Here is a 67470-nt window from a genome sequence, read left to right on the forward strand (position 1 = left end):
ATGTGACATTATAAGATGAACTTGCAAGTAATTCTGAGACAGAAATCAAATTGCAGTTTAATTCGGGAACATATAGCACATCATTCAAGATTAATGTGTCGCTCAATACCACACTTCCTTCCTTCGTCGCCATTACTTGTTTACCATTTGGTAAACCCACTGGTGAAGGAGAAGTATCAGTCAAGAGTTTGAATAAACTCTTATCGCCGCTCATGTGATTCGAGCAACTCGAGTCGATGTGCCATCTAGTGGCAAGGGTCTTACCGTCAAGCTTAGCGGTCGAAGAATTGACGTTGTTGGAATCAAAAGCCGAAATAAATTTGTTCCATTGCTCATCCAAAGCTGAAGGTATACGGTCTCCCTCGCTAATAGACTGGTGTATCGCACTGCCTGAGCCGCGACCAACAGCATTAGTTACTGCATTACCACGCCCACGACTGGTGTTACCCCGACCACCACGACTGTTGCGTCCCCTTCCCCGTGATGCTACCCTATTTTCAGAATACCACCAATCTGGGTATCCTAGAAATTCAAAGCAATTCTCCTGATCATGGCCAGGTTTCCCACAATGTGAGCAAGTGGTATTGACACGAGGTTTGTCAGACCCCTTTGCAGCCATTGAAGAGCGACCCCGAGCCGCTTCTTGGGATGCAAATCCAACAGCCTCTGGTTTCCGATCCGAGGCACGAGTAACCATGTGGTTTCTCTCTTGTATTTGTGCTTTTGAGAAAACCACACTCAATGATGGGAGGGGATTCTGCATTAACATATTTGTTTGAACGTTACAATAAATGTCCGAATCGAGCCCAATTAAAAATTGATGCACCTGCGCATTTTCTCTTTCTTTAGCCAAAGCAACCTTCGAGCCGCAAGAACAGATACAAGAGCATGGAGGGGTTAAATATGATGCAACATCTTGCCATAATAGACGTAGTTTGCCATAGTAGGTGACCATCGAGTCTCCTCCTTGTTCACAAGTGGGAATCTGATTCATTAATTCATTAATTCGAGGTACGTTTCCAGCCGAGAAACTTTGTCGAATATCATCCCACATGTCCTTTACATTATCAGTAAGAGGAATAGAGGAACGAATGGATGCGTCAAGTGTGTTATGTATCCAAGCACCGAGCATGGAATTCACCTACACCCATAGAGCCATCTTATCGGGTTCTTCCGTCGTTGGTGGTTCAATCGTGCCATCAAATAACCCGATTTTGTTGTTTGTATAAAAACATTGCGCATCGATCGAGTCCATTATTCATAGATTTCCCCACGCAAGACTACTGGCGAGATGACGATGCTTGTGTTTGATGCGGGGTGGAGAGAGTAAGGGGAGGATGCATCAATCACCTTGGTTTCAGTCGTTGTGGGAAAAAAATGATTTGATATGTTGATTTATCAAGCTGCTGTGATACCATGATAAAACAATAGAGAGTATTTGAGAAGTTGTAGTCTTTTTGTATTTTCTTGGTTTCTCAACAATCACAATCAGATATTTATACAAGGTATTAGGAGACTAGTAACCTATGGAAACTAATGGAAATAATGCTAGTAACATAAAACTAAATGGCAATAATACTAGCTAGTAACATAAGGAACTAAATGACACTAATTACAATGTTAATACTATAGTTAGTAATAGTAACCTTATTTTAATAATATTCACAATTATACCGTAGTGCTTAATTTGTTTGTTTAGTGTATACAAGGATGATGATGCCGGGCGAGCCTGACAACAATGATAGCCGCTGCATCTGCATATACTTGCAGGCGTGACAGGTGGATTTGGACTACAAACTAAAGTGCATCCTGCTATAACACCTCCCCTATCATTGTAGAATACAACGTACCCGTCACATCCCACTGATGCAAATACATTTCCAGAATCTGAAAATCTCAAGGAGGAGCCGGCAAGGTTGTGGCTCGTCCACATAGCTCCTGTCCCATTATGAATGTAAGCTGTGAATGATGGAACTTTAACAGTAACTGTACTCTAAAATTTGGGATCATGACTGACTTCAAGAATCTCAAACTTGAGTTTTTGTAAATATGGTACCAATTGTGATGAGTTGGAAGAATTACAAGAGACAGCAAAGTAGGGATCTGCGGAGCAGTGATCCGACCCGATGCCAAACGGGTAAGTGATTGGATGCAATCTGTATTTTGATATTGCTTAGATGTTCTCCATAAACATGACCATATGATTATAAACATAAGTGTGACTGGCTTGTACTCCACTTGGCGGGATATTTTTTACACTTTGTATTAGTTAGTTAAAGGGAGCTCAGCTGCTCAAGCCTTTGAATTAATGTGATGAGTAGTAGCAAAATGAAAATCCCAATAATTTTTATGTCAATTATTATATCATCTTGTTTATGGAAGCCGTGTGAGCTACGTAAACATAAAAATTGCACACACCGGTGTGGAAACTGTAGGAAATCATCCGTGTATATTTCATTGATTGTCAACATATTTATACATTTACAATCACAATGCTAAATTAGGGTTAGCAAGGCTAAACTAGTAATTAACACATTAATTACAAATTAACTAAATACACATATATAGTCTATCACACCCCCGCAGTCAAAGCGGGAGGTTGTCGTACGCTTAGACTGTCCCGAAAATCATCAAAAAGTACACGCGGAAGCCCTTTTGTAAAGATGTCTGCAATCTGGTGACGGGACGGAACGTGGAGGACACGGACCTCTCCACGAGCAACTTTTTCACGTACAAAATGAATGTCCATCTCAATGTGTTTAGTGCGTTGATGTTGAAGTGGGTTGCCTGACAAGTATATCTCACTAACATTGTCACAGTAGACCAAAGTGGCTTTCTGGATAGGACAACGTAGCTCCAAAAGTAAGTTCCGAAGCCAGCAAGATTCGGAGACTACATTCGCCACCCCTCTGTACTTGGCCTCAGCACTGGATTTTGACAAAGTAGGCTGGCGTTTGGATGACCAAGATAGCAAATTATCACCAAGACAAACACAATAACCAGAGGTGGAACGGCGTGTTTCCGGGCACCCACCCAAATCAGCATCTGTATAAGAGACAAGTGAAGCAATGGGAGAGCAATGGGAGACTTATACAGATGTAGGCCAAAGTGAATAGTACCTTGAATATAGCGCAGAATGTGCTTGAGAGCATTCATGTGCTCGACTCTCGGATCATGCATATGCAAACAAACTTGCTAGACGGCATAAGATATGTCAGGCCTAGTGAATGTGAGATACTGTAGAGCACCAACTAGTTGTCTATAATGAGTAGGGTCTGCATGAAGTGGTCCAACCGTGGCCCCAAGCTTGGCCTTGGTGTCGACGGGAGTGTGACAAGGCTTGCAAGAGGTCATGCCTGCCCGCTCAAGAATATCTGCTGCATAGTTCTGTTGAGAAAGAAACATTCCACCTGTGGTGCGGGTAACAGCAATACCCAAGAAATAGCTTAAGGGACCTAAGTCCTTCATAGAAAATTCGACACTGAGGATAGACATGATGGTCTTGCGAAGAGCATCTGAAGAAGCTATGAGAATCATATCATCAACATATAGCAGAATATAAGCAATGTCAGAGCCACGACAATATATATAGAGAGAGTGGTCACAACGGCTGTGAGAGAAGCCGAAAGAAGAAACATGGTCCGCGAACCGCTGGTACCATGCTCGAGGTGCCTGTTTGAGGCCATACAAAGATTTCTTCAAAAGACAGACATGATTCGGATAAGTCGGATCCCTGAAACCCGTGGGTTGATGCATGTAGACTGTCTCATGGAGATTACCATGAAGAAAAGCGTTCTTGACATCTAACTGATGAATAGGCCAAGAACGGGATAGAGCAATACGTACTCAATACGGCCCTGATAGAAGCCGGTTTCACAACTGGACTGAAATTCTCATCACAATCCACACCAACCTGTTGAGACCTGCCATCACCTACAAGACGGGCTTTATGCCATTCAAAAGAACCATCAGATTTCTTTTTATGCCGAAAAATCCACATAAAATGAATAAGATTCACATTAGCAGGACGGGGCACCAATTCCCACGTCTTATTTTTAATTAGAGCATCATATTCATCAACCATGGCAGATTTCCAATTAGGGTCATGTAGGGCACTCACGGGATTACGGGGTATGGGTGAAATGGATGGAGCTGTGGAGGTGCTCAAATTAAATAGCCTTTTGGGTTTGGAAATCCCATGTTGGCTTCTAGTGACCATTTTGTTGGGATGTTGGACAATAGGGGGGGTTGGTGGAAATGGGCCAGTGGAAGGTGAGGGGGATGGGTTGGAAAGATTGGGCCTGTTTGGTGTGGGGATCAAGGGAGCTATGGGTACAGTAGCTGGAGCAGAGGCAGGTGCGGTTTGGGTCGTGGACTGCAATTCCGGATTAGGGGGTGGGAGGTTCACGGGTTGGGCTTGTGTTTGGGCGTGGGGAGTGGGCTGGGGGGGGTGGACTTAGAAATGGAAGAATGTGTGGTGAGATGCCATGATCCATGAAGTCATAAGTGTTTGAAGATGGAGAATGAAATTTCGAAAATGGGAATTGTTGTTCATCAAAAATCACATTTCTCAAAATTATTATTTTCTTGTTCGATAAATCACAACACTTGTACCCCCGATGATTGGACGGATACCCCAAAAAAAACACAAGGTGTGGAACGTGCTTGCAACTTATTGATAGTTGCAGATGAAAAGAGAGGATAGCACAAACACCCAAAAACCCGGAGGTGAGAGTAGGAAGGAGTGCGTTGATAAAGCACTTGAGTGGGAGATTCGTATCCTAAGACCTTGGATGGAAGGACATTTAAAAGGTAAGTTGCCATTTGTAGTGCATGATGCCAAAAAGATGGGTGCATGGATGCGTGAGCAAGGAGAGTGCGCACAATGTTGTTTATGGATTTTATTTTTCTTTCCGCCTTACCGTTTTGGGAAGAGGTATGGGGACAAGAAAAACGAAAATTCAACCCATTAGTAGAGCAAAAAGTTCGAAAAGGGCCATTGTCAAATTCCCGCCTGTTATCACATTGAATATTTTTAATTTCCCTTTCGAATTGAGTTCTCATTAATGCCTTAAAATTGACCAAAATAGAATAGACTTAGGACTTGTGTGAGATGGGAAAAGTCCAAAGGAAATTTCTAAAATCATCAAGAAGGAAGACATAATAGTGATGGCCATGAGAACTCAACACAGGAGATGTCTATAAATCACTGTGAATTATGTCAAAAGGCATAGTAGTAAATGACATAGAATCCTGAAAAGGCAACTTAATGTGTTTCCCCAAGGGGCAAGAATTACAAAAACTACTTCGGGCCTTATTACATTGAATTAAATCATTGCGGCGAAGTAAACTAAGAATAGCATGGCCCGGATGTCCCAAACGAGAATGCCATAGATTGGGTGAGGCAGCAAGAAAATTGGATGGTGGTGATGGCCTATTTGCGGTGCTGATAGGATATAACTCCCCGAAACTCTCACATCTCAAGAGGCGCCTCCCCGTCTGTAAATCCTTCACAGCAAACTTAAGAGGATCAAACTCAACAGAAACATTATTGTCATTAGTGAATTTTCGAACGAAAATCAGGTTTTTGATGAGTTTTGGGGCATGCAAGACATTTTGAGTTTTAAAGGGGGGCAGGAGGGGAATGATGTATTGCCACAACCACGAATTGGAATAGTGTTAACATTACCAACAATATTACCAGTAATTTTCACAAATTAAAATAAGACGTGCGATTACCTTGATTGGCAGTCATGTGAGAAGTAGCTCTAGTGTCCATATACCAATTTTCATCCGGTTGATGGAGAGAAAGAGTGTGCATAGCAGCCTCGACATTAGTTAGTGCATACCCGGATGGAGGAGTGTGCATGGAATAGGCCTGATGTGCATGGGGGGGACGTGGTGTAACACCCTAATAATTCCTTGCTTTTATAAAACCATTTTCCAACTTCAAATAAAGGAATTACAAAAGTATTACTGCCACCGTGATAACGGTTAAGGCTATTACCAGAATTACACAGCGGAAATTAATGTTAACTAACTTTCAAACCAACATAAATAATAATCATTAAGGCCTCCTATAAGTTGGAACCATAACAACCCAAAACCAAAGTATTAAAATCCATAAACTCCAAAACATAATTAAAGTATAATTTAAAATAATTTCAAAGCACAAAAGAATGCAACTCTCTCAACCATCCCAAGCTACATGATTTTGATCGTACTTTGATCTACCAACCTGCTAAATTAATCTACTCCCCAACAATGCAAGTGCAAATGATGGATTATCATAAGGTCATTAAGGCGAAGGCCATGACCAAAAGACACAAAGCACGTAATCGGCAAAAACTGAGTACTTACAAGGCTAGAGTGAAATAAAACTATAAACATGCATCACTCGCTAAATACTAATCAACATGCAAAAGCCATTAAATAAATAACAAACAAATTATGAATACAAGACTCGACTCTTGACTTGACTCTTGACTCATAATTTAATTAGAATAAGCTTCGAACGGGCCAAAAGAATATTCCATAAAGGAAGGGTGTTGGGAGCCCACCAAACACCATAATAAATAATAAATATCGGACCATACCGGGTGTCGGGCCATACCGACGGAATTCCAACGCATAAATTAAATTAAACAACGTCTTGTATCATTAGTAGGAGATCAAGCTTTCCGGCAAGTCTCCCCCCATTGTTCATACTCAAGGTATATACGTTCCAAGAGTTTTAAAGCTTGTTCGGATTGCTTTTTACGTTTATTAATATTTTATTAAGACAAACATACATTTAATAAACAACAACCAAAACAATCTCATTTTAATCCTTTAGGACTTGTGATCAATAAATCAAGACGTAGTGAAATTACTACCAAGTTCCTTCTCACAAAAGGTGAGATTCCACATCATGCCCATTAACATGAGGGTTGTGCCCTTGCACGACAAATCCTAATTTATTTCATATATAATATTCCCAACTAAACCCTACATGTGCGGTGGCTTACGTGAGGGGACCCTTCACATGTGGTAAAATAAATAGTGTAACGAGGAATGAATAATTGGCTCAAAAGTATGATATACATCCCGTACAATAGCATAACAATAAAAATTCATCCCTTGCATGTGAAACCAACCATACATGCATAAATATTGAACAACATGATTGACAATGAAATCCATACTCACAATAGTCCCAACATGCTTGTTCAAATGACAAATCAATAATTCCAATAATAATAATTCACATGATCGTTCACCAAAACAAATATGAATCCATCAAGTTCACATAATATAATTCACATCAATAACAATCATGTAATGTCCCTTGACAAATAATGTGGTCTCCCTAGACTTGTACCTACCTTGAATATCTAAGCGTAGGGGCCACTTTTGCAAATACGATCACTCACTTAGAAATCACCTCCTATCATCAAAATAATGAAACCTTAATTATTTCCATGTTCATTAAATTTCCAGCAACTTTATAAAATATAAAACCTTGATAACAATTAGAAATTAATTGTTCTTTAATAAATTAATCGTCTCAATTTGCAAAACTAATCCCTAGTATGAAAACATACTTTTTCCATCCTTAAAATGGATAAAAATCAACACTTTAGACCTTTTTAGAAATCTGAAAATATAATTGATTATCATAATTAAATTGATCACCTAATTATTCTAATCAATTGACCCATTAGGTCTAGGTTAAAACCCTAACTTGAATTTCCCAATAAAATCACTTTATCACCATAAAAATCAAGCCTTTATTAAATAAACAAATCTGAAAATTCATGCTTTAATAATTAAAATACGCCTCAAGAATTAAAACATATAAAACATCACAATACGGTGTTCATAACCGTTTCCCAGCATTTTAATTATTCAAAACAATAATAATAATATAATTTAAAATATGGAATTGAAATAGAATAGGTAAGGAAGAAGAGAATTATACCAATCCGGCCTATAGCACGGAACAACCACGAATTCATTGTGATTGGGTGAAAGAATTGAACGAACGAATCAAAACAAGAACACACGCACACACACAATCGAGTGTGTGCGTGCGCGGCAAGGGGCGACGAGCAGGCAGCAGAGCTGCGCAAGAGACGAATGGGGAGGGCGAGGGGCTGGCGCGAGGGCGCGCAAGAGAGACGAGGGCGAGGGCTGGCTGGGAGCGCAAGAGAGACGCAGCAACAGCAGAGGCACAACAGCAGCGCAGGGCACGACGAGTGCACACTGCGAGCTGCGAGCAAGAGGAAGTGGGCGAGGGATATGCGGGTGTGAGGGGGTCGAAAAAGCACGAGGCTAATGCGTGACCTCGTCCCTCGTGGGCGTGACGTTTCTTTTTGTCAAATCAAGTGTAATTGGATTTCTTGTGAGTTCCGTTGCTACCACTTCAGGTGCAAACTTAGACAACTCTATAAACTTGGAATAGTACTCTGTTACAGACAAACCCTCCATTTTAAGTTCGGTGAACTCCTGCGCCTTTTGCTTCTTCAGGTAAGGTGGGTAAAACTTGTTCCTCAATGCGGTTTTAAACGCTTCCCACCCAAAGTTAGGTGTGGCTCTAAGGGTATTTTTACATCGTTGCCACCATAAATCAGCTTCACCTCTAAGGTAATACACAGCACTGTTTACCCTAAGGTCTTCGGGGCAGTTCACAGCTAGAAAAAGCTTATCAAATTCTCTCAACCAGTTTTCAAGTACACTTGGTTCAATCTCCCCGTGATACGGTGGAGGCTTGCTTTGAGCTATTTTCTTAAACATTTCCCCAGCCGGATCATGCACTGGGTTGGCTCTAGTTTGAGCTAGGTCTCGAACTACCTCAGCTAGTCACTACTACAAAAATAGGCGAAGAGACCTGTCAAAATATGCCAAAGAAACCTCCTTTGGACAGGTCTCTATCTCACAGGTCTCTTTGATAAAGAGACCCCCTCTAATAAAGAGGTCTCTTATTAAGAAAGAAAAGACCCTTTATTAGAGAGAGGGGGTCTGTTATACTAGTGATGCGAAAAATAATTTAATAGAGGAAAAGACCCATCTTTAGAGAAATGGGGTCTCTTTGCTAAATAAAATAGACCCATCATTAAAGAAAGGGGGTCTCTTTGTTAAATATATTCAGACCCCATATAAAAGAAAGGGGGTCTCTTTGATATTTAAACATTTTTTTTATTATGAAAAGTGGGAGACCAATTTTTATAGACAACGGGTCTCTTTTGACCTATATTTAATAAAAAAAAAAATAGCATTTATACACAAAAAGGGAAGCGTCAAAATAAATTATCATAATAATTAATATCACGTACAATAATTTACAACAACAATAAATCCTACATATATACAATTAAGCCTGGTTAAAACTTCAAATGGCATTAACCCTTTTCATACCATCTACATTTTCCTAAGTTGTCTCTGCTCCTGCATAGTATCTAATCCACAAGCACACCCTTGATCTCATCTACATTAGTTTGCAGAAGTAGGCACTAGGAGCTCAAAGAAACAACTACAAAGAAACTAAAGCAGGTGAGAGAGATTCGGAGGATCAAAAATTTACAAGCCATAATCATAAAGCCGGATATCACTGATTCACAAGCCAAAATCGTGCAACTCAGATTAAAAAAGCAGAACAAGAAGATAAACTGATCAGCACAAAATTGCAGAACTGAATCAGCAGTATAGAAACTCAATTTATGTTAGTAGATAAATCGATGTACACAATAAAATTCACCACCTGGTTTGAAAATAAGTTAGCTCATGCTCATTAAACGAAAGCGTAACACCAATTAAAAAAAACTCGGTGCAGTCAATTCACTACTTTACAAGCCATAATCATAATCCAAAGCTTTTCTGAAGCTGAATACAACATAGAAAAAAGTGCTTTCTCACACACGAGGTATAAATTCATGCATTCCAAACCAATACATAAAATGTGGACAAAGAAAACCTCTACAGAATAAGTTTCTGGTAACATGACTGAGACAAAAAGGAAAGGAAAAAATGTCTTTACTTAAGTTAAAAAAAATTTAGCAGTATGTTTAGCAAGCGGGAAGGTCATTCGACTAAGATAAGCAGCATGCTGACTTTACCTTGGCTGAATTAGTAGGTCCCTTTTCAACCAATCCCAAACACACAGTTGCTGACAGAAACCCAAGACATCGGTGTACCAAACAAAGAAGAAAAGCAGGAAAACATCACACTAAACAGACCGCATCATAAATTAAGCCTCTAAACAACTAAAACCAGCATAGATTTTACTTCAATTACTGGCCTAGAAAGTTTTAAAGTTCTTAAGAATTATGCCTTGTACGAAAAAGCCAGATACTTTGCTTGCATATGTTGTTAAAACCATAATTTTCCCAAGCAAATTGAAAAGCTAACCTAAAATTAACTACATCCCAAATCTCAATCTTGTTGGTTCGACAAACATTCAACCAGGTATTCAGACAATTACAGACACCCATAACTTATAACTAACATTATGAAAGATAAAGGTTTCTGGACCAGATTCCAAAGTCAAACTAACATTTCATCTGCTTTTAGTAATAGATTATCCAAAAACAAGAGTGACAAAAGTTATGATGTTACGACAAAACTTGGAATCCTATAGGAGGAACATACATTCAACCAGGTATTCAAACACAAACTTGAACAATATTACTATCCATAATAAGTCGAGTTTTCTACGAGATTTCCTAAATACACATCCATTTATAACAAACAGAAAGACGCTAGTCACGCTACAAATATATCAGGCTGCAGAAATTATATCAACCCAACAAATAAAACCAGTCTTGAGCTCACAGCAGAATTCAGCACCAATGTAAGCAAATTGAAAAATCTGTTATCTTGGTTTTGGGGGGTACACCAAATGGCTTTCAGATTTATGTTAAAAATACAGATACTGGATACTGCTTACCATCAGACGTCTTCTAGTATACTGATGGCTTCCCTAAGTTTCTTTAGTCGTGTACCTGCACCTCTACTTGCACAGGAGTGCAATGTCTGATTGAACCTGTCACCAAAATCAAGAAAGCATTGTTAACGATGAAGAGATAATCTGACTGAAGAAAAGGCCAGGGGCTAAAATATGTTAAAGATTTAGCTCTCCGACGCCTGAGAATGACTATAAAACACATCTACAAGCTGAAGACCAAGTGAAACTCTTCCAAACATTTTGAGTTCCATCTTGATTATCACAACAACCAATTCCCTAATAGGAACTACACCCACGCCGGTTATGACGTTCACAACAGTTGATACACCATCATATTAACTAGCGTAGGCATAAGAAGGAAGGGATGTATTCTTCATAATGGATAAAGTTATACTATAACTTCAAGAGAAGCAATGACAAAAACAAGGCAAGTTGGGTTTACCTTGACACTGAACTTCTTCTCTAGCTCCATGACCAACCCGATGTGAATTTTGCGCTTTTCTCAATCTGTATGGAACATGGACAACAGTAGGCTTCTTGTTTTTGAAATGTCAACCTGACTGCATAAAGGTAAAAGACAACCTTATTAAACCTCAAGGAAAGCCTAATTTTCATGGAATCAAACAAAAAACTATGTAGCAATTACGAAGCAAAGTTGATAAACAGATCCTTCAACTCATTTCCCATATCCTTGTTGTTGGTCTCAAGGTCAAATATTGCTTGCAAAATATAAATCCACATTTCTAGCTTTGCCACAAATTAATTCTCAGTTGATCACATCACAATTTCCAGAATTTACCTGAGCAAGATTCTCCTCAAGGTCAGTTGGGTCAACACCCCTTTATTTTTTAATCTTCCTCGAAGCAGTAAACATCTGGACAGTGTTGATTTACACACACAAAAACATTAATCAAATACTGCAATTTTAAATTTTAACGACAATGCTATCGTATTATCCAGTATTTAGTTGTTTATAACACTTGAATCCAAATGACACAATTCAGTACTGAACTAAACCTAAAAATCCGTAAAATGTCTTTAATTCCCAAACATTGAAAATGCATATGCAATATGGTATGCAACGAATTGGGGATCATCATACTTTTCAACTTTCACTACCATTAATCCCCAACTAAAATAGACATCCTTAATTTTCACACAAAAAACCTCAAATTCCAATCACTACACTAAAATTGGCAGCTATAGTATACCGTTGTGCCAGCCACAAAGACAATTAAACTAGTAACACTCCTGCCAACAATCAAGAAAAACTATCAAACTCCAGATTAAAAATTCAATCTTGTATTAAGTAATATCAGCAAAATTAAGCTAACGTTCTAACAAGGTTCATGCTTCAAAGTGACTTGATTTACCTCTCAGATTCATACTTTTGAACTTATTTTTCTACTTATTCCTTTTCTACTAGATTGAGTGATTTTTGGTAGTTGGATTTGTTTTCATGAAAAACATATTAATATGGAATTTATGAGTTGATTAATGGGTCGTGTGAAATTGGGGAAATCAAATAGAAAAGGGTTTCATTCAACAAACGACACTTGCTGCACAAACAAACCGAAATTCAATCATTTTCCCATTAGTTCCTCAATTACCTTCAAACCACGAAACTTTTAAACCAATATGAATTCCTAATTCAACTCAAACCCGCTTGAAGATCAATTCCTTAAAACCCTAACCTCACACAACATACCCGTACAGTAAAACAAACCCTAAATTCCGCAAAACACAGAACATATAAGAAAAAAGCAACACAAATGCGGCAAAATCAACAAAAAGTTCACACGAAATCAACAAAAAGAATAACAAAAATCAATGATTGAATCTAGAGCTGTCAAAAATCGACCCGACCCGAAAACCGACCCGAACCCGACCCGAAAATACTGGGTCCTGAACAAGATTTTGTGACCCGTAACCCGATTTTATCCGAACCCGAACAACTCGAAAAGGAATGGGTCAAAACCCGACCGAACCCGTTTTAGACCCGACCGATTAAAAATCATTGTATTTATAGTAATAAATGAGATTATGAGAAAATTTAAGCATAAAAGACACGTTGTTTTTACTATTGTTCTGTGTAATATGATTTTAATTTGAATTATACGCCATTTTATGATTGAATTTGACAAAATATAAACTTTCGTAGGAAAATTTGTTAACTTGTGCTAATATTTTGTATATTTTTCACCTAAATTAATGAAAATATAATGCGCGTTTTAAAATCTCTCAACCCGTTGGGTCGACCCGAACCCGAAAGTTCTGTGTCTTGAACAAGCATTTGTAAACCCGAACCCGAAAGTGACCGACCCGATTCAACCCGAACCCGAAAGTAAATTTTTACAACCCGACCCGACCGACCCGTTTGACAGGTCTAATTGAATCTAAAAAATTACCAACCTGGAAATTATGAGAGCAGTGAACTTTTGTAGCTCGAGAAGGTTGATGCCATAACTTCTTCAGGTACAGATCTGTGAGATTATCCAGTACTGAAGAGCCTACATCGACGAGTTCACTCTCTTGCTTCTCTGATCGAGAGGGGCGGTGGGGAAATTGGGAGAGGAAGAGAGATGGAGAGGAGAGAGAGTTTTTTTTTTTAATGAAAAATAGTTGGGAAAGAGACCCGGTAACACAAATAAGGGTCTTTCCCTTTTCTGCATTTGTTTGTACATGGGCCCATTTAATATAAGAGACCCGTTATTTAAATTAACGGGTCTTTAGTTTATTTCTCTTTATTTTTCGGAAATGAATGGTGGGCCCTTTGACATAAAAGAGACCCGTTAAATCAAATAACTGATCTCTGGTTTCTCTCATTTTATTTTCAGCGGAAAAATGGTGGAACCTTAGTTTTATTAGAGACCTGTTAACTTTAAAATTAGATCACTTATATTAAAGAGACCCGTCATCTCGACTATAGGGTCTTTTATTGAAGATCTCTTTGCCCATTTTTGTAGTAGTGAGTTGTCTAACCACTTCTGAAATTTCCTGGTTAGCCATATCCCTTCTCCTGAATAGAATAAAAGACTAACTTTAATATTGGTTGGACACGACATCACTAAGTCACTAGTTCGACAATGAACCCACTCACAACAAGAACACAAGTAAAGCGCGTCCTAGGGAAGTTGGCGCCACTTTGGGGCCTTCTCTCCCGCTTATTCGATGCATGTAATTTAGATGGTTGCTAATTTGACCACCTTGCACATAAAATTCCATTGAAGAAATAACAATTAATCCCTTTGCGATACCCACGAAACTTAAAATCGAGAATTGAACTTAAGAGATAACAAAAGGAAATTCGATGATTTTATTAATACTTCAATGATAAAGTCTTAGATCCATCAATAACATTACTTTTATTTCTCCAAACCATAATTGAACTAATAACCATAAATAGTAGCTTTGCCACTTTACTACTCAACGAAATAAATAACTAAGGATTACATTTCTCTAAAGACTAATGTCATCACGACGATCATCTATTTCTTTGTATTGCTCTGGAGTAAAGTCTTGATCATTAGGATCATCCAACTCTTCTTCCGGATCAAAATATTCATCCATAGCCTCATCATCCTGTTCTGGCTCACTATCAACCACATTGTCCTCTTCAAGCTCATCCTCAGATCCACTAGATATTTCAATTGTTGGTTCAGGAACAACAGGATTAGGTTTTTCAATCTCAACTACATCATCATCATCCTCCTCAACATCATTAGCTTGCTCATCATGTATCATACCATCTTCACCATCACTTTATTCTCCTCCATAGCCCATACCTAGACCCGCAGAGTATTTTCCATCCTCATAACTATTCTCCGCAACCTCTAAGATAGTAGTGAGAACTTCAATATCATACTTCCACCTACCATCTCCAGTCCCATACTTGTACCAATTAGGGGTACCATCATTATAGTGCATGTCACTGAACTTGTTCTTAAGGTCTATCTAAGGGTTCTTATGGGGCAAACAATGAATAACCATACTAGCCATCATATCCTTATGCCTAAGATGTGGCATATCCTTGGTTGAAGCAAAGTAGTTGCAAGAAAACACGATCTTCTGAACGTACATATGAGGAGTCTCGTTATCCAGCTCCTCTAGGTATCCTACACTTGAGAACTTAGAAGGTAGCATCCTAAATCCTGAAAATCCACAACTAAAAAGTCTTACTAACGCGTTCCCAAGAAATTTCAACCCAAAAGGATACAATAAATAGTTCGTGAAGCCATACAATTTCAATGCACAAGTATATGCTCAACATGAAGTATGATGCAAATAATCACACCAAACAAGATAAAACATGGTCAAAACACATACGTGACACTTAATAAATCACATACTCACATAGAATGCATACTTAAACTAATATGCCCTCCTTAATCTACCCATTCCTCACTTGGAAGTAATATTAATTTTCGAAATTAATTAAGAAATAACTCCTAACTTAGTTGAAATTATTAAAATTAAAATCGAAAATTAATAAAAAATTATTAATTAATTAAATAACTTAATTTCGGATATTTAATAATAAAAAAAGAAAAATCCAAAAATTTTAAAAATAAATAACTTCCAAAATAAAATATTCGAATAAATAAATAAATAAATAAATTCGGATATTTAAATAAAAGAAAATCCGAAAATGATTAAAATATTTCGAATTTAATTCGAAAATTTCGAATAAATAAAAATTTCGGAAAAATTAATTAAATTAGATAATAATCCGACTTTTCAACTCATTTCAAACGACTCAAAATAATTGGTATTTGACCCTTAAAATATTGAGTACTCAAAATAATACGTTTTGACTTTAGGAAAATAATATTTAAAAATCCTAAAGTTCCGCAAATACCACTTTGTAGTATGAATTATTACAAAGAAGCATTAGTCTCCGATTACCACTTTGTAGTATTGCTTACTACAAAGAAGGAATGAAACTAAGCTCTAGTATACCACTTTGTAACACCCTAATAATTCCTTGCTTTTATAAAACCATTTTCCAACTTAAAATAAAGGAATTACTAAAGTATTACCGCTTTGTAACACCCTAATAAAGGAATTACACCCTAATAATTCCTTGCTTTTATAAAACCATTTTCCATCATTTGCACTTGCATTGTTGGAGGCTATTACCAGAATTACGCAGCGGAAATTAATGTTAACTAACTTTCAAACCAATATAAATAATAATCATTGAGGCCTCCTACAAGTTGGAACCATAACGGCCCAAAACCAAAGTATTAAAATCCATAAACTCCAAAACATAATTAAAGTATAATTTAAAATAGTTTCAAAGCACAAAAGAATGCAACTCTCTCAACCATCCCATGCTACATGATTTCGATCGTACTTTGATCTACCAACCTGCTAAATTAATCTAATCCCCAACAATGCAAGTGCAAATGATGGATCATCATAGGGTCATTAAGGCGAAGGCCATGACCAAAAGACACAAAGCACGTAGTCAGCAAAAGCTAGTACTTACAAGGCTAGAGTGAAATAAAACTATAAACATGCATCACTCGCTAAAATACTAATCAACATGCAAAAGCCATTAAATAAATAACAAACAAATCATGAATAAAAGACTCGACTCTTGACTCGACTCTTGACTCACAATTTAATTAGAATAAGCTTCGAACGGGCCAAACGAATATTCCATAAAGGAAGGGTGTTGGGAGCCCACCAAACACCATAATAAATAAAAAATATCGGACCATACCGAGTGTCGGGCCATACCGACGGAATTCCAGCGCATAAATTAAATGAAACAACGTCTTGTATCATTAATTAGTAGGATATCAAGCTTTCCGGCAAGTCTCCCCCCATTGTTCATACTCAAGGTATATACGTTCCAAGAGTTTTGAAGCTTGTTCTGATTGCACTTTACGTTTATTAATATTTTATTAAGGCGAACTCTAGACTCAGACAAACATACATTTAATAAACAACAACCAAAATAATTTCATTTTAATCCTTTAGGACTTGTGATCAATAAATCAAGACGTAGTGAAATTACTACCAAGTTCCTTCTCACAAAAGGTGAGATTCCACATCATACCCATTAACATGAGGGTTGTGCCCTTGCACCAAATCCTAATTCATTTCATATACAATATTCCCAACTGAACCCTACATGTGTGGTGGCTTACGTGAGCGGACCCTTCACATGTAGTAAAATAAATAGTGCAACGAGGCATGAATAATTGGCTCAAAAGTATGCTAGACATCCCGTACAATAGCATAACAATAAATAATTCATCCCTTGCATGTGAAACCAACCATACATGCATAAATATTGAACAACATGATTGACAATGAAATCCATACTCACAATAGTCCCAACATGCTTGTTAAAACGACAAATCAATAATTCCAATAATAATAATTCACATGATCGTTCACCAAAACAAATATGAATCCACCAAGTTCACATAATATAATTCACATCAATAACAATCATGTAATGTCCCTTGACAAATAATGTGGTCGCCCTAGACTTGTACGTACCTTGAATATCTAAGCGTAGGGGCCACTTTGCAAATACGATTACTCAATTAGAAATCACCTCCCATTATCAAAATAATGAAACCTTAATTATTTCCATGTTCATTAAATTTCCAGCAACTTTATAAAATATAAAACCTTGATAACAATTAGAAATTAATCGTTCTTTAATAAATTAATCGTCTCAATTTGCAAAACTAATTCCTAGTATGAAAACATACTTTTTCATCCTTAAAATCAATAAAAATCAACACTTTAGACCTTTTTATAAATCTGAAAATATAATTGATTATCATAATTAAATTGATCACCTAATTATGCTAATCAATTGACCCATTAGGTCTAGGTTAAAACCCTAACTTGAATTTCCCAATAAAATCAATTTAACACCATATAAATCAAGCTTTAATAAATAAACAAATCTGAAAATTCATGCTTTAATAATTAAAATACGCCTCAAGAATTAAAACATATAAAACATCACAATACGGTGTTCATAACCGTTTCCCGGCATTTTAATTATTCAAAACAATAATAATAATAATATAATTTAAAATACGGAATTAAAATAGAATAGGTAAGGAAGAAGAGAATTATACCAATCCGGCCTATAGCACGGAACAACCACGAATTAATTGTGATTGGGCGAAAGAATTGAACGAACGAATCAAAACAAGAACACACACACACACAATAGAGTGTGTGCGCGCGCGGCAAGGGGTAACGAGCAGGCAGCAGCGCTGCGCAAGAGATGAATGGCGAGGGCGCGCAAGAGAGACCAGGGCGAGGGCTGGTTGGGCGCGCAAGAGAGACGCAGCAACATCAGAGGCACGACAACAGGGCAAGACACGACGATTGCACGCTGTGAGCTGCGAGCAAGAGGGAGTGGGCGAGGGATGTGCGGGCAACGAGGGCACAAGGCTCGGCACACAGGGCACGCGAGTGCTCGTGTGTGGGTGTGCGGGTGAGGGTGAGCCGGCACAAGAGAGGAGAGAGAGAAAGAGTGTGAGGCAAGAAAAAGAAAGAGACTTTAATGAAAAACAAGGGGGATCATTTAATGAGAGTCCTATATATAGGCTCTCAAATCCCTAGTGGGATAGGCTTGGGAATTTGACATTGGGCTTAGCAATTAAATGATTGGGCTAGCCTTAGAGTTAGAATTAAATTCTTTTGATTGTTCTCGATTAATAAAACGAGTTGGACATTTTTTTAAAAACCCAAACCTTTAAAATTACTTGCGACCCATTAAATTTCCCGACTCGAAAATTAAATTCGTTTCATAATTAATTAAAATAATAAATATTGTAATTAATTCAAATAAATTTAAATATCATTTAAATGCGAAATAAATTCTAAAAATCATAAAATGCTTTATAAATATAATAAAATATATATTTATAATTATTATAAAAATACGAGGTATTACACCTAGGGCTGGGCCCAGAATCCCATTGTTGTTGGGCCTGTTTGGGCGAGTGGGCTGCCAGGATGTGGTGGGATAGGGGCATGGTGGCATTGCCCAAGGAGCATATGGCCATGGTGCATACGGCCGGGGGGCAGGGCTGGGCTGAGGTGTCACCGCCGGCTGGTGGTTGTGGGCCTGACCACCACCAGAACCACCGCCATGTCCGTTTTTCCCACGGTTGTGGTTGTGGTTGGAGTTATTACCACGACCGCGATTCTTCAAATTCTTGCGACGATTATCACGATTATTATTAAAATTTCGACCATTATTACGTGAGTTACCTCCATGATGGTGATGAGCAGGCTGGTGTGACGAAGAATCGACATCGACAAGGAGAGAAGGGGAGCCGGTTTCACGTGCACGCTCCTTGGCAGTGGTGTCTTGGAGTTTCAACCGTGAACAGGCTTCGGCAAATTTTGGGAGCACATCCCGCTGCTGAATATTTGTGACAAAGTAAGAGTACTCCTCAGGCAGGCCTGCTAGTAGACGCATCCCAAGCCGATGATCGGAGACCGGCGACCCCACATTGGCCAATTGTGTGGCGAGAGATTGGAGACGAGTGTAGTAGGCAACGACAGAGGGAAAATTTATCAGCTTGGTGGTGGTGAATTCAGTTTCGAGATAGGCCGCCCTTGCATTCTTATTATCTTGGAAAAGTTGAGCAACTTTGTTTCAGGCTTGTTCGGTTGTATCGTCGAGGACAAGAACAAAAGATAGGATGTCAGGGGATACAGTGGCATAAATTCACTGTAAAACGGTTGCGTCGAACCGGTTCCTGAGGGTCAGGTCAGCAGCTTTGGAGGCTTTGAAGGTGGCGAGTTCCGTAGCATCTGTGGGAGGGATGATGTGCTCAAGATCGTTGTGTACCCTTGCCTGCACCTTGAAGAGTGTTTCCCACTCATGGTATTGCCCGGTTTCGAGGTCCAGAGAGATAGAGATTAATGACTTCACATTGGTGACGGCCAAGGCCGAGTGAAAGGGAGATTTGTCAGCCATTGGTGATAGTGTGAAGCTGCGATGAGAGAAGAGGGAGGTTGGAAAACGACGGCTAGGGCTAGGATTATGAGCGAGGAAGAAAAACCTAGTCCGATACCATGTAGGAAATCATCCGTGTGTATTTCATTGATTGTCATCATATTTATACATTTACAATCACAATGCTAAATTAGGGTTAGCAAGGCTAAACTAGTAATTAACACATTAATTAAAAAGTAACTAAATATACATATATAGTCTATTAGATACATTAAAATCCCGTACCCCTTTGGTACCGGGCCTTCCAAATGCTCCTTCAACCCCATCTTTGTCGTCTCTTGTAACTCTTCTTCATCTTCACAAATACCATTTCTAAAGAAATACAACCTTGAGATTCTCGAGATCTTAACACTGGTTGTTAAGATACCACTGGTTACTGCATGTAGTGGTATTGTAATACAGTGGATAAGTCCTAGCTTTAACCAGTTCTCCTTACACTTTCTAGATTTTTGAAATGGTCAAAATGTTTTTGCATCGGTGGGGTGCGACGGATAATTCAGCAGTGATATTAGCAGTAGTGAGATGGAGGGATGCACCTCAGTTTGTGATCCTAACCATCAGAATTTTTCTTCAGTAGAATTAACGACGACGGACCAATGTTACGGCTTTAACAATTGTTGCCAAATAGACATCTCTGTGTATACCAATTATAAAGTTACTGTTAGCTCCAACAATGGATCAGGGTAATGCAGGTCAGCCTTTTTGATAAGTAGGGAATACTTGTCAGATCTTGCATCAAATCGCCTTCTTGTTACAGAATCCATTTTACGGAAGACCATAACGTAATTCATTTAGAGAATGCCGATGATAAAGTAGATCAGCTACCACCGCTGTCTGTTGTCCCAGTCATGCTTGATTTGTTTATCGTTCGTAATGGTATAGTAACCGTACACTCCCTCTCTCATTTTAGTGATTTGTCTAAATATTTACGCAAATAATAAATATTAAAAATATATATTATGCATGTGTTCTAATTATAATTTTACTAGCAAGTAACAAAATTTCGTATTTGATTGACACTTAACAGGGTTACAGCCTTACAGGTTGACAAAATAATCAATTACATCGTCTTGCCAAGTAAGTTTTAGATACTACAGAGTATAAAAGGTTTGAATTGTAAAGGTTATGTGTCCCTTTGTTATTAAGCTACCCCGGCTTAGTGGAAAATGGAAATGATTCCCCATAAGACTTACGAAAATGATAAAGATCGCAAATTGCGACTTTTAAGTTATGTCAAATAATGTCATTACGTATTTGGAAACTAAAATATTTAACATATATAACCTTGATAATATTATGATTTAAGGAAAAACAAATTTTGTAATTGTATTAATTATGAAGCATTACACAACTTATATATTGAAGGTAGAAATCTAGAACCTTCTGTGTTTGTTACAGTTGGTTATTACAAGTCTCTGATTCTTAGGGAATCATTTAGTCCTAATGCTGACTCATCATCTAAAATAACTAACGTAGCATAGCAGCGTAGCATGGCAGCTTGATCACCATAATGCATAAGCTTGATCACAGTACACCAGTCTAACAGTCCCCCTCAAGATGGAGTGGTAGATACTCCCATCTTGGACAGAAGTTTCTGAAATTGTGCAGAGGGTAGTGGCTTTGTAAAGACATCATCCAACTGATGTTGAGTAGGCAAAAAAGTAAGTTGCAATAGCCCTTCAAGAACTTTATCTCGAGTAAAGTGGCAGTCAATTTCAATGTGTTTTGTTCTCTCATGGAACACATGATTCTTGGCTATGTGTAGAGCTTATTGGTTATCACAGTGTAGTGTAATAGGCTTCAGACCAGTTATTCCCAAGTCTGACAAAAGGTTGACAATCCAAGTCACCTCTGCAACAGCTGCAGCCATTGCTCTATATTCATCTTCTGCTGATGGCTTAGAAACTGTATTCTGCATTTTAGATTTCCAAGAGATGGGTGAACCACCAAGTAATAAAACATATCCAGTTATAGATCTTCTGAAATCTGGACATGAAGCCCAATCTGAATCTGAGAAAGCCTGTAAGCTAATGTTGTTTGCAGCCTTTAGTAGAATACCTTGCCCTTCTGTGTGAGCCATATATTTCAATGTGTGATGTAGTGCTTCAACATGAGGTAGTCAAGGTGAATGAAGAAACTGACTGAGTGTTTGCACTGTGTATGACAGGTCAAGTCTGGTATGAGCTAAAAAGATTAAGCTTTCCCACTAGGGACCTGTATCTCTCTATGTCATGGTAGAGTGCACCATCAGAACTGGTCAACTTTATATTCAGAGGTAGAGGAGTAATAACCTTCTTGGAAACATCAAAGTCACAGTTATTGATGAGTTCTCAGGTGAACTAATTCTTCTGACTGAGTATAATCCCTTCTTCTGTGTATCCTACTTCAATACCAAGTAATTAAGGTGTCCCAAGTCTTTCATACTGAATTCTTTGTGCAAAAACACCTTTAAAGCCTCAAGTCTGTTAGGATCTGTACCAGTGAGAATCACATCATCAACATACACTGCTGCAATGTTGATGTCTGTATCTTGTTTATGAATAAATAGACGTACTGTAATAATACTTAGATTGAATGAACCCTTGACTCTTGAGTGCAGTCATTAACTTTTCATGCCACTGCCTAGATGCTTGTTTTAGTCCATAGATAGACTTAACCAATTTGCAGACTTTGTTGGTGGGATTGGAGACACCTTCTGGTACTGTCATATACATTTCTTCCTTCAGATCTCCATGTAGAAATGCATTGTTCACATCCAGTTGAAACAAGGGCCAGTTTCTGCTTGCCGCAACTGCAATTAAGCATCTTATTGTACTCATTTTGACAACTAGACTAAAGGTCTCTTCATAGTCAATACCATATTTCTGATTGAAACCTTTTGCTACCAACCTTGCTTTACATCTTTCTAGTTCACCAGTGGACTTTAATTTAACCTTGAATACCCATTTGCATCATATTGGCTTCTTCCGTTTAAGCAACTCCACTAGTTCCCATGTGAAGTTATCATCTAAAGCTTGCAATTTCTTGTTCATAGCTTCAACCCATAGATGTTGTGTAGCAGCTTCAGAATAGCTTAGAGGTTCAACTATGTCACAGGATAGAGAAAGAAAAGCTTGAAACTCAGTGGGAAAAACTTCATATGAAACCAAGTTACACCCGTGACTTGAGTTCTGTGTATGCTCAATTCCATTGGCTGTGTACGTAACACTTGTAATCTTTCAAGTAGGATGGTGTTTTATGAGGTCTAGTAGGTTGTCTAAGTGGAATTGGGTTAGGTGTGTGATCAGGTGTATCATGACCTGAATCACAATTATGAATGGGTTCAGAATGGGAATGAGAATAGAGGGAAGAAGAAGTAGAATCAATTGAAGACATGGGTGAAGAAGAAATGAGAGTATTGTGAATGGGAGAAGAAGATGGAGATGTGTCATTAGATGGAAAAGTGGTTTCTGGTATAGTGAAATCTGGTATGTCAAAAATTTGGGGGAAAGAAACTGCAGGGAGATAGATAGCATTAATATAGTTTGAGGTTGGTGTCTTGTGTTTGTGTTAAAGATGGAATGGAAAATGTTTTTCATGGAATTTAACATCTCTAGTGACAAACAGTCTATTGGTATCAACCTCAAGCACTTTGTAACCTTTCTGTGACGTAGAGTATCCAAGAAAAACACGGGGTGTAGCCCTGTAATCCATCTTTGTTCTTCCAACTTTAGAAGTGGAAGCATGGCATAGGCAACCAAAGGTTCTCAAGTGAGAAAGGTTAGGTAACTTTCCATGCATCCTGTAATAAGGAGTATCAAGGTCTATGGCTTTCAAGGGCATCCTGTTGATCAAATAGGCAGCACATAGAACACAATCTCCCCAAAACCTATCAGGTACCTTTGATTGAATGTATAAAGCTCTTGCAGTTTCTAACAAGTGTTTGTGCTTTCTCTCAACTACTCCATTCTATTGAGGAGTACGACTGCAACTTGTTTGATTCAGAATTCCAAGCTGCTAATATAATTTCTTAAGGTCACCTTCACATAGTTCTTTGGCATTGTCAGATCTTATACACTTAACCATCACACCAACCTGTGTTTTCACCATGTTCAAGAAGTCAGTCATAACAGAAAGAACATCTTTTTTATTTTTCAACAAATGAATCCAAGTGAACCTACTATAGTCATCCACTATAGTGAGAAACTGATTACAGCTTGTAGGAGTCTTTACAGAATGAGGACCCCATACATCGGTGCAAAAGTGTTGAGTCTACTATGTGGAAAGCTAAGCCTGGTTTGTTTTGATACAGGACAGACCTGACAAATAGTGTCTTGTATACAACTATTGACTTCACAATCTGGAATTATTAACCTCAACTGACTGAAAGGTAAATGACCTATTCTTAGATGCCATAGTTTGGCATTGTCTACAGCTGATGAACAACTTGTATTACAAGCATGAGACTGCACAGAGGTTGTTTCGGATGACACTTGTTCAACCACATTGTATAATCCAGAATTGACATCACCAAGAGGAATCAAATTCCCTTTCTGGAAGCAAACAAAGCATTTGTTGTGAGTAAAATGAATCTCACATTTCAAATCCTTACACAGCTTGTGCACAGATATCAAATTATACTTAAAACTTGGAACGTGGAGCACATTTTTCAAAACAATATCATCATTCAAGTAGATTGAACCAATATGTTTCACTGCAACTTTAGTTTCATCTGGTATTGTTATTCATTTTCCTTGATGTTCAATTGATTTGAACTCAGAAAATTGTGATAAATCATGACAAAAGTGATCTGAAGCACCACTGTCTAGCAACCATCTAGAATTACTCTGAGATAATAAGCAGAGATTACCTGCCATCATAGCTAGGTTGTTGTTTTGTGTAGAAGGACCAGTTCTTGTATTCTGTTGCTGTTTGGTTAGCAGATTCATCAACTGTTGATATTGATCTACTGTGATTGTTGTGGTGGCTTCATGCTTTGGTAATGTTGGTGGCTCAACATCAGAGTGATTGTCATGATTGCCATGAGATAATGTAGCAGTTTTGTGTTCTCTAGGTTGAAAACCTGGTGGATAACCAATAATCTTGAAGCATCTTTCAATACTATGTCCTGGAGTCTGGCAGTGTGTACAAAAGTAGTTTGCACCTGTCCTCCCTTGCCTATTGACACCACCTGTTCTCTGGTAACCAGTTGCCTGTGACTTGTTTCTGTTATTCCAGTTGTCACCACCAAATCTTCTTTTCTCAGCAGCAAATGCAACTGATTCTGAGCCAATACTAGTATGGGAGACTTCTTGATGCCTTTCTTATTGTGCAAAGAGTCTGTAAGCTTCTGAAACTTTAGGTAATCCTGGCACCATCAGAACATTACCTCTTATAGTTGCATATTGATCAGTCAACTTCATCATGAACTGCATTACCATCTTTTCTTGCTGTCTCTGAAAGAATTTCTTAGTCACATTACAAGTACACTTGTTGCAAGTACAATATGGCATAAGATGTGCTTCCTCAATTGCATCCCAAATTGACTTTATTTCAGTGAAGAATTCAGAAACAGACTTGTTTCCTTGTTTAATCTCAGACAATTTCTGTTCTAATGAGTAGATTTGAGCCATTGAAGCAAAGCCAAAACTCTCTTCCAAATCAATCCAAACAGCTCTAGCAGATTTGAGAAACATCACACTTTTGGAAATTATTTCATCAAGATTGCAAAGAATTAGGGAACACACCAAATCATTACACCTCTCCCAAGCCTTGCACTCAGGAGTTCCTGGATCAGGTTTCTCAATGCTGCCATCAACAAATCCTATTTTGTTCTTAGAGACAAGGCCAATAACATGGACCTCTTCCAGCTTGTGTAGCCTTCACCATTGAATTTGAACGAAATTAGCTGCACTGAGTTTGCATCAGAAGGATGAATGTAGTAAATGCTTGCAGGATCTTGATTAGGAGGCAAAATTGATCTTCTCTGGCTATGATTCTCATTTTCCATTTTCAATAGTCAAACTCAGTAATCTCAGGGATAAATGTTGAACTTCCAAGAAACTTGATCAACAAACAAACAAAAACAATTTGATTTTTAGATCAAAAACAGAAGCATCAGCTTAAAAACAGGAAATATCTGATCAATTTTCAAATAGTGATAGAAACAGACCGATTTTCAGAAATGAAGAATCGAAAAACAATTGGAAAATACTGCGGAATTTATCAAGAAAGAGCATACTGCTCTGATACCATGATAGAATTATGATTTCAGGAAAAACAAATTTTGTAATTGTATTAATTATGAAGCATTACAAAGCTTATATATTGAAGGTAGAAATCTAGAACCTTCTGTGTTTGTTACAGTTGGTTATTACAAGTCCCGGATTCTTAGGGAATTAGTTAGTCCTAATGCTGACTCATCAGCTAGAATAACTAACGTAGCATAGCAGTGTAGTATGGAAACTTGATCACCATAATGCATAAGCTTTATCACAGTACACCAGTCTAACAAACCTATTATACATGTTACAGAAAATGAAGGAAAATCTTAAAATTCTAATTTATTATAAATATAATTAATATTTATTTCCTTCTTTGTATCGACTACCTTATTTACATATTTTCATATCAAAAATATTGCATTGGTAGTTAAAATATTTTGATGACGCATGTGGCGTTTATATGCACCATTTAGAATCTGAGACGTTGTATTACGGCAACAAATTTGTTGTCATAACTTGTGACCTTTATCATTGTCACAAGGTAGGTGAAAACTTGTTAGGGTTGCTGATTGTATTTGGTAAATAGGGTAAAAAAAAACTTGTAATAACAAATGACCTTGAATATTCGAATACCAGTAATTACACGTACAATAACTCATGCGACTTTGGAAAATGCAGTTGTATGTTCAATTACTTTAGCGTGCTACGTTGTTGGGCAATGCTGGTGGTGTAAAACAAGAAATACAAGAAAGGAGACAAAGCTTAGAAAGAAATACTTCAAGGGAAGATTAAAAGAACAAAGATTGAATCAAGAAGAAGCCCAGAAGACTAAACTCTTCACAGAAAAGGAGTTAAAGAAAGCTACAGATGATTTCAATGAAAATTGCATAATTGGTAAAGGTGGTCAGGGTACCGTCTACAAAGGAATGCTAAATGATGGAAAACTTATTGCTATTAAAAGATGAATCTCATTGAATGTAGGACAATGGAAAGACTTCATTAACAAGGTAATTATCCTTTCTTATGTCAACCATAGAAATGTGGTGAAGTTTCTTGGATGTTGCATGGAAACAAAAACTTTACTTCTAGTCTACGAGTTTATCCCGAATGGGACTCTTTCTGAACTCATTCATAGTCCTAATGAAGAATTCGAGTAACGTGGGATATTAGCCTTAGAATTGCATCTGAAGTTTCTGGGGCCATTGCTTATCTACATTCATCATCTTCAACTCCTATCTACCACCGAGACATAAAATCTAGTAACATACTTTTGGATCACAAATATACGGCCAAAGTATGTGATTTTGGAATTTCTAGATCAACTAGTATGGACAAGACTCACTTAACGACTTGTGTACGAGGGACATTTGGTTATCTTGATCCTCAATACTTCCGTTCAAGGCAATTCACAGAAAAGAGTGATGTTTATAGTTTTGGAGTAGTTCTATTCGAAATATTAATAGGACAGAAGCCAATCCTCGAAACTTCAGAGGGTGCAACGAGTTTGGTGATGCAATTTGTTGAATTAACAGATGATTCTGCTGCCCTATAAGAAATGTTGGATCCTATAAACTTAGAATGTAAGAATATGATCGAAGATATAATGGTAGTAGTAAATCTTGCTAAGCGATGTTTGCACCAGGAAGGAGCTGGAAGGCCAACCATGATGCAATTTGCCATGGAACTCGCGTGCTTAAGCCAAAAGGCAAAAGGTTTATGCTAAATTAGCTGCTTCATCAAAAGAAGACGCATCAGATCCAAGTCAAGACTCAAGAGGCTACAAAAACCACCTAGTTGGATCCGGAACTTATGTTTATAATTTAGTTCTACATGGAGTTTATCACCTAGTTGGGTATGAAGAATTCTTGCTTCGGCGCGTTGTCTCCTCTCTATACATCCCCGCGAGAAGCCATTTTTCTTTGTCTATTTGTTTCCTAATTACTAATACTAGTATTGTATATAGACCATATCATATTATGGCATGAAGCATAATCAAGATTGTCTCATACTTCCTCTGTCTTTTAATACTCGCAACGTTTGTTAGTTTCACGCATGCCAATGCACAACTTTGATCATTTATATCTTAAATTCTCTTTATGCAAAAATTATAAAAAGTTGATATTTTGAAAATACACATTTAGACGAATCTAACAAGATCCCACATGACTATGTTTTATCTTATATAAAAAACACTACGAATAGTCAAAGTAGATTATATGAATAGTGGCAAAAGTCCAAACGTTGCGAGTATTAAAAGACGGAGGAAGTATATGCTTAACTACAACATAATAAGGAAAAGCCAAAAAAGGTCGAAAAGGAATGTGGCCATGATGAATTTGTATTGTTGTAACTTGTAAGTTCATTTTGTGTAAACATGCTTAATGAATATAGTACATCTAATCTAAGTGGTTGTGATCACACTTACCTCTGCGGAAAAAATTTGGAAAATATATACAACGGTTAAGTCTTGAGAATGAGAGTACAAGGGCCAAGATATGCCAAGTAACAATTTAACGTAAAGCTTTGTTTTGGGAACGTTGGAGAAATGTCTTCTTATTGTAGAGTTTTCCCATTGCCACCACAATTTGGTGGTTGTGGAAATGGAGGAACAATAGATGTTTCGCAAGTACGGTTGACATTCCGGTAGATCAATTGGGTTTTATTATGGCTAGGGTGGGCATAATCAATCAGGCCATGGCTCGTTTGAACAAGGTGGAGGGCTCGGATAGATTACCAAGGCATGAAATATATGTTAAATGGGAATTACCCCAAGCAGGTTGGGTGTGCCTCAATACGGACGGAGCCTTGAAGGGTAATCCGGGACTAGCAGGAGCAGGAGGAATCATAAGGGGGCATAGAGGAGAGATGTTCGAAACTTTTGCTACTAACTGCGGAACCTGCTCATGCACAAAGGCGGAGTTGTTAGCCGTCCTGCGTGGGCTAGCGATAGCATGGAATGCGGGGCACAGGAAGGTACAATTACGAGTGGACTCTGAAGTTGTAAAGAAAATGTTAACTTCTAGCATTTCCTCTACGTCCCCCTACTATCACATCATTCGAAACTGTAGATCTTTGATTGATCGTTCGGAGTGGGAAATAGTGGTCCAACATTGTTATAGGGAGGCTAATCGAGCGGCGGATTGGTTAGCGAACTACAGTGTGGGATTATCCCCAAAAATGGTTATCTTTAAGGCGGTCACGGTGGGCCTTCGTGCTATTTTATTGGAGGATTGGGGTGGATTGGCCTTAGCTAGATGGGTTCCTACCATTGCAGCGTAGCACCTGCAGCTAGGGAGATGGTTACTTTCACAGTAGACTAGTCTTATTTCTGTTTTTGTTTGCTTTTCTTCTGCCGTTTTCCTTTTCTTTTGTAGTTTGTTTGGTTAATTTTTCTTTTGGGCCCAAGCCCTTCACTTTGCACCAAAAAAAATCGTAGAGTTTGCCAATGCCATGCCAGACCAAGCCATGTTTGGGCCAAGCATCTAGTGACAACCTCGCTTGATCCAGGCCGGGTTAAAGAAATGGTCCAACATGATCTATATTATTTCCGAGTACCGAGTACAAATTATATTTTCCGAGTCCATTCGGGTGGGTTTCATTCGGTTTTTTCGATAGTCGAATCAGGTCTTGTTTGGGTCAGGATCGACTTTGGATTTATTTTTTTGAAAAGAAATTTATTTCATTAATAAAGAGTCATACGACATCTACAAGAGAAATGTAGATCTAATAAATACATGATAAATTGAATCAAATAAAGGTTTCCTTCATCAAACTACGGTCGTTGAATGAATCTTGCACTGTAGAACGTCTCCAGTATATAACGCTGGAACATGCAGTCTTTTCAGAGAGAGGGTCTAGCGATTTGTTGTAGCCGCGAGGATGATTTCCCTTTGATTCATCTGAATGTACTCGAAAAATTGATATTTGTTGCGATCCCGCATAAAACTTACCAACGAGCCAATTGTACATAAATCCACTGAACGACAAACATAACATACTAATACTAACTCCACCAAAGGGTGACTAACGAACAAGAACGAACTCCGCCCAAATGGTGAAAATTTATTGAACTTAGGAGACAATATCTGAATTAAATGAAGGAAAAGGGTCGGAAATAGTCTAACTTCCGAAGAAATTAAACTATTTTCGGCCTAAGACGGCCAAGAAAATAAACCCTAGAAAATGAGAGGGATCTACTTTGGGTTAATGGGTTTTTCAGGACATGTTCGGTTTTTTCGGTTTCGAGCTTTCATCGGGTTTTATTTCTTTAAATTTGATTTTCATTGATAAAAATATTCAATTATTATTACCACGTAACAATTTTATTACAAAATAATAACAATAATAGTTATGATATTAAAAGTTAAAAACACTTGTGTTATTTAATTTAAACTATTGGTAAACTAGATTTGAAGCCGTGCAACACAGAGTTTATTTTTATTTTATTCTAAAAAAAATCATGATTTTAAAATATTTTCAGTAAAATATTTTTTTGTGACAGTTGTCATCTTCTTAATCTATTTAACTTTTTTTTTTATATAAAGGGTTGCATTTGTCATTTAAGTGTTTTTATTGACTTTAAACTTCCAAGTCATTATTATTTTTATTCGAGATGCATAAAATTTCTTCATGAATGAATTTACGATTTAAGAAATAAAATTTAAAATTTTAACCCAAATTTTTATATGAGACTGTCCTCACCATCAACTGATGGTGAGACCAGTTCACACTTTGCGAATTTAGGTATGTTACTTCTATAGTTTAGATATGTTACCTTTTTTTTTTTTTTTAGAGGAGGTACTTTTTTTAGTTTAGGTATGTTACTTCTATAGTTTATAAATGTTAGTTTTTTTATACGGAGTAGTTTTAGATGAGATACCTTCTTAGTTTAGGTATGTTACTTCTATAATTTAGACATGTTACTTTTTTTTATAATTTTAGAGGAAGTACTTTTTTTAGTTTAGGTATGTTAATTCTATAGTTTATACATGTTACTTTTTTTATACGGAGTAGTTTTAGGGGAGATACCTTCTTAGTTTAGGTATGTTACTTCTATAGTTTAGACATGTTACTTTTTTTTTTATACGAAATAGTTTTAGGGGACGTACATTTTTAGTTTAGGTATGTTACTTCTATAGTTTAGACATGTTACTTTTTTTTATATAATTTTAGAGGAAATACTTTTTTAGTTTAGGTATGTTACTTCTATAGTTTAGATCTGTTACTTTTTTTTTATATATAGTTTTAGGGGAGGTACACTATTGGTTTCGCGCTCGTCACACCATCAAGTTGATGGTGTGACTGGTCTCACAGGAGACGCGCTGAATACTCTCTCCATCCCATAATTATGTTCCAATATAATTTAACATTTTGCCATTATTCACAATTGAATAAAATCTTTTAAATTCTTTCCAATACATAAGAAAAAAAAACCATATTTATGTGAGATCTTGTTTGATTCGTTTTAATAAGTACTTAAAGAATATCAAAATTTTATAATTTTATCTAATACTCCATAGATAACTAGAGATAAAAATGATACAAAATACGCATTGACAAACATAAAAAGTAGAAATTGAAATATGATTATGAAACGAATGGAATATGATTGAATGATACTGTCACTGATACAATATTTGCATTTATGTCATAATTTATTCAAAGTTGGAATGCTTTGCTCATTCCTAAAAAAGTTATTAGAATCAACCAAACTCTTAACTCTCACTAACCTATCAAAATTCCCCATAAAATACTTCCTCCCATAAACTTGGCCTTGTTTGTAAGTCCAATTATGATTAACCCCAATGTCAAGGTCCCTATAATTAAGGTATGCACCCCTTGGATTTTTAGAAACATAAGGTGTCATAAAACCAAAAATCTCCCTAATTAACCCAATATACTTATCATCTTGGACTTCCCCTGCATCTTTCCAGTTAACCGAGTATTGAATCTTGTACAAGTTCCCTCTCCTATGAGGAAATGGCGTTTCGGTTGATGATATCTCGTTCATCCTACCACCATAAGAGTTAAACACTAACCCAGTTTTCTCCAACTCAATCAACTTGTTCCATAGAAGCTCCAACCCTGCTTTTGTAATAGGTTTTTGTACATAATCAGATTTTCTCTTCAAATAAATATTCGTGTAACTCCTGTTTAACAAGACTTCTGGTAAAGTTCCGTTGTCAAAATTTGCCCAATACAATACAGATTTAGCCCAAGTCATCTCCAAACAGTCCTGCTTCTTGACCCCAAGCTCAGGGAACGCGGTTTCGAGGAGGGAGACTAATGCTTTCGAATCGCCTAAGAAAAGCGCAATAAAAGTGACCCGTGCTGTTAATTTACCCTTCTGTTGAAGATCATTTGCAGGCTGTAACAATAACCTTATGAACAAGTTATGGTCAATATCTTTCATTAAAAACTGCCACTTATAAACAAGATCAGTAGCATTATCAGATAAAAATCGCTTAATGTTAAAAACGGTTACTGTCTTCGGAACCGGAACCGGAACAAGCTTCACGGTGAAGGAAACTACGACAGCGAAACTAGCTCCGCCACCGCCTCGTATAGCCCAAAACAAGTCCTCCCCCATGGTGCTACGGTTCAAGAATCGACCCTGTGCGTCGACAACAGTGGCGTCTATTATATGGTCTACAGATAAACCATGCTTTCTTATTGTTATCCCACTTTTTGGACTAACGACATAACCGTTCTCACGTTTGGTCATGTCGTGTCAGCCAGGTCATATCGTGTCGCAGGTAAACACAGCTCCAGGGAGATACGTCCGACGTAGCATCATACAACGAGGTACAGCCGACGAAGGACAGGCGACAAAGTACAAGCAACTGAGACGCGTCCTCGAGAAACGGGCTGATAAGTTGACCTAAAGCCCATGATAGGCAGCGCCGTCAAGCTAGCAAGAACAAGTCCAAGACTCACGCGAGAAGCGCGGAAGCAGTTGAAGGCTGAAGAGACGTGTGATGAAGATACTCCTATCTTTGTGGGATTCTCTCAACCGATTAGACCGTTGAGAATACCCTATAAAAGGACGAAGATAATGATAAGCAAGCCACGTTGACTCAAGCACCGAAACTCTTAAGTTATAAACTGTTTCATCATTCATTATTGTACTTGAGCTTTTAGTTATCGATTCTCAGAAGAAAAAGCATAAACAATCATATAGAATACTTAGTGGATTGATAGCCTCATAGCTATCCGCGGTTTTTTACCTTATTCCTGGGTTTTCCGCGTCAACACTCCTCTGTGTCGTGCCTCTTTATTTGTGTCGTTGATTCTTTGCTTAGTTAGTGTCGACCCTAGCCGAAAGTCGCCCCCATACGAATTTTGGCATAAACAGTTTGGCGCCGTCTGTGGGGACATTAACTAGGTTTTACACAAAAGCACCCCTCTCACCATGACTACTGGAGAGATGACGATCGCAGAGATGAAGGCGGCTTACGAGAAAGCCCAAGCCGAACTAGCCCAAGAGAAGGCATCCAATGAAACCCTCCAGAAAGAGCTCGAATCTGTAAAGAGCAACAAGCACCAGTCCCGCTACAAAGGTGGGAAGCCAAAAAAGCTAACGTTCGAGATGCCCGATGACTTTGAAGACGTGACCGACGATGAGGAGGAAACCCGTGAGGAAGAAGACAAAGAAGCTCCCGATCCGGTGGCCCAACGCCTGAACAAGATGGATGCGCGCATGACAAAGCACTATTCCCGCCTGATGAAGTTGATGACCAGGTTCCCCGGGGCACCTACACCAGTGGAGACCGAGCCGACCGACGGATATGCCGCGTCGCCGTTCTGCGAAGCGATCGCTAGAGTGACGGTTCCGCACACACTCCGGCTCCCAACCTGGACCACCCTGTACGACGGGACATCCGACCCCTATAGGCACGTCAACTTCTACAAGCAGCGCATGTGGCAGATCGGGATTCCGCACGACCTAGTGGAACCTGTTATGTGCAAATCATTCGGCGGCACCCTTGATGGAGCAGCGTTGGAATGGCTCACGAACGTCCCTCCCAGATCCATCTCCTGTCTGTCCGACCTCATCAACGCCTTCTATCAACAATTCGCCAGCAGTCGCCAGTTAGAAAAACAAACCAGTGATCTCTATCGGTTGGTTCAAGGGCCAACCGAGTCGGTACGCGATTATTTTAACCGTTTTAATTGTGAAAAAATTGGTATAAAAAATTGTGATGTCAGGACTGCTATTGAGGCGTTCAAGAGAGGCCTCATCCCCAATTCGGAGCTATACCGGGAAATAACCAAATACCCCTGTGCAACTTTCGAAGAGGTGCGATCAAGGGCCACCGCCCAGATGCGAATCGAAGACGACGAGGTTATCCGAACAGCATCCCAACGATCGACGGGGGGCAGCAGCGACAGAAGATCGTACACCCCAAGGAACAACAATTGGCGACACCAACCGTATGTTCGGCAAAACCAGGTACAAAGTGTCAATCAGTATTATGATACTAACAATGTTTACAGGAACGAGCGGGTCGAACACCCCAACATCTCCGACTACGGCTTCAACGTCGACATTGGAGGTGTGGTGAACGCCCTTCAAAATGTAGGTGGAACAGTCAGATGGCCCCGGAAGAACGACAGACCGGACTCCATGAAGGACATGAGCAAATGGTGCGACTTCCACCGCGACAACGGACACACAACCGAGGAATGCATCTCCCTCCGAAAGGAAGTCGCATACCTCCTGAAACGGGGGCATCTAAAGGAACTGTTGAGCGACAAGGGAAAGGAAACATTTTCCAAAGAGCAAACCACCCTGCCCGGCCCAGCGACAAGCAGCGAGCGACCAGACCCACCACCGTTCAATAAAGTGGTAAATGTTATTTCCGGTGGTTCAGATATTTGTGGACTAACCTCTTCTGCAGCTAAAAAAATTAACAGGGGAGAATCTGAGACCGTAGAAGAGGGACAAACCGAAGACGAGGTCGCCCTACACAGGTCCCTGACCGCAATGGCTATTACTTTCGACGATTCAGATTCTGTAGATACACAGCGGGAGCACCACGACGGGTTGGTAATATCGCTCCCAATAGGAAACGCATTGATCAAAAGGATACTGGTCGACAACGGAAGCTCAGCCAACGTACTGTTCTTGGAAGCACTACAAGAAATGGGACTAGAAGAGAAAAACATAGTAAGGAGATCAACAGTCCTGGTAGGGTTCAGTGGAGAAGCACTACGGACGGTAGGAGAGATATCACTGCCTACATACGCAGAAGGCGTCAACATGATGACCAAGTTCAACGTCGTCGATTGTCCATCAGCGTACAACGTCATCCTAGGACGACCATGGATCCACAAAATGAAGGCAGTGCCATCAACATATCACCAATCAATCAAATTTCCAACCAAGTGGGGGGTCATGGAAATCAAAGGGCAGCAAGGGGATGCGAAGAAATGTTACGAGACAGCACTGAAACCGTCCAAGTCACCCATCTAGCAATTACAGCCAGGGTCGACGTCGGACGACCCCGACGACCAACAAATCGACGAGATAGTACTAGACCAGACAAAGCCAGACCAAGTCATAAGGATCGGAGCCTCACTGCCTGACAACATCAAAAGTCAGATAGTGTCGTTTCTAAGAGAAAACTCGGACTGTTTCGCTTGGTCACACGAGGACATGACAGGAATTAGCCCAGACGTAATTACCCACAAGCTCAACGTCGACCCCAGCTTCAAACCGGTAAAACAGAAACGACGTAAGTTCGCACCCGAAAGGAATAAAATCATAGACGAAGAAGTGCAAAACCTGATAGATTCAGGGAAGATCAGAGAAGTCAAATATCCAGACTGGTTAGCAAACGTCGTCGTCGTCAGCAAAAAGAACGGAAAATGGAGAGTATGCATCGACTTCACAGATATCAACAAAGCTTGCCCCAAGGACCCATTCCCTCTGCCGCACATCGACGCCCTGGTCGACGCCACAGCCGGACACGAGCTACTCACATTCATGGACGCCTACTCAGGATACAACCAAATCCTTATGCACCCAGACGACCAGGAAAAAACATCTTTTGTAACGGATAGAGGAATTTATTGTTATAAAGTCATGCCTTTTGGTCTTAAAAATGCAGGTGCGACGTACCAAAGATTAGTCAACAAGATGTTTAAAGACCAACTCGGAGACACAATGGAGGTATACATTGACGACATGCTGGTGAAATCGAGGAAGGCTGACGATCACGTGGAACACCTACGACAATCCTTCGACATACTAAAAAAGTACGGTATGAAACTTAACCCGACTAAATGTTCTTTCGGAGTGTCCGCAGGAAAATTCTTAGGTTACATCGTCACCCAACGAGGAATCGAGGCCAGCCCCGACCAAGTGCGCGCGATCATCAACATTCAATCCCCGCGGAACATAAAAGAGGTACAACGCTTGACAGGGAGAGTGGCGGCACTAAACCGTTTTATATCACGGTCGTCGGACAAGTGCCGATTATTTTACGACGTCCTACGCAAAAACAAGGGGTTTAACTGGTCCGACGACCACGAAGCAGCCCTGCAGAACCTCAAAAAATACATGATGTCGCCGCCCCTCCTATCCAAACCAAAAGAAGGAGAAGTCTTACAACTCTATTTAGCCGTTAGCTCGACGGCAGTAAGCGCGGTCCTAGCTCGAGAAGACGAAGCACAACAACTACCCATTTATTACATCAGTAAGTCACTACTGGAAGCAGAGACCAGGTATTCCTCCCTCGAAAAACTCGTCTTAGCACTCGTTACTGCAGCTAAGAAACTAAGGCATTATTTTGAAACTCACCAAATAGTGGTGATGACTAACTATCCGATCAAGTCTGTGATGCGTAGGCCAGAACTGACAGGTCGAATGGAGAAGTGGACAATGGCACTAGGAAGGTTCGACATCAAGTATCAACCAAGGACGGCTGTAAAGTCGCAGGCTCTAGCAGATTTTGTGGCAGACTTCAGCCCCGACTTAGAGAGAATAGCAGACGACGAAGTCAAACTCATCAACAACATAGAAGAAATATGGACACTCTTCGTCGACGGCTCATCTAACTTTCGTGGTGCAGGTTTAGACGTCGTACTAAAGTCACCACAAGGGGACATGATAGCACAGGCAATATGCTGCGACTTCAAGGCAACTAACAACGAAGCAGAATACGAGGCGCTAATCGCCGGAATGACATTAGCTATGGAATTAGGGGCAAGCGGACTCAACATCTTCAGTGACTCACAACTAATCGTCAACCAGATTAACGGCGACTACGAAGCTAAAGACCTAAAAATGACCTTGTATCTCGAGAAAGCAAAAGAGTTAACTTCCAAATTCAAACCCTTCTCCATCAAACAAATCCCAAGAGACCTAAACACGCAAGCCGACGCCCTTGCCAACCTAGGATCCGCACTCAGAAAATCACCATTCTCGACCATACCTCTAGTGCACCTACTATCGCCCGCCGTCGAAAAAGACATACCACAAGACGCCAGCCTCGTCCTATCAACCTTAAACACAGACAGTTGGACCAAACCCATCTTCGATTACCTAAAGCACGAAACTCTACCCGACGACAAGCTAGACGCCAGAAAGATACTTTTCAAAGCTTCACGATATGTTATTTTGCAGGACGTACTATTTAAGCGATCAGCAAACGGAATGTTGATGCGATGTGCCGAAGAGATCGAGTGGGAAACGCTATTGAAACAATACCACGAAGGAGAATGCGGAGGACACGAAGGAGGACGAAGCTTATCAACCAGAATCAAAAGAAATGGATACTATTGGCCAACAATGCTTAAGGACGCCATGAGGTACGTATCCAAATGCGACAAGTGCCAACGACACGCAGGTATGACACATAAACCATCCGAATTCTTGCATCCAACCCTAACTCCGTGGCCTTTCATGAAATGGGGGATGGACATCGTTGGCAAATTGCCCGTCGCCCCAGGACAAAAGGTCTTCATGTTAGCCCTAACAGATTATTTTTCCAAGTGGATAGAAGCAGGTGCGTTCCAACAAGTAAGGGACAAAGAGGTATGCTCGTTCATATGGACTAACATAATATGCAGGTTCGGAATACCGTCAGAAATCATCTGCGACAACGGATCACAATTCATCAGCGACAAGACAAGAGCTTTCTGCAAAACATGGAACATCGAGCTAAAGACGTCGACGCCCAGATACCCCCAAGCAAACGGACAGGCGGAATCCAGCAACAAAACGATCATCGCGTCGCTGAAAAAGCGGTTGGACGACAAGAAGGGGCGATGGGCAGAAGAATTGCCATCCATCCTATGGGCCAACAGGACGACGCCTAGGACGGCGACGGGACAGACTCCCTTCTCACTCGTTTACGGGTGCGAAGCGGTACTTCCCCCTGAAGTGACGCTGCCCAGTGCACGATATGGACTCATGACGCCAGAGAAAAACGACGTAGAACTCAGCGAAAACCTCGACAACACAGAAGATCTCAGGGAAGCAGCATTGATAAGGATGGCGTCACAGCAACAAATCGTGGCAAAGTGCTTCAACAAAAATGTCAAAGTGAAAATGTTCAAAGAAGGAGATTGGGTACTGCGCAGAGTATTTCAAAACACGAAAAATTGAACGCGGGTAAGTTAGCACCAGCTTGGGAAGGACCGTACTTGATCGACAAAATCGTCGGAAAGGGGGCATACAGACTCATTACCAAAGATGGCAAGTCGGTCCCCCGAAGCTGGAACGCAACACATCTTAAACTCTACCATTTTTGAAATCTCGTCGTAACCAATTTTATCAGTCGCCGCATTGTCGTCTTTACTTTTCTTTATCGTTTTATGTTAAAAACCATTACTGACTTAGGCATCGGAGGGCCGTTGGCATCCCCAACGGCCAATCCTCCTAGCGACCCCTGTTTTCTTTTGCAGAATGCAAGACGCACGACGAATGACGTCCACAAGCAACAACGTACGACTCAGAGCGAGACCGCAAGAGACAACGAAGTAACAACGCAGGTATGATTTTACACATCAGTCGGTTCAATACTTATTACTTGCAAAGCATCTGCCACACGAAACTAAGACATCAAAACGCAACGGGATAACCATAAAGAAAAACAAACTTAACACACACGACGCGCGACCCCTAAGGCCACGACTTCCGAAATTTCAAACACTAAACATTATCCACACACAGCGTCGCCACTACCGACGACGAATAAAAACATTCCAAACACAAAAACAAAACACAAGTCATCCAAACCACCTCGTCGCCGCCATCGACGACGAGTAAAGAAGTTCACCAACAAAACACAAAAACCAACAGAAAATTCGAAAACTACAAACTATTACATCCCTTATTCCTGAGTAGAGACCACGACTTCCTGCTCCGGCTCTTGCTCTGGGGGCACGACTGGCACCTCCACCGACGCCACGTCCACCATCTCGTCTTGAGAAACGACGGCAAGGGCCTCCTCTTCGCACCCAACAGCTAAAACCTCCCCCTCTTGGTCCGGAACAGGCGCACTCACCACCAACAAAGCCGCATCCACCTCCGTCGCCTCAGTACTAGCAGTGTCAGCCGTCTTCGCCAACTCCTCCGAATCCACCACGGGCACCGACAGGTCAGCCATGGTACCGCCATTAGCCAGATAGTCATCCACCTCCTTTTGACACGGCCAAAGGCTAGTCTCCCCAATCAGGCAGGAATACATCATCTGCGCCCGCGTCCTCCATATAGCAAGAGCCTCGACGTCCTTCGCCTCCTCCTGCAGGGCGTCGTACAAGCTCCTCAATCCATCCAATTCCTCTGTCGTCGAGGTCAACTCCTCCTTCACTTTCTCCAGATCTTTAGTCACGTCGGCTAACTGCTCATCCTTACCTTTCAATTGATCACCCTTGGCCTTAATCACCGCAGCAAGATCCACGACCTTCTTCTCAGCAGCTTTCCACTTCGCTTCCCACGACGCGGCCGCCTTCTTCGCCGTCGCCGTCAGCTGCCTTGCACTCGTCACCTCGTCGCACAGCAACGAACACTGCCTACGTACAGCCAAGGCAGCCTGCGACGCCTGCGCAAAACCAATGCCAAAACAGATTTACACAACATACATCTTTCACAAACAAAAAAGAAGAAAAAAACTAAATAAAACTCACCCGCAGACTAAGCTCAGCGGCGTCCGACGCGACAGGAAGAGGATCCACCTCGTGGTATCGTCGATACGTCGTAGGCAAGATCAAGCGATCAGCGAAAGGCCATATAACCGACGCCTCTTCATCACCCAAGAAGCTTGGGGGCAAAGTGATAACCGTATCCTCGACAGGATCCGTCTCGACAGGTCGCTTCTTGGCCGACGAAGTAGACACTTTACTAACGTCGACAGCAGCAGACGACGCCTTGAACGGCTGTGGAGGCGACGACGAAGCAATCGGATGAAAGCCTTCGACTCCTATGACGACAGGCGTCTCGGCCGATGAACCTATCGCAGAAAACCGAGGTACAACCGTCATACCCCGTCCACCAGAAGTCGAGGACGACCTAAGTCGCTTCCTTGCACGCTCCTGAATCTCGCTCTGAGACATCCTCGACACAGGCCGAGACGAAAGAGTATGCTCTACACCCAATACAAAAAATAAAGGTCAAACATTATCCAAAACAAAAACAAAAATATATACAAACCCCGAAATAAACAAACGACAAATACCTGAGTTGTCAGCCATATCACCTACTTCACCTTCGGCGGACGACGAGTTCGCCACTACCTCCTCAAGCAAATCCAACCTTTTCCGACGACGAGTCAGTTGACCTGATCCCTCGTCTATCTCCTCCTCCTCGGCGACGTCGCCTGACCGGTCCACCTCCTGCTCGTCTAAAAACTCTCCGTCGCGACTGAAAGACCTATCCTCGACAGAATAACCCAAGAACTTCCGATACTTATCCTCAGAATCAGCGTTCAACTCAGTCAACGACGACCCCTTGACAACTGCAAAACAAAACCAAGTAAGGCGACGTTCAGTAAAACGACGAGAAACAAAGATAAAACGACACATTTACCTTCCATCGTCCATCCCTCGACCAGAAACCGCCCTTTATCTCCCAGAGAATCTTTGCCTACAAAGACAAAACGACTCTGCCAACCCCTGTCGTTCACACCTAAACCAACACCTAAGTTCGTCTTCCCCTTCTTCGTAACCAAGGTATACCTACAACACTTCTGCAGCGCTAGGTCGTAAGAGTACATCAAATCAGACAGGTCAAACGGCGTACGCCAGTTCGCAGTAACTCCATGCACCACCGTGAAAACCCGCCATATCTGGGGCATCAACTGACCCGGACTCAAATGGAAAACCTCGATAAAGGACCTAACTAGAGGAGTGAAAGGAAATTTGAAGCCAATTGTGAACGGATACTCATACATAACCACATACCCCTCTGGACAGTCAAAGGCTTCCTCATCCGAGCCGGGAATCTTCACTTCCGCCGACGGCGGCAAACCAGCAAGTTCAACAAAAGCCGCCGGATCCACCACAGTAGAATATATCGGGTTAAGGGACTTAACCCGAGTGGAACCCGACTCCCCCTTTCCTCTCGCTACAACCGACTTAGATCTACCCATCTCACTTACAAAAATCTACAAGGAAATCGAAAAAGAAAGCGAATTTTACCTGAAAATCGAACAAACTCAGTGCGAAAATCGACTTCGCTTTCTCCCTCTTCTCTCTCCTGCTTTCGGATCTAGAAATTTTTCGAAAAACTTGGTGTGAAGAACTTTATTGCATGTCGTGAATTGGTATTTATTACCCTAGAATTTTGAACGGTTTTATCCCACGAACTAGGCAGTTGAAGACGGTTTTTTAATTTGAATTGTTTCTTTTGCTTTGTGTGACTCCGCAAATTCACAATTGGGGGCAAACTGTTATCCCACTTTTTGGACTAACGACATAACCGTTCTAACGTTTGGTCATGTCGTGTCAGCCAGGTCATATCGTGTCGCAGGTAAACACAGCTCCAGGGAGATACGTCCGACGTAGCATCATACAACGAGGTACAGCCGACGAAGGACAGGCGACAAAGTACAAGCAACTGAGACGCGTCCTCGAGAAACGGGCTGATAAGTTGACCTAAAGCCCATGATAGGCAGCGCCGTCAAGCTAGCAAGAACAAGTCCAAGACTCACGCGAGAAGCGCGGAAGCAGTTGAAGGCTGAAGAGACGTGTGATGAAGATACTCCTATCTTTGTGGGATTCTCTCAACCGATTAGACCGTTGAGAATACCCTATAAAAGGACGAAGATAATGATAAGCAAGCCACGTTGACTCAAGCACCGAAACTCTTAAGTTATAAACTGTTTCATCATTCATTATTGTACTTGAGCTTTTAGTTATCGATTCTCAGAAGAAAAAGCATAAACAATCATATAGAATACTTAGTGGATTGATAGCCTCATAGCTATCCGCGGTTTTTTACCTTATTCCTGGGTTTTCCGCGTCAACACTCCTCTGTGTCGTGCCTCTTTATTTGTGTCGTTGATTCTTTGCTTAGTTAGTGTCGACCCTAGCCGAAAGTCGCCCCCATACGAATTTTGGCATAAACACTTATCATGTTGCCGTATCCGCCACCACTTAAATGACCTCCTATTCCTACAGTAGGGCACACCCCGGCAGGAAATCCTAGGGTGTTACTTTTATCTTGTATCCTGTAGTAAAGTTGCGCCAGCCTCTACATAGGCGGTTGCAGCTGCCTTAGGGTCAACTTTGATACGTCGAAAGTTAAACATGTCGAGAATGATAAAAGGGTGGTCGGAGACATAGGATAGCCCATCGAAGTCATGCCCACCACTACGGATTTTAACTTGGTGGCCGAGCTTACGAGCGCGTATGATGGAAGATGAGACTTGGGATGGGTTGAAAGGGGTCATGATGAGTTGGGGTTTTTGGTGTTGTTGGGTATATGAATCTAAGGTTTCGAATGTAGGCTTGTAGGATTGAATTGTAGTTTGTGTTTTCTTTCGAGTAGAGAATTGTGGAGATGTTTCTTGATGAAGAAGATGTTTGGGTTTTCAAGCATTCCAGGAAGTTGTTGTATGTAGAATCTCTAGATACTGCTAATGAGAATGAAGAGAAAAGGATTAGAAGAAAACATGGGAATGGAAAGTAGTTGTTATTTGTCTTCATTTTTGTTTAGACAAATGCCCTTCTTTTTTAATCTATTTATCCCAATTCTTTGCAAGACTTTACTTGGGCCGCCATTCCAAATTATTCGCAAAACTCAAATATAAAACCGGAATCAACTACTACAATCAAATATGAAACCAAAGCATTTATATAAACTTTTATAATAGTTAAACTGTTTGCGATATGTGTACCAAATTGTACTTTTTTTTTGCTCATTGAGTCATTCAAGGGGAAAATATGGAAAGGTGCAACTTATATGTGCTATTCGGAATGGATAATATAAGTATATTGATTGCTTCATTCTCCAATTTTTGTATGTTCCATCTCCATTGTTAATTAGCAAAGGTATGTGTTTTTTCAATAGATGTGAAAACAAAGGTTTGAATAGTCATAACTAATGATTTGGATAAGGGATATGGTTGGTGTTGGGTTCGAATCCTCCGTCCCACTCTTGTGTCGCATTCTATGTACCACTTGATTCTATTGGTCCACCTCATTAAATTACAATTTCTTAATTAAAATAATAATAAAAAATTGTTATAATTTAATGATGTGGACCAATAAAATTAAGTGGTCCATGAAATGGAACACACGAGTGGGGCGGAGGATTTGGACCCGTTGGTGTTGTGAGGAGGAAAAATTCTTCACGTTGCAAACAAGATATTGTCTCCAAGGTAGGTGAAAACTGAAAAGGGATCAAAAAGAAAATTTCAAAGAGGACATTTGCATGTGGAATTGTGGACAGATCATTTTCTCAATAATGCATTCATTATATTGGTAGTTAGTCTTGTTACTTTCTAGTTTGAAAGAGTTACCTTGTCAAGATTTTCCAAATTAAAATTAATTGTTTTATTAGTTTAAACAACCAAATCAAGGAAGGAGGGTAGTATACCACTTGGTATGTACTTTGCCAATAAATATTGTTAATTCCAGTCGAAAAATGCATTAATAAAAAAAGTTCTAAGAATATTTTTATTATTTGGGTTTGTGGTGGTGGAAATTAATAGTGTCTCAAATATAATAAACATGTAAAATAGTACAAATATGAGTACATACTTCGTTTTCTTTAATAGAAAATTCTCTTATTTTCAGCTTCTGTACGTCAACTTTTAAAACATAGTTGGCTTAGCTACAATTTTTATTGATAAATTGTATATGTTCACTACACCCAAAGAGTAAACCCTCGGGTTAGGTGTATCAAATGGTGTTTTATGTTAATCGGTGATTCCTTTTATATCATTTCCTATATATATATATATATATATATATATATAGAGAGAGAGAGAGAGAGAGAGAGAGAGAGAGAGAGAGAGAGAGAGAGAGAGAGAGAGAGAGAGAGAGAGAGAGAGAGAGAGAGAGAGAGAGAGAGAGAGAGAGAGAGAGAGAGAGAGAGAGAGAGAGAGAGAGAGAGAGAGAGAGAGAGAGAGAGAGAGAGAGAGGCCCCCGTAAGAACACTTCTTACGGTAAGAACACTTTTTAGATCGTTTGATTGTTTCTAATCTGACCGCCCAAAATGAATCGATTTTAACAAATCTGGACCTTTAAAGATTTTAAAGGTTGGGATTAAAAACAAAAATATTTTTTTTTTCAGATTTTTTTTTCATTATTTCCACTCTCTTCAATTCCTCTCTCTCTTCCCTTTTCGAACATCACCAACATTCGGCCACCACTCGTAGCCACCACCACCGTCCGGCTCGCCGCCGCTCTCTGATCTCCGCTTGCCGCCAGTCGCTTCTCGCTGCAATTCTAATCGCCGGTGGCAACGTTGTTTCTGGTGGCCGCGAAAATCGGACCTCCCTCTCTCTCTTCAATTCCTCCCTCTCTCTCTTTAATTCTCTCTCTGGCCGGTCGTAGCCACCACCAACTTCTGCCGGTCGCTGCTCGCCAGTCATCACCTCTATCCTACTACATTTCGGAGCTAATGCAACGCTCAAATCCGTTGCAATAGGGCTGAAAAACCGTTTCATTAGACCTAATGCAACGGCTGGCTACCGTTGCATCCGCTGGCGTTGCATCAGGTCTAATGCAACGGCTTTTGGCCTTATTGCAACGGCTTCTTATTATTTACTAGTACCATTGCATTAGCCTTTCACCTAATGCAACAGTCTCTTTTACAACGGTAACCAATAGGTATTGCAATGCCTTTACTTTATTGCAAAAGGTACATTAGAAACGGTTGCTAGTGAGAGGTTGTTTTTTCGCATATCAGATATGTGTGGAAACACACATATCAACTAAAAGACAAATAGCTAAAAGACAAAAAGGAAGTACCATTCATGTTTAAAAAAGTACCATTATGTAAAAAATAGTACCATTCTATAAAAAAAAGTATCATTTTTGTTTGAAAAAGTACCATCTAATTTCTTTTTGTCCTTTTTCCTATTTTGTCTTTTGTTCTGATATGTATTTGCCCATACATATCTGATATGCGCTTGTACTTCCTCTGCTAGTGAAGCTTCAATTACCTAATGCAACACCACATACACATTTAAATGAATCATGTAATAAATGCAACTAGAATTTCATTGATACAAAATCAGTAATACAATAATATTGTTTCCCATAGGATATAATACAAATTACTGCATAAATCTACAAGTGGTCGTAACAAGATATAATATTCTCAAAACAAAAAAATTAACATTGTTGAAACCATCCAAAGCTAGCATACACAAGCTAAAGGAATGCTGTCATGGAGTCACTAAATATATCATTTGATAAATGGCTATATTTCTTCTCCACTTAGCTCACCTTGCACCTGCAAGTAAAAATATTAAGATTAATCACAAGTTAACAATTGACATACTAGCTAAAATGTCACATATAAAATAATAAAAAAAAGGAATTAGGTAAGTGAAACTGTGAGGATAAAACACAACCATTTTAGCAACTTAACACCATGAAACTGTGAGGATAAAAACACAAGGATAAATTTGGTGACAATTATTCCAATGTGCTGCCAACTCCATATTTGCACAAGAAACAAAATATGCAGTCTAATATGCAATAGAACTAGCAAAGCTCTTCCTTTATTTAGTGCCAGCCCACTTAATGATATGGCTAAGTAAGTCATTTCAGTTCACACACAAGGCTGGCATTAAACTGTCATTTCAACACAGAAATGAAGTTGGTCCAACTCACCCAAGTAAAAAAAGTTCACACATAATATTTTCATCATTCACACAACCTTAGTGGAAATTTATAACCAATTGGCAGAAAGAATATTAGTTTTCCTTCCCATTGTAAAAACTGTTAATGCAGGAATTTGCACATATCAGGTGTAGTCAGGTACCTGGTGTTCACTATCCAATTAATTTCATAAACTTAATTAAGAAAATTCAGTCAATATTTTTTATTATGTTATGTAATATTTACCAATCAAATGATCCAAATGGAATCAAAATCATCTATTCCCTCCCCCACCATGTCAGAGTATTACGAAACATGTATTGATGAACTAAATACTAATAACGTAGTAATTAATAATCGATAATGATGAATTAATACGTAATGAATTTGTAAAGTTTGTAAATACAAGTTTGTCATATATTCATATTGGTTTAAACAACAACGAGACTAACATGTTCATTAACGAAATGAGAAAAACAAGTTCAATTGTTAATGAATTAAGTCGATTCAATTAAAATAGAATAGTTTTTCGATTAGTTCGTAGGTTACAATTAAGCTTATAAGCTTATAAGGTATTGAATTAGATCAATTTAGTTTAATGATCGATTAGACGATTAGTCAGTTCAATACGAGTCAATAAAAGAGTGCACATTCAATTCTACAAGACTATAACTATAGAGTAATATAGCTATATTGGAAATACATCTAATAAAGAACAATATGTTAAATGATAACATGTTTAGTTACTTAGTCGGTTGATAAACAACAGTTCGAATACTCGGTTGAACAACGCACATTGAATTATATCTTTGGTTTATAAAGGTTTAAGAAGTACAATTACTTTCATTTGATATCTTAGCGTTTCAGCTCTGTTTGGTTTGACGGAAAACGTTTCAAGTAAAAACTTATTTTTGAGGCGGGTTATGAACGGTTTGAATTAAACGGGGTGTAAACAGGTTACGGGTTGTAAACGGTTCGGGTTGTAAACGATTCGGGTTGAAGCAGTTCGGGTTGTAAACGGTCCGGGTTGAAACGGTTCGGGTTGTAAACGGTTCGGGTTGAAACAGTTCGGGTTGTGAACGGGTTTTCCCCGAGTTGAAACGGTTCGGGTTGAAATAAATCGGGTCATTAACGGTTTTCGGGTCCATTCGGTTCGAGTAGAAACGGTTTCAGGTTGACGCATGACGGTTTGTTATCAAGTATCGGGTCTTAATCGGTTTAATATTTTCGAGACGGTTCGGGTTCGGATTGAATGTTATCGGTTCGGTTAATTTTCGGATTCCAATTAACGAGTTATTAACGGTTCAAGTTCTTAACGAATCGGATTAACTCAGCGGGTTCAACGGTTCGGGTTGAGATTTGACAGCCCTAGTTGTAATAGGCTTGTTAGCTAGGATATGGACCCCCCTATAATGCTTTGGAATGAACTTTAAGGGCTGCCATTGAATTTTTATCCTCTACCGACATATGTCTCTATAAAACAACAGGGTAGAAAGTTAGACATTACAGTCGTCGCATTTGTCTTTGTCTTAAATCATATCCAAACAACGGAAATTGAAGTCCAATCCTTACTTCTCCCCACTTCATATTATCCTACACAAATTCATTTTAATTGATTTAATTAGGCAGAATACTTATTTGGGGTGAAAACTCCTTAAATGTTTGATATTTATGTTCCTTTTTGCCATCCCTCAAAAAAAAAAATGTTCCTTTTTGCCAAAATTGGTCCTTGATTTAAGTTTTATTATTATTTAGACTCGGAGTTAGGTTGCAATATATTCACGTCATTTTATTTGAACTTAGAGTAGGTTATGTTCCCCTTTATCATAATTTTCACTAATATAAGCTTATCTGAATTTACAATATGTTTGGATACGGTGGAAAGGGAGGGAAGAAAGTTAAGGAGCAGTCAACGGAGAGATTAGGAGGGACCCTTCATCAAAAACCAATCTTTTCAAAATTGAAGAGATTTGGAAAGGAAATAATTAAGGTTATAATTAAGAACTACTACCTCCGTTTCAAAAAGATCTTTACAGTTACTATTTGCACGGACTCCAATGCAATATTTAACTAATAATATATCCAATTTCGTTTGTGAAAAAATTATAAAAATTTGATATTCTGAAAATACATCTCGATACCAATCTAACAAGATCTTACATGTAACGTTTTGATGTATATAATGGTGAGAATTTACGGTCAAAGTTTTTTTATTTTGGACACATTTTCCAAAGCGTAAAGAACTTTCTGAAACGGAGGTAGTAGTTTTTAGGCCCGAACGATGTCCCGGATTAGTGCATTAGTAACATTTATATATTATACTTATTTGAAAATGTTATTGGTCAAATCCCTTTTTATTATATTTGTTAGTATTTCTTTAATAATGATAGCATGTAACGTATTATAGCTCAACGGTAATACTTTATTGTTTATACGTAAGGTCGCAGGTTCAAGTCTTATAGAGGTTCCATTTCCAAATTTTTAAATATATGAAGTTTACATGAAATAAAATACTTATAAATAGAATGCTACATGGCACATAAACTTCTTTAAAATCAGGAGAAGGTAAAAACAAACTACTAACTATTAATTTCTATTTTAAGATTCTTTTGTCTTGGTAACAAGCCTTCAAAACCAGGAAAAGGAAGAGATTGAGCTGAAGTGTGTTCTTCACAACTTTCGGAATACAGGGAAGATTTTCAAAAATTATGTCATCTACAAGCTATAAGGTGGATAAATCTCAGGTTGAACAAGCGCACAACCTTGCTAGAATTACAGTGGACTGCGGATACACTAGGAGGATTTTCCTCTAGAGCCAGATTAGATTTATTTATTTGTTTTTTTTTTTTTTCAGCCGAAGTCATAAAAAAAAAAAAGTAACACGAAAAGGTGAAAACAAACTACTAAGTATCCTCCGTGTGAATATGGGATGGTAAACTATGTAACCTTAATCTATGAATTAGATCACGAGAGTACATTTACAAAGTTTTTGGTTCCTTGCAGACATTTAGTTTGATTAGTACAGTGCGTGAATCGTGATGTCCCATGAATTAGTTATTAATGCGATTGTTACAAGTCTTGCAACGTTATATTACGGGCATTAATCGTGCAAGTTATTATTGATTATTGAATAATAACTTCACTTTATAACGTAATATGAAATAATCTCAATCCTATTTACAACCTTATTTTGAATATATAGATATCATAACAGATACATTCTTTCAAAATGTCATACGAAAAATAGTAACTACACTATCAAAAATATGATACTCCTATACTATACGTAGTGCTTCATATCCAATATCCACTATAAAGTATCTTCGATTCTTCAAGACTGTGTACTAAATTTTCTTGGGGTCCCCCACGGCCTTACCCCTACGTAATCGAGCACATAATGTCTTTATTGCAATTGTGCTTAATTTCTCCGTCCTTGCTGTGCCACGAGTTTAGGCTGTTAGCCTTTCAATCCCAAACTTTTTCCATACTCGTTTTTCAACTTCCCTATTCTTCAACTTGTGATTTTATTCAATACTCTCCCTTTCTCACACTACTCCACCGTCCATCCCAAAATGATTTCACGCTCTAAATTGATCGATCTGGAGATTAAGAATAGTCGTTATGAAAATAAATTTTTAAAGGTACATACGTAAACTTTTAAAACAACTTCACAAGAAAATGTATTGAATAACAAAGAAAAATATTAGATTTAATTAAGGGTTTTTCTTCTGGTGTAAATAGAGTCACAAAGGGGTAAGGCGGCAAATGATGTAGACATGATTTGTTCTCAGATCTTGCATTCCTTCAAAAATTTACCAACTAAGCTACATATGCTTAATTTGTATAAATAGACAATGTTAAAAACAGCAGAAGCACAGCAGAAGAGAAGATTGCAGAGATTTAGTTCTTAGCAGCCATAAACAAAGCTTGCTAAGATAGAGAGAATATTATTGAGAGTATTGCTTAGAGTGTACGCTCATTACAACAGAATTATTGATTAAACTTAGAAAGGAAATAATCTACTTATATAAGACAACAATGCCTTGCTGTCATAGCCAATCAGAAGGCAGCAGAATCCTAACAACCAATCACAGTGCAGCAGTACATCAACCAATCATATTGCAGCATTGCTAACAACCAAGCTGATGTCAGTAATTCAGTTACAAGAGCTGTAATCCTGTGTGGGCAAGACTAGCTTGTGTATGGTGAGGCTGCACTTGTGTGTGTTGATCATTCTGTAATCCAACAGACAAACTTTACATAATACAACTACAAACGAAACAAAACAAACCACTAGAGTCATTAGAACGATCCCTTACATAACTTATACAAAAAATTACAAACAAGCTCCTAAAAATCGAAAGAGTAGCATGGATTGCGTCTGTCAACCCGACCATGAGTCCATGATCATATATTGCCGTGACTTTTTTTACAACCTCTACAAATAAATAAATTAAGAGTAATCATGAACAAAGAAATGTGAAAATATAAAAAAAAGTAGTTGGAATAAATTTCAACTCAAATTGGTCGTAAGTAACCAAGATAAGTCTCAACCACTAACAAATGCTGATAGAAACTTAATTGGTTTTGAAAGTGGTAGGGCGACTACGACTAGTTGGATCGAAACTACCACTATTTAAATACGAAGTATATAGTTGCACATTTTACTTGTCTTTTTAGCTTTATGTAAAAAGAAAAAGTTATTGAGTTGTTAGATTAATCTCAAACTCTGATTGTACATCTTTAATATATTTTTCATTACTAAAGATATTACAGTAATAGTTAAATTATTATTGCGTTTACAAAGACGAAAATTAAAATTATTTGTGCAACAATTTCTTAATCAATAAAGAAAGTACTTTAAACGTATATCAGATATTGAGGGCAGATAAAGGAGTAATTCAAGAGAGAAATTACTTTGACTAATACGGAGTAGTACTATATATAAATAGAATCTAAGAAAGTAAATGATTTCCACCTAAAATTACGAAAAAAAAATGGGCACAACTATCAACTCTTATCTACTTCCCTGCTGTGTTCTAATCCTGTTTTCTTCAATTTCACAGGTATTATCTGTAGATTCTACATACAACAACTTTCTCCAATGTCTAAAAAACCAATCAAATTCATCAACAAACATTTCCACAATTCTCTATTCTAAAGAAAACAAAAGCTACAATTCAGTCTTACAAGCTTACATTCGAAACCTTAGATTTACATACCCAACAACATCAAAACCACTACTCATCATCACCCCTTTCACCCCCTCCCAAGTATCCGCCTCCGTCGTATGCGCTCGTAAACTCGGCCACCAAGTTAAAATCCGTAGTGGCGGCCACGACTATGATGGGTTATCTTACATCTCCGACCACCCTTTTGTCATTCTCGACATGCAAAATCTACGACACATCGAAGTTGACCCCAAGGCAGCAACCGCCTATATCGAGGCAGGTTCGACTTTGGGGGAGCTCTACTACAGGATACAAGAAAAAACAAACACTCTCGGGTTTCCGGCCGGGGTGTGCCCTACTGTAGGTGTAGGAGGCCATGTCAGCGGTGGCGGATACGGTAACATGATCAGAAAATATGGATTATCTGTAGATCATATAATAGATGCTACAGTTGTTGACGCACAGGGTCGGATCTTGAATCGTAGTACCATGGGGGATGACCTGTTTTGGGCTATTAGAGGTGGTGGTGGGGCTAGTTTCGCTGTCGTCGTTTCCTACACCGTGAACCTTGTACCGGTACCGGAAACAGTAACCGTTTTTAACATCAAGCGGTTTCTTACTGATAATGCTACTGATTTGGTTTATAAGTGGCAGTTTTTGATGAAAGATATTGATCATAATTTATTTATCAGGTTATTATTACAGCCTGTAAGTGATCCTCAGAATAAAGGGAAAAAAACAGGGAGAGTCACTTTTATAGCACTTTATTTAGGTGATTCTAAAGCATTATTCTCTCTGCTCAACACTAAGTTTCCTGAACTTGGTCTTAAGAAACAGGATTGCTTAGAGATGACTTGGGGAAAATCAGCACTATTTTGGGCAAATTACGACAACAAAACTTCGCCTGAAGTTCTGTTAAACAGGACATATTTAGCTAATTACTCCAAGCGGAAATCGGATTACGTACAAACACCCATCACAAAGAAAGGGTTGAATCTCTTATGGAAGAAGTTGATTACATTGTCAAAACCAGGAATGGTGTTTAACTCGTATGGTGGGAGGATGAATGAGATTCCGGCCACGGATACACCATTTCCTCATAGGAGAGGGAACTTGTTTAAGATTCAGTACTCAACAAGTTGGAAAGATGCAGGGAAACTGGACGAAGATAAGTATATTGGGTTAATGAGGGAGCTTCATACTTTTATGACACCTTATGTTTCTAAAAATCCAAGGGGTGCTTACTTTAATTATAGGGATGTTGATATTGGTGTTAGTCATAATTGGACTTACCAACAAGGCCAAGTTTATGGCAAGCAATATTTCAAGGGGAATTTTGATAGGTTAGTGAAAGTGAAGACTTTGGTTGATCCTACCAACTTTTTCAGGAATGAACAGAGTATTCCTACTCTCAAATCTTTGGGTGTTATATAGAAATTGTATACCATTGTTTTATGTAGTTATTTGATTTTAATATTTACTACAAAGTTGTAAAAGTTTAAAAGCTAGGTTTTATAGTAATCAAACATATATTCGATCTATATAAATTTTTATAAAATAGTGTTAAGCCGTCAACTAGAAGACTTGTTTCTTACCTGTATAATATAATGTGAATAAAGTAATACACAATCTCATCTAGATTCCTTTGTATTATATTTTTTCCGTACCTCTTTCTGAAGGAATTATGTCCTTAGACATTTCCGGCAATTATTAAATATAAATAGGAATCAATTATGAATATAATAAGTTAATTATTTTAGTAATCATATTTGCTTGCTATAGAATAAATGTGATTAGTAGAACAATATTGATTGGACCTACAACTAAAATATATTAATCTTATAAGGTCACACATATAAGCACTAATTGGAATGGGCCCAGAAGGCCCTATGGCAACCGGTCTATTAAGGGAAAGTAGGTTGGGCTTTGTTTTTGTGTTAACCTAAAACTCTCACATTATAATAGTTATAATGTTAGGGATTTAGAAATAACATTTATTCAATATCTGACACAAAAAGGAAAACACAAAACCATAACTCTTTCTCTGAAACGCCGTTCTTCCCAAACAAAGCAAGAGATTGATCGTGATCGTTCTCTTCTGTACTAGCATACGTGGGATTCAATTGGTGCTTGTGGACTATGTAATCCCCCGTAAAATTATAAATATTACTAATATATTTTAACGTATAGTTAATTATATTTAAATAGAATTTACGAATTTTAGAAATAAATATGTAACTAACGAATATTTATTTTTATACGTTTTAAATATTTCAACGATTTATGAAATCAAAATAATTTTAGAATGTTATGTTGAAAAGAAATCGAATTACGAAAACCGTTTGAATTTGGAAAACAATCCTAATTGGTTTGGATTCAAACACTTATGCTCAATCCTAGTTCTAGCCCAAATTGGTAAAGCCCAAATAAATAAACCCAAAACAAACCCAAACCCCTTCCACGTGAAACCAAAGATCTCAAATCCCTCCTCTTGTTTCAGCATTTACGTAAAAGAACTACTGTTTCTCTCTTCTCCCTTGTCAGCCGCCACACCACGCCCACTGCTGGACCACCACCTGCACCGTCGACCACCGTCGACCCTCGTGGTAACTCCTTCTTCCTCTCTCTTCTTTCGGTTGTCTTGCCCTGCTCCTCCTCTTCCGTTTTCCTCCTCTCCTTACTTGTTTCTCTTTTTGTTTACGTGCGACAGCCACCAACGCCGCACCACCGCCACGTTGCCGCCCAGCTGAAGGAAATAATGCCCTTGGTCCAAGTATGCATTCTATGTTAAGTCTAATAAGTGCGGTTCAGTATTAAGTAACAAGTTAATAATTCATAGAGATCAAGTGAGTTGAATGCCTAGCTAGAGGCCGCTTCAGTTCAAGTGGAATTAATGATATTAATCCACAACTTACTCTTGACTGAACCCGTAGGGTCACACAAATAGTACGTAAACGGATCAAGTATTTAATGGCATTAAATACTCCATCTATGGATATTCGGAATCGACGGATCTTGGTTTCAGTGGGAGCTGAGATCGTCACAGGCAAGAAATGAATGCTCCGGAAACGATGATATTGCCGGAAACGGAAATATGGATCGTATCGGAAATATAAATATTATCCAAGTCGTAGATGTTGCCGGAAACGGAAACATGGTACGTATCGGAAAATATTATCGGAAATGGAAATATGGCCGGAATCGGAAATATTGCCGGAAACGAAAATATTGTCAGAATCGGAAATATTATCGGAATCGGAAAATAATTCCGGAAACGGAAATATTAAATATTTGTTCGAAACGGAAATTAATTCCGGAATCGGAAATATTAAATATTGTTCGTATCGGAAATGAATTCCGGAATCGGGAAATTAATCGGAAGCGTATCGTACGAATTAGCATCGGACGAGGCCTGCCAGGCGATGGCCCAGCTTCGCGCCACAACGCACCAGCCAAGGCTGCGCCAGGCCCACCGCAAGGCAGGCCCAGCGCACGCCAACGCTGCGGCAGCGTGTGGGCCTCGTGGCAATAGGCTGCGAGCTCGCGGGCTGCGCGCGCACATGGCGCCCCTCGTGGGCTGCTGTGCGTGCGTGTGTGTGTTTGTGTGCTATACGAATCCTAAAGCTATCAGGTTTCGACATATGATTAAATTCCTAAACCTAAAAGGATGAATTAATTAAATAAGAATTCTATTAGGATTCTAGTTTAATTAATTCGTATCCTAATATGATTACAATTCCCTTTCCATACCTCTATAAATAAAGGCCTAGGGTCATTATTTTATATAGAGAGTATTCAAGTATTCAAAGTGATTTTTGAGAGCAAAAATTCAGTCATACAATTGCCTATACTAGCCGAAAATTCTAAGTACCTTAAGGGCGATCCTAGTTGGTCAAGCTTAAGGCGGATCCGGACGTGCTGTGGACTATCTACGGAGGGACGACACTTGGAGTCCTAAAGACTTGTTCTTGTTCGGTTCGGGCGCAGCTAGGGAAGGCACGCAACAAAGTGTATGCATCTAAACTATGCTAAATGATTATGTGTAAATAATATGCTTTCCTGGCTTTATGGTTTTTCCGCATGATTTATGAATTGTCATATGTATAATAACCTAACACCAGCCTGCATCGCTGTGCCGCCGCGTTCCTTGCCCACACCAACCAACGTCTTCCTTCTTCTTTGTATTTCGTTCTCTTTCTTTTTTTTCTGTTTCGTTCATGGGCTCATTCGTGTTTTGTTTATGCCGACAACAACCTCCATTCGCAGCCACCTCGCCTAGCCGCACCACCCTGTCCGCCGGCCAGCACTCCCCTCTCCCTCTTGAATTAGTTATTTTCTTAAACCCTAAGTAACTAATTATTTTAATTAATTATAGTTTTAATTTAAATTACGTTCTTGATATTAAATTTATAATTTTTATGGCTTGAATTTGATTTTCAGATTTGGTGTTGCTAATTATAAACGAATTATTTTTAGTTTTGGTTAATTAAAAATAAGTTAGGGCTTAATCATGTTTTATTAATTCGAATTATGTTTTCGTGAATTAAAGTTATGGTTTTGTGATTAAACTATAAATTTAAGATTATACGAATTTTATAATAAAGTTATTAATTTTCAGATTATCTAATTACATTGAAATATTGGTTTTTGATTGTTTAAAGTATGAAATTCAAGGTTTTTATGATTTTAAATCATGGTAGGTTGAGTATGGATTATTAAATTTGTTGTTTTGAGATACTAGGAGCGTAGATTGACCTTGGTGAAGCTTTTAAATGAATTTATATTGCTGAAAATTTAAAGTACGATGTTTGCAAAAAGTTTCCAACGAATTTCAATCACTAGTTCAATAATTATGATGCTAGGAAATCAAATGTTTAAGTTTTGATATTGGGGAAAGTTCCAAATATGTTTAGGATGCATTTAGAATGCTTTATTATGGTTGCCAATGATTAGAAATTGATTGGGATTACTTGTTGGTTGTTTTAGGCGGAGAATTCTCTTTAGGCGACTTTTGAAAGTGTTAAAGTGGCCTATCAGTTTGTTTACACAAGGTATGTACATACCTGTGTGCTTGGAATGCGTGCTATTTTTTGAAACCATGTTGAAATTGTTGATGAACTTGGTTATGTTGCGATTGTTGATGGACTTGGTTATGTTGATAGTGTTGATGAACTTGATCAGGTTGAAATTGCATGTTTAATACTGTTGGATGGACATATTGAACCTATATTGCATTATGAGAATTATAACATGTTAGTATGGATGATTGATGCAAACATGTTAGTTGGGAACACTAGATTATTCTATATATGTTGGTTTGAATCGATTGATCGTCGTTCCCTTTTTAGCTTTTCACTACTTTATGAGGGCTGTGGACCTTATTTAGTAAGTTGAAACCTTATACCCATATAGAGGGGTTGATCAGTATTAAAGGAAAGGTTGGATTTAATTGGAATGAGTCTTGTTTGATACCTTTGTGATCACTTACTTAATTCCAAGATAAAAACAATTGTGAATAAATGTGGATTGTATGCCTTATGTGATTGTTGAGTCATAATAGGGTGTCAATTTGTAAATCATGTAAAGTGAAACTGAGTAGCAATAGCTTTAGACTGTGCACGTCTAAAGTGACGGACAAACAGGAGTTGGGGTTCATGGTGGTAGCCCATGGCCTTTATCTCGGACTGGATTGATCACCGTGTCCTATTTTTTTCAAACATTCCTCGATATCGCAGGTCACTGAGGTTACGGAGTCGCGCCCGTACCTCGTCTTCCTTAGTGAAGCTTCTAGCTAGAAAACTCGGTCCATTGCCTATTTCAATTAATTAACATTATTGTTATAAAAGTCTAGTCCAGTCTAGCCTAGTCTAGCCAAGTGTGGTCGTCAACTTATCATGTTTTGCCTGCCCTTACTTATGTTTAATAATATGATGTTAGGTTTGTTATTGTTTTAGTATGTAGTACTCATCTTTGCTGATTACGTGTTTTGTTTGTGTGTGTTGATCATGGCTATGCCTTATTGATCCTGTGATGACCCATCTTTGGTGAGCAGTCTCTAAGGATCAATAAGCGTTGCCCATCTACAGGTTTGAAGATGATGCATCATTGGTATCGGGATTAGAGAGCTTGTATTTAGATTTGTTTGGTTAAACGATTTGGTTTGTTAATTTGGACTCTCTTCTTCCTGTATCTCCGCTCTTCCAGCTGTCTTCTGCTTGAACTATCCTATCGGATATGAAATGCCCTTCCTTTTTCCCTTTACAGATCCAAAAACTTCGCGCCTCCGGATCATCCAGCTCGTCCTCGTGGACGGGGGTCCTAAACGAGATCCTTTCTAACGAGACTACTACTGACGACACAAGTAGCACGTCGGCGAATCGGAGGTCTTCGAACCTCGTGCGAATCCAGCCGCGGAAGAGGAGAAATTTGTCGTACTGTTCGTGTTTCCTTATTTCCGTTAATTGGTTTTTTTGGGACATAATATGTAATCGATTATTTATAAACCTAAAAGTTAGTTTTATGTTTTCCGCTGCAAAATTCTGAATAAGCCGTTACGTTTTCACACGGGCGATAATGCCTTGATAATTCTCTACGTTTTATATTAAAAGGTTATTTTAGAAAAGAGAGAATTGTCGGGATGTTACAAAGTGGTATTTTTGAGCTAAAGGTTTTACTGACATTTCGTGTCTACCTTTTAAATTTTTAGGCGCCTAACTAACTAATTAGTTACTCAAAAAGAATTTCATTGAATTAAGCTACTAGTAGTAACTAAATTGAAATATTTCCGTTATTATTTACAAATGTTTGAATTTATTTTAACATTGACTCTTGAATTACGTGCTTTGAAATATGTTCTCGTTTATGTGAATTAAGTGTATTTCGTTTTTTTTTTGAAATTTAAATTAATATTTTCGGAATTATATTTAAAAAAAAAAAAATTATGCTGCTGCTACAGTACCGTAATAAATAAATAAAAAAAATTACTTATTAATTATTTGTCGTTTAATAATTATTCGTTTAATCAAATTAATTCTTATAAATCATTCTTGTTTTATTCTTTTTATGCTTCAATGTTTGATATATTATGATTATTTTGAGAGATGGGTAGCATAGGAAAGGGCATATAGAATAGAAGCATTGTGTCTGCATTATGTCAACATGATTGTACTTTCTCTACCTGCTAACTGTTGTGTCTTTCCTATGCTTTGCGATTGCTATATATTCTTACTTATTGTGTATTGTGGGATCATACGGTAAGTGAGAGTACTAATTACTAACATAGAAACTATGTTTAATTGTTATAGATCACTAATCATGTCTGGCATGGAAGAAAATAGAATAGGGAGCAACTCTAACCCTATTGTTCTGAGCGATGATGAAAATGAAATGGATTACGAGTCTGGCATTAATAGTTACACCAGCTATGAACTTGTTCTGCGTCAAGTTTTAAGAGCAGGAGAGCCTGATAGTGATGATGAAGCCCTTCGTGAGTTTGATCGTGCTAGAGGGCAAACTACGGTCGATATCTATCAAGTTGTTTTGAGACCTGAAAGCGATTCTGAGCCTGAGTTTGAGCCTGAGTTTGAGTTTGAGTTTTAGCCTGAGTTTGAGCCTGAGCCTGAGCCTGAGCCTGAGCCTGAGCCTGAGCCTGAGCCTGAGCCTGAGCCTGAGCCTGAGCCTGAGCCTGAGCCTGAGCCTGAGCCTGAGCCTGAGCCTGAGCCCGAGCCCGAGTCTGAGCCAGAGGAAGATAATCAGCAACTTCAAGGTCCACGAAGATCCTTAAGGCCAAGAAAACAAGCTTATTATTTTGATATGGATGATGATGATGAACTTAAATATGAGTTATTCACCCTAGAAGGTTATAGCAAATCAAAGGAAAAGTCTGATGATGTCTCCCTTTAGCTTTGCTTACATATTTAGTTGTGTGTGAGAAAAATGTTGGACAATTCGCCCAACCATAGTTTATGTTTATATCGTAGAACCATTTTACTTTATTTTGAGAACAGGTGTGTGTTAATATTTAGGATTGTTATATACATTCTTCCGAGGAATAAAAGTTAGATTGTTGACTATCTAAAGGATCAAAGTTTATTACGGGCACGCAAGGGGAATGTTTTCTTCTTTTATTCTACCTTATTATTCGTGATGATTGAAGTTATTCCTTGTTTCTCAGTTGAATGTTCTGCATGCGAATATCATTCGTAAATGATTGTTCATTTTGTGTGAATTTTGGATGTTGGTGTGATATTACATTGCTAGAGGATAATATAAGTAAAGTTTTGAACCTGAATTAGAGTATATTAATTTCAGGTCGCGCTCTAGGATGACCTGTAATAACGACCTAGCTGCTGCTATTCGCCTCTTGGCGGAAAGATTAACCCAGGAAAGAACTGAGCGCCCCGATTCTGTAGGGGACATGTTTGAAAGGCTTGCGAAAGTTAAGCCACCGTACTTTAAAGGGAAAACAGACCCCACCTTCCTTGAAAACTGGATCAGGGAGTTTGAGAAACTAATTGGGGCGGTAAACTGTCCTGAGCATCTGAAAGTAGGCCAAGCTGTCCTCTACCTGAAAGATGAGGCCGACCTTTGGTGGAGGGAAAATGGGGCTAGACTAAGTGCTGCTGAGGGGTTCAATTGGGATTCATTTATTGTTGCTTTGAGGGGGAAGTTTTATCCTCCTTTTATGAGGAAGCAGAAGGCGCAGGAGTTTATCAACCTTAGGATTGGGAATATGACCATTGCTGAATACTATAGTAAGTTTATAGCTTTGTCGAGGTTTGCACCTGAGGTGGTAGCTACTGAGGAGCTAAAGGCTCAGAGGTTTGAGCAGGGGTTAACCGATGAAATCCAACTGGGATTAGGCGGGGAAACCTTTACATCCTTAGACATTGTGTATGGGAGAGCTGCTCATATTTATGGCCTGCAGACCAGGAGAGACAAAAAGAATATTGTTGTTGGGGACAAAAGGAAAGAATTTAATGCTAGGGGCAGTCAGGGGAACTTCAAAAGAAATAGAAATGGAAATGGTAATGGCAATGGTAATGGTAATTTTCAGGGAAGAAATAACCAGGGGAATAACTACAACAACAAAAACCAACCTGAAAGAGTGCATCACTGTAAGATGTTCAACAACAACCACCCTGGGAAGGACTGTAAGGGGGAATTGGTAATTTGCAACTACTGTCGTAAGAAGGGGCATAGAGAGTATGAGTGCTTTACAAAGCAGAAGAGAGAGCATAATGGTAGTGGGAGTAGTAACCAAGGGAAACCAGGGTTTAACCATTCGGGAAACCAAGGTTCGGAGCCTACTGGGGCACCAAATAACCAGGGAAACCAAAACAAACCTGCCAATGGGAACAACAATAACAACAAGGCTACCGGAAAGCTGTTCGTAATGAGTAGAAATGAAGCTGAACGTTCTGCAGATGTAGTTTCGGGTACTTTCTCTATCAACTCCTTACCTGTTAAAACATTGTTTGATTCAGGGGCAACTTATTCTTTTATTTCGACCTCTATTGTTAAAAGTTTGAAGTTAGAAGATTTTGAGGCAATTGATTTACATGTTAGTATGCCTACTGGTGCAACCATAAGGTGTACGAAATTATTTAAGAACTTGCCTTTGAAGATAAAAGATTGCACTTTTCCATTAAATTTGATAGAATTTAGTTTGGGGGACCTAGATGTGATTCTGGGTATGGATTGGCTAAGTTTATACAAGGCCAGGATAGATTGTGAGATTCAGAAAGTAAGCCTAAAGAACTCTACTGGGAAATCGATATCATATAGGCGTTTTGAGAAGTCTAAGAACTTTGGGGTGATCTCTGCGATGCAAGTGAGGAAGTTGGTCAATAAGGGGTGTGAATTATTTTTCTGTAGTGTCCAGGATGTAAGTAAGGAAGTTGCGGTGAAGATAGACGATGTTCCAATCGTAAATGAATTCATAGATGTATTTCCGGATGAGATTTCAGGTATGCCACCTGCTAGAGCCCTTGAGTTTACCATAGAGTTATAGGATGGCGCCTCCAGAAATGAGTGAGTTGAAGACCCAATTGCAAGAGTTGTTCGACAAGGGGTACATTAGGCCTAGTGCATCACCATGGGGAGCTCCAGTATTGTTTGTCAAAAAGAAAGATGGGAGTATGCGGTTATTTATTGATTATAGGGAATTGAACAATGTAACAATAAAAAAAACAAATATCCTTTGCCTAGGATAGATGACCTGTTTGACCAGTTGAATGGGGCAAGTGTGTTCTCAAAGATTGATTTGCGTTCGGGATATCACCAATTGAGAGTAGCTGAGAAAGACATTCCTAAGACTGCCTTTAGGACTCGTTATGGTCATTATGAGTTTACAGTAATGCCTTTTGGGTTAACCAATGCACCCGTCATATTTATGGATTTGATGAATAGGATTTTCCATGAATTCCTAGATAAGTTTGTGGTGGTATTCATCGATGATATTCTGATCTATTCGAGGAGTGAAAAGGAACATGATGAGCATTTGAGGATTATCTTGGAGACGCTTAGGAAGAACCAGTTGTATGAAAAGTTCTCTAAGTGTGAGTTTCGTCTGGAAAAGGTAGCATTTTTGGGACATTATGTGTCAAAGGAAGGAGTCTCTGTGGATCCTGCCAAGATTCAAGCGGTGAGTAAGTGGCCTACTCCAAAAAATTTGTCTGATATTCGGAGTTTCCTAGGCCTAGCTGGTTATTATAGGAGATTTGTGAGAGATTTCTCAAAGATAGCAAGACCCATGACCAACTTGATGAAGAAAGAATCAAAATTTGAGTGGAGCGAAAAATGTGAGGAAGCTTTCCAAATTCTCAAAGAGCGTTCAACCTCAGCACCTGTTTTGACCTTGCCTGATGGGAATGAAGGGTTTGAGGTATATAGTGATGCGTCGAAGAATGGTTTAGGGTGTGTGTTACAGCAAAATGGGAAGGTGATTGCATATGCGTCACGTCAATTGAAACCGTATGAGGCTAATTACCCTACCCACGATCTAGAGCTAGCTGCTATTGTTTCCGCTTTGAAAATTTGGAGATATTACCTCTATGGGGCAACATGTAAGATCTTTACAGACCACAAAAGCCTAAAATACATTTTCACCCAGAAAGACCTCAACATGAGACAAAGAAGATGGTTAGAGTTGATCAAGGACTATGATTTGAACATTTAGTACCATGAGGGGAAAGCAAATGTAGTTGCCGATGCATTGAGTAGGAAATCTAGCCATAGTATGAATGTCTTGGTAGTGCCTGAGGAGTTGTGTCGAGACATGCAGAGACTTAGCCTGGAAATAGTAAATCCTGGGGAGACCAAAGCAAAACTGAGTGCATTATCATTGGGGTTGTCCATATTCGAGGAGATTAAAGAAAGTCAAGCTGGGGATGAATACTTAGAGAAGATCAAAGAAAAGATGGGGCAAGGGAAGGAAGTATATTTCAAGATTCATGAGGATGGTAGTTTGAGGTTCCAAGGGAGATGGTGTATACCACAGAAGTGTGATGAACTCAAGAGACGTCTTATGGATGAGGGGAATAATACTCCATATTCTCTGCACCCTGGGGGTGACAAGTTGTACAAAGACTTGAAGCAAATCTATTGGTGGCCTAATATGAAACGGGAAGTTGCTGAGTTTGTGTCTAGATGCCTAACCTGTCAGAAAATCAAAATAGACCACAAAAGACCCATGGGTACAGTTCAACCTTTAGAAGTGCCTGGATGGAAGTGGGATTCCATTTCTATGGATTTTGTTACTGCCTTGCCTAGATCAAAGAACGGAAATGATACCATTTGGGTGATTGTGGACCGTCTAACAAAATCAGCCATGTTTATTCCGATTAAAGAGACATGGAAAAAGAAACAGCTTGCAAAGACATACATTAAGCATGTAGTGAGGTTGCATGGGGTCCCAACCGATATTATCTCAGACCGTGATTCAAGATTCCTCTCAAAATTTTGGCAAAAGGTCCAGTTGAACCTTGGGACAACATTGAAAATGAGCACTGCTTTCCACCCTGCAACCGATGGTCAGACTGAGAGAACTAACCAGACTATGGAAGATATGTTGAGGGCTTGTGCTATTGACTTTAAGGGTAGTTGGGAAGACCACCTAGACTTGATCGAATTTTCATACAACAATAGTTACCATGCAAGCATTAAGATGGCACCTTTTGAGGCACTATATGGGAGAAAGTGTAGAAGTCCCACCTGTTGGAATGATTTCAGTGAAAATATAGTTTTGGGAACATAATTCATTGAGGAGACTGTCAGGAATGTAAAAATGATTCAATCTAGAATTCAAGCTGCCTAGGATAGGCAAAAGAGTTACGCTGATTTGAAAAGAAGAAATGATGAGTTTGCAATAGGTGATAAAGTGTTCTTGAAGGTATCACCAACCAAGGGTGTGATGAGATTTGGGAAAAAGGGCATGCTAAGTGCCAAGTATGTAGGCCCATATGAGATTTTGCAACGAATAGGGAAAGTAGCATACAAGTTAGCCTTGCCAATGGAGTTCGAAAAGATGCACGACGTGTTTCACATTTCCCAACTAAAGCGCTATATCCCTGATGAGCGTCATATCTTAGAGCCTAAGAGAATCCAGATTGATAGTAGCCTCACATACGAGGAAATGCCATGAAAATCCTAGATAGGAAGGTGCGTAGCACACGCAATAAGGACGTCAGCATAGTGAAAGTGCTTTGGTCGAACCACGAGTACGAAGAGGCAACGTGGGAAGCCGAAGCTGAAATGAAGATCAAGTATCCAGAGTTATTTTCTGAGGTGAGTTACGAGGGCGTAACTCGTTTTCTTTAAGGGGGGTAGAATGCGATAGAAATTCGCGCTTTTTACCGCTTTTTACATATTTTATGGTATTTTTATGCATTTTATGCTTATTTTTAGCAACCTATACATGTTGATGCAAGTAAATAGATTCTCCGCATAAGAAAATGTGTTCTTGAGTATTACAACTTTTAGTTGACAAAAGAGTGCACAAGTGTGGCACAAAGTACTTCTGCAATAAGAATAAGTTGAAAAGTTTGGAAAGATATGTGAATTTTCGTGTCAAGTTTCGGGACGAAACTTCTTTTAAGAGGGGTAGATTGTAATCCCCCGTAAAATTATAAATATTACTAATATATTTTAACGTATAGTTAATTATATTTAAATAGAATTTACGAATTTTAGAAATAAATATGTAAGTAACGAATATTTATTTTTATACGTTTTAAATATTTCAACGATTTATGAAATCAAAATAATTTTAGAATGTTATGTTGAAAAGAAATCGAATTACGAAAACCGTTTGAATTTGGAAAACAATCCTAATTGGTTTGGATTCAAACACTTATGCTCAATCCTAGTTCTAGCCCAAATTGGTAAAGCCCAAATAAATAAACCTACTTTCAAAAAAATAAAAAATAAATAAACCCAAAACAAACCCAAACCCCTTCCACGTGAAACCAAAGATCTCAAATCCCTCCTCTTGTTTCAGCATTTACGTAAAAGAACTCCTGCTTCTCTCTTCTCCCTTGTCAGCCGCCGCACCACTCCCACTGCTGGACCACCACCTGCACCGACGACCACCGTCGACCCTCGTGGTAACTCCTTCTTCCTCTCTCTTCTTTCGGTTGTCTTGCCCTGCTCCTCCTCTTCCGTTTTCCTCCTCTCCTTACTTGTTTCTCTTTTTGTTTACGCGCGACAGCCACCAACGCCGCACCACCGCCACGCACTACTACATTTAAAGGCTTATTGTAACGACGAAATTGTAACACGTTCTCAAGGCGTTACATAAAAGGGGTCTATTGTAACAGTTCCACAGATCCATGCCTAAAACCTTAGGCTATTGTTTTTTTGGTTCTACTACGAGGAGTTCCCACCGCCTTCGGCGAGGTAATCTCCCGTGGGAGTTTGCATGGGTACCTCGATGGGCAGCATCCCTCCCAGTTGAGATTTTTTCCATTCCCAAGGCTCGAACCCGAGACCTTGGTTAAGGAGCAAGAGGCCCTTAACCACTCATGCCAACCTCAATTGGTATAAACCTTAGGCTATTGTAACAGTATGTGCATAGTATTAAATTTTACCAAGTACCATTACATTAGGTGAAGCTATATTGTAACGGGTTTGATATTTTAATTAAAAAGTATAAGGCGCTAGATTAAAAAGGGGGCGGGATTCCAATTTTCCAATTCTTTGATATTGAAATTTCTTTCAACTTTTCCCTCAAAAAATTCTTCACCCTAACTCAGACTAATATCGCAAATGTCGATACCCACCATTGCTTCCCCATCTTCTCCTCTGGTAACTGCATCTCCCTATTCGACGTCGTCTGGCTCTCCCATCCATCTCCAACTTCATATCTTCCTTTCTTTTAAAATTTAGGGGTTTCTGCTATTTGGTTCAAGTTCTGAATTTCTAGGGTTCTTTGCAGAATTGAACGAGAAGAGAAAAAATTGGCGATCTCCTCTATTGCAAATTCAAGCAATCGCAATTGAACGTTTTTCACTAGAAGGTGCTCGACAATGGCAGTTACTTGATCGTCTTCCTCCCAAACCCCCCTTTGAGGTATTTCTCTTTCCCTCTTTCTCCTCACCTTTGTTAATTCTCTTAATTATTTCTAATGTGTTTCTATAACTCGTCAATTTGTGCAGATTAAACATCACGAGGTTGCAATTGTAAAGGTCAACAATCTACCTTCTTCTAGGGTTAGATTCTAATTTAACTCTTTTACTTCCAATTTTCATGGTATTATGAATTTTACATGCCTGATTAAATTTCATTTCAATTGCGGTCAAGTAATTCTATGGCATTCCATTCCTGTACTAGTAGTCCTTCAATATTAATGTGTGACAAGCTGTAGAATTTACAGCCAAATAGACCAAAACTTACATAGGGATTGGTTATTGGGTTATAGAGAATTGGAGATGGAACATAGAGAAGTTGATTTTTAGGTTAAGCATTGCTATTATTGATTTGTTTTTCCATTGAATAAAGAGGAAACTAAAAATAAATTTTGACGCAGTAGAAGTCCTTTGACAATTGATATAATTTACATGTTCAATGGACTTATTAAAAAGCTAAAAAAGTTGTAGGTTTGTGAAATTTTGGACACACAGAGTACTGATTTTAATGTATTTATCTTGATAGGAAAAACATGTCATGATTTGGGATGTTATGTTAATAAAAATCCAATTGCAAGTTATTATCTTATTTCATGTAGGAAACAATATCTTTATTAAGTTATAATGCTATTTGCTTCTAATTTTCTCACTAATTTATGATAGTTTGTCAAAATGGAAGAGTGCGAGTTGCTTAATAGCCGATCCTGTTGACATATCACTTGGCTCCTAGGTTATGGTATACTCATGCTTGTGTTGTTTATTGTTTCTTTGTGTTTACATTCCGGGATATGTTTGGTGCTCTGTACTACTGGCATATTTGTATGAAACTTCTAAAGTTGACCTACTGCAAAATTAAAATGGTTGGACAGGTCAACCTGAAGGAATACCTGGACCGAGTTTTTTTCTATGATGCAGTGATGAATGAGGAAGCTTCAAATGATAAGGTAAGATGATGTTAAAGGGACGATATGCAGTGATGTCAATTTGTTTTCTTGCATCTTGTTGGATCTTTTAAAGTGACAGAGTTACACGATAAATTTATGGTTTAGGTGATTGATTACTTTATGAAACACACCATATTGTCGTGCTTGTGATTTCATCAATGGGTTGTCCTACTAATGTTACGACTTTGGGTGTTGAAGTTCTTTCTGATGTTGTACAAGCTCTTAAGGAAGCTTTTGATGTTTTTTTTAATGACAATATTGCTAACTTGTTGGTAGTATAAGTGATGAGC

At 38.9% G+C, this 67470-nt stretch overlaps 2 protein-coding genes, 1 long non-coding RNA gene and 2 pseudogenes across 3 annotated transcripts in view; 3 read left to right on the forward strand and 2 right to left on the reverse strand.

Moving 5' to 3' along the window:
* The first annotated feature begins 26769 nt into the window (after window positions 1-26769).
* LOC110784652 (wall-associated receptor kinase-like 1) lies at window positions 26770-27881 on the forward strand (annotated as a pseudogene).
* Window positions 27882-31712: 3831 nt separating this feature from the next.
* On the reverse strand, window positions 31713-43609 carry LOC110784665 (berberine bridge enzyme-like 2; annotated as a pseudogene).
* LOC130460054 (uncharacterized) lies at window positions 36642-42689 on the reverse strand. Its single transcript, XM_056827710.1, has 4 exons — window positions 41193-42689; window positions 40843-41121; window positions 40295-40752; window positions 36642-40209 (listed from the first exon to the last, which is right to left on the reverse strand). Exons 1-4 carry the CDS (start codon window positions 41752-41754, stop codon window positions 39499-39501), a joined length of 2010 nt encoding a protein of 669 aa, XP_056683688.1. The 5' UTR covers window positions 41755-42689; the 3' UTR covers window positions 36642-39498.
* A 7735-nt stretch (window positions 43610-51344) lies between the features above and the next one.
* LOC110784666 (berberine bridge enzyme-like 21) lies at window positions 51345-53187 on the forward strand. Its single transcript, XM_021989121.2, has one exon. The coding sequence runs from the start codon at window positions 51439-51441 to the stop codon at window positions 53044-53046; it is 1608 nt and encodes a 535-aa protein (XP_021844813.2). The 5' UTR covers window positions 51345-51438; the 3' UTR covers window positions 53047-53187.
* Window positions 53188-65756: 12569 nt separating this feature from the next.
* Window positions 65757-67470, forward strand: part of LOC130472578 (uncharacterized) — a 2466-nt gene continuing 752 nt past the window's right edge. Inside the window, exons 1-4 of the long non-coding RNA XR_008933173.1 lie at window positions 65757-65916; window positions 66047-66180; window positions 66267-66320; window positions 67106-67180. This is a non-coding gene — a long non-coding RNA (uncharacterized lncRNA). The remainder of the gene's footprint in view (window positions 65917-66046; window positions 66181-66266; window positions 66321-67105; window positions 67181-67470) is intronic.

This window comes from Spinacia oleracea, chromosome 4, assembly GCF_020520425.1.
Source record: "Spinacia oleracea cultivar Varoflay chromosome 4, BTI_SOV_V1, whole genome shotgun sequence".
Lineage (NCBI taxonomy): Eukaryota > Viridiplantae > Streptophyta > Magnoliopsida > Caryophyllales > Amaranthaceae > Spinacia > Spinacia oleracea.

What these genes read in the sequence shown, in the direction of transcription:
- LOC130460054 (XM_056827710.1), bottom strand. Translation starts at nt 41,754, where the DNA reads ATGGGTAGATCTAAGTCGGTTGTAGCGAGAGGAAAGGGGGAGTCGGGT. An exon ending in CGAGGGATGGACGATGGAAG is followed by an intron (nt 41,122 to 41,192) that starts GTAAATGTGTCG and finishes TTTGTTTTGCAG; the next exon opens with TTGTCAAGGGGTCGTCGTTG. An exon ending in TGATATGGCTGACAACTCAG is followed by an intron (nt 40,753 to 40,842) that starts GTATTTGTCGTT and finishes TATTGGGTGTAG; the next exon opens with AGCATACTCTTTCGTCTCGG.
- LOC110784666 (XM_021989121.2), top strand. Translation starts at nt 51,439, where the DNA reads ATGGGCACAACTATCAACTCTTATCTACTTCCCTGCTGTGTTCTAATC.